The sequence below is a fragment of the Aquarana catesbeiana genome, linkage group LG03 (assembly GCF_042186555.1).
Source record: "Aquarana catesbeiana isolate 2022-GZ linkage group LG03, ASM4218655v1, whole genome shotgun sequence".
Classification (NCBI taxonomy): Eukaryota; Metazoa; Chordata; class Amphibia; order Anura; family Ranidae; genus Aquarana; species Aquarana catesbeiana.
In genome coordinates, this window is record NC_133326.1 from 553548693 (window position 1) to 553620781 (window position 72089).

General features: G+C 42.0%; 1 protein-coding gene across 1 annotated transcript; it reads right to left on the reverse strand.

Annotated features, from left to right (window-relative positions):
• Positions 1-11319: 11319 nt before the first annotated feature.
• PTHLH (parathyroid hormone like hormone) lies at positions 11320-21951 on the reverse strand. Its single transcript, XM_073621688.1, has 5 exons — positions 21756-21951; positions 19460-19523; positions 17708-17826; positions 14055-14453; positions 11320-11801 (listed from the first exon to the last, which is right to left on the reverse strand). Exons 3-5 carry the CDS (start codon positions 17806-17808, stop codon positions 11792-11794), a joined length of 510 nt encoding a protein of 169 aa, XP_073477789.1. The 5' UTR covers positions 17809-17826; positions 19460-19523; positions 21756-21951; the 3' UTR covers positions 11320-11791.
• Between the last annotated feature and the right edge of the window lie 50138 nt (positions 21952-72089).

A 72089-nucleotide genomic window follows, 5' to 3' on the forward strand; every position in this document is an offset into this window, starting at 1 on the left:
AGTGGGAAGAATCCTCCTTACATTTGAGGTCATAGAGAAGAAATCTCCTTACATTGGTGGTCAGTGGGAAGAATGCTCCTTACATTGGTGGTCAGTGGAAAGGCTGCTCCTTACATTTGAGGTCATAGTGAAGAAATCTCCTTACATTGGTGGTCAGTGGGAAGAATGCCCCTTACTTTGGTGGCCAGAGGGAAGAATGCTTCTTACATTACATTAGTGGTCAGTGGGAAGAATGCTCCATACATTGGTGGTCAGTGGGCAGAACGATCCTTACATTGTTGGTCAATGGGAAGAATGCTCCGTACATTAGTGTCAGTGGGAAGAATGCTCCTAATGCCGCGTACACACGAGCGACTTTTCAACTGGACTGGTCCGACGGACCGAGTCAGGGGACAATTCGACCGTGTGTGGGCTTCATCGGACCTGCAGCGGACTTTTTCGGTCGAAAATCTGACGGACTTTAGATTTGGAACATGTTTCAAATCTTTACGTCGGAACTCTGCCGGACCCAGTTCCTATTGAAAAGTCTGCTCGTCTGTATGCTAGTCCGACGGACAAAGGTAGGGCAGCTATTGGCTACTGGCTATCAACTTCCTTATTTTAGTCCGGTCGTACGTCACCACTAGGGATGAGCTTCGAGTTTGAGTCAAACTCATGTTCAACTCGAACATTGGCTGTTCGCCCGTTCGCCGAACAGCGAACAATTTGAGGTGTCCGCGGCAAATTCAAAAGCTGCGGTACACCCTTTAAAAATCTATGAGAGAAATCAAAAGTGCTAATTTTAAAGGCTTATATGCAAGTTATTGTCATAAAAATTGTTTGGGGACCTGGGTCCTGCCCCAGGGGACATGGATCAATGCAAAAAAAGTTTTAAAAACGGCCGTTTTTTTGGGAGCAGTGATTTTAATAATGCTTAAAGTGAAACAATAAAAGTTTAATATTCCTTTAAATTTCCTACCTGGGGGGTGTTTATAGTATGCCTGTAAAGGGGCGCATGTTTCCCGTGTTTAGAACAGTCTGACAGCAAAATGACATTTCAAAGGAAAAAAAGTCATTTAAAACTACTCGCGGCTATTAATGAATTGCCGGTCCGACAATACACATAACAGTTCATTGATAAAAACGGCATGGGAATTCCCCACAGGGGAACCCCTAACCAAAATAAAAAAAAAAAAATGACGTGGGGGGTCCCCCTAAATTCCATACCAGGCCCTTCAGGTATGGTATGGATATTAAGGGGAACCCCGGCCAAATTTTTTTTTAAAATGGCGTTGGGTCCCCCTCAAAATCTTTACCAGACCCTTCAGGTCTGGTATGGATTTTAAGGGGAACCCCGTGCCAAAATTAAAAAAAAATGGCGTGGGGTCCCCCCCAAAAATCTATACCAGACCCTTATCCGAGCACGCAACCTGGCAGGCCGCAGGAAAAGAGGGGGCACGAGAGAGCGCCCCCCCTCGTGAACCGTACCAGGCCACATGCCCTCAACATTGGGAGGGTGCTTTGGGGTAGCCCCCCAAAATACCTTGTCCCCATGTTGATGGGGACAAGGGCCTCATCCCCACAACCCTTGCCCGGTGGTTGTGGGGGTCTGCGGGCGGGGGGCTTATCAGAATCTGGAAGCCCCCTTTAACAAGGGGACCCCCAGATCCCGGCCCTCCCCCCTGTGTGAAATGGTAAGGGGGTACAAAAGTACCCCTACCATTTCACAAAACAACTGTCAAAAATGTTAAAAATGACAAGAGACAGTTTTTGACAATTCCTTTATTTAAATGCTTCTTCTTTCTTCTTTCTTCTATCTTCCTTCGGTTTCTTCCTCCTGGTCTTCTGGGTCTTCTGGTTTTTCCTCCGGTGTTCTCGTCCTGCATCTTCATCCACGGCGTCTTCTTCCCTTCTTCTCCTCGGGCCGCTCCGCATCCATGATGGCATGGAGGGAGGCTCCCGCTGTGTGACGCTTCTCCTCTTCTGACGGTTCTTAAATAACGGGGGGCGGCGCCACCCGGTGACCCCGCCCCCCTCTGATGCACGGGGACTTGACAGGGACTTCCCTGTGGCATTCCCCATGATGTCAGAGGGGGGCAGGGTCACCCATTACGTAAACCCGCCCCCTTCTGATGTCATGGGGAATGCCACAGGGCATTTTGCTGTCAGGCTGTTCTAAACACGGGAAACATGCGCCCCTTTACAGGCGTACTATAGACATCCCCCAGGTACGAAATTTAAAGGAATATTACACTTTTATTGTTTCACTTTAAGCATTATTAAAATCACTGCTCCCGAAAAAACGGACGTTTTTAAAACTTTTTTTTGCATTGATCCATGTCCCTTGGAGCAGGACCCAGGTCCCCAAACACTTTTTATGACAATAACTTGCATATTAGCCTTTAAAATTAGCACTTTTGATTATTCATGTTCGTGTCCCATAGACTTTAACGGTGTTCGCGTGTTAGAACAAATTTTTTACCTGTTCGCAAGTTCTGGTGCGAACCGAACAGGGGGGTGTTCGGCTCATACCTAGTCACCACGTACAAATCCGTCGGACTTTGGTGTGATCGTGTGTAGGCAAGTCCGTTCGTTGGAAGTCCGCCGAAAGTCCGTCGGATAGTCCGTCGGACCAGTCCGGTCGAAAAATCCGCTCGTGTGTATGCGGCATTACATTAGCGTCAGTGGGAAGAATGCTCCTTATATTGTTGGTCAGTGGAAATAATGCTCCTCATATCGGGGATCAGTGGGAGGACTACTCCTTGTATTAGTGGTTAGTAGGAAGAACTTATCCGAGAGGCAGAAATTTCTCACTACTCAAGGAACCCCTAGAAACCTACGGAGGAACTCTGGTTGAAAAAGGCTGATCTAACTGAACAACCTCCTTTAGATCTACCATTTAGTTAGTAGTTAGTAATTACAAGGGACTGCCTGATTGGATCCATTAGGTAGGTCCTCATATTACATAGCTTTTTGTAAATCAAAAGGAGATTGTAACGTGTATGGTGAGCTTTAAGAAGAAAGAAATGAATGGCTTATTTCCCCCAAGAGCAGAAAACCCATTCCTGTCTCTTTCCCCCTCCTTCTATTTCCCTTTACATGTGCTTCCAAAAACTTCACAGGATTTGTGTTGCTGGCAGCGATTCAACCATTCAACTGTCCGCTTTTATTTTTCTCACAAATTTGCATTTATACGCTAATCGCTTTTCCCACTAATAGATGGGAATCCATGAATAATGGACCACAAGCTTAAACTGAGTTAATTTGCTTGTCCCTAATCTGGAAACACAGGAGCTGCTCCAGGCAGGTTTGCGGCCAGAGCGATCCTTGGACTGCGATAAGGCACATTGCCATAATTAATGACACTGATCACAATCTGCCCGTTAAATCCGAATGGTATGTATATACTTGTTCTATTTCTAGGCAAAAGCAGCTGGAGTTATGTCTATTAAACAGCCCTCCGCCATCCCACGCTTGCTACCCGCACCTGTGAAAACATCTTTATTTGATGGACTTACAGCGCAGTTCCACCCAGCATCACAGCTAACCAGCTGTCAGTGGAAGCCTATAAAGTGGACTTGTCATCAAATATGTTTTATAATGTAAAGTGCCCCATGCTAAATAATGTGTCAGTATAACACTTCCAGGTATTACCTCTTGTAGAGTTCACAGTACTCCATCCGACAATGCCTTCATCTGCTTTTCTCTCCAGAAGAATGACACCATCTTTGTTCAGGCATCACCAAGGGTCGCCATCTACTTCCTAGACTGAGATGGCAGCTCAGAGTTGACACACTCATGTAAATCCTGGTATCTGTGCAGTTCTTGTCCGTGTCCACAAATCTCTTACACAGATCAGCCCCTGCTGCAGTCTTTCACCTTGTGATTTGCTACAAAGTTACAATGTTGCAGCCTGATCACTGGGGGAGAAGAGACTGAGGAAATGCTTCTTCCTGCATGCAGCAGACTGATGACATCATCTCCACCTAGGCACAGTCCCTGGACTGGAGCTTTTCTGAAAAATGATCCTGTTGGTGTATAATGTGACACAGGAATTTAACTCTTGCAGACTTGTAAAGTTATTGTCAGGTTCTTACAAGAGGCTACCTAATAAAAAGTCCAAAATTATATTTTTAATTGTTTATTGCTTTCAACACTTTTGTCTGTTTAAGAGGCCAGGCAATCTCTTATTTGTGCCATGACAGAAGGGAGATACTGCCATTTTCAAGCAGCTATCATCAAATTCAAGCAAATGACTGAACCGATCAAGGCAACACAAGGAGGTTGGTCTGCCTTAAAGGGACCCTGTCACCAGACCCTTCATTTCAGCAGCAATATCCTTAGAGGAATAGTTCTTCATTTTAGGCATGGTATTTACCTGTAAGAGCCTTCCTTGTGTAGACATCCAAAAACCCTGAAATTGCTGCTGGGTTCTGCCATCTTGGATGCAGGGTTGCCAATTGTCAGTAAAATCCTAGACTTTTACATCTGTCTGTGAATGTTCCTTATGGACATGCAGACTGCATGTCCATAACGGACATTGACGGAGAGATGTAAAAATGACGTATGTGATGTCAGTAGACCCAACATACTCAGAGGTGTCACTCAAGTGACACTCTGTAGTGTTTCCCTTCGTTCTTTCATCAGCTGCCATGAAAAAAAATTATATAAGGAGGTGAAGGGAGGGGTGAAGGAGCTGGGCCAGTACAGACGTCAGGGCAGGGACAAGGGAGGGGCAGGAGAGGCGGCTGCCCTGGGCACTGGTATCACGTGATTATGGGAAATTTGGGGGATGACAGGGGTAGGATTTGTTCTAGGAGCAGAATCCTTTTTTTTTTCTTGGAGGAGGGATTTGTTCTTGGAGGGGGAATTTGGGGGGTTACAGAAGTAAGATTTATTCTAGGAGGGAGATTTGAGCTGGGAGAGGTAATTTGAGGGTGATAGGAGTGAGATTTCTTCTAGGAGAGGAAATTTGGAGGGGATTTGCCGGGGGGGGGGGGGTGATTTGGGGGAATTTGTGCTAGGGGGATTGTGGGGAGGGGATTTGTTCTTGGAGGGGGAATTTGGGGGGTCACAGAAGTAAGATTTGTTCTAGGAGGGAGATTTGTGCTGGGAGAGGTAATTTGAGGGTGATGGGAGTGAGATTTCTTCTAGGAGAGGAAATTTGGAGGGGATTTGCCAGGGGGGGTGATTTGGGGGGATTTGTACTAGGGGGATTGTGGGGAGGGGATTTGTTCTAAGAGGGGAAATTTGGAGGAGATGTGCCAGTAGGGGTGATTTGGGGGGATTTGTTCTTGGAGGGGGAATTTGGGGGGTCACAGAAGTAAGATTTGTTCTAGGAGGGAGATTTGTGCTAGGAGGGGTAATCTGGGGGTGATGGGAGTAAGATTTCTTCTAGGAGGGGAAATTTGGAGGGGATGTGCCAGTAGGGGTGATTTGGGGGGATTTGTGCTAGAGGGATTGTGGGGAGGGGATTTGTTCTTGGAGGGGAAATTTTGTTGGATCACAGAAGTAAGATTTGTTCTAGGAGGGTGATTTGTGCTGGGAGAGGTAATTTGGGGGCGATGGGAGTAAGATTTCTTCTAGGAGGGGAAATTTGGAGGGGATGTGCCAGGAGGGGTGATTTAGGGGGATTTGTTCTTGGAGGGGGAATTTGGAGGGTGATGGGGGTAAGATTTGCTCTAGGAGGGAACATTTGGGGGGATTTGTTCTAGGAGAGGAAATGTGGGGGGGTGGGGTGCTAAGGGGGATTGGGGGAGGGAAATTGTGCTGGGAGGGGGAATTTTGGGGGCAGCAGGGAGTAAGACTTGTTATAGGATGGGAAATGTGGGGGGGTATGTGCTAGGAGGGGTGGTTTGGGGGGGTTTGTCCTGGGGAATGGGGGAAATAGGATTTGAGCTAGGAGGAGATTTGGAGGAAGGGGTGATTTGGAAAGGGGAGAGGATATGTGATATGAGGGTAGATTTTTTGTGTGGGGTATTTATTCTAGGAGGGGGGATTTGGGAAGAGAGAGGATTTGGGCTGGGAGGGGAGATGGGTGGGGGGCAAAGATTTGTGCCAGGAGGGGGGGGATTTCAGCAGTGGGAATTTGTATTGGGAGGAGGGATAATTTTTGGGCCTGCAAAGGGAATTTATACTTAAGGGGTAAACGGGCAGATTAGTGCTCAATTTTTTTTGGGGGGGGGGGGAGTTTATGCTGACACATAATGCTCATAGGTCTTGGGAGGGGGCGCAATTTGGCATCTTCGTCCTTGGCACTAGGTGACCTTGTCCCAGAACTGCAGACAGTAATTAGACACTCCCAGATAAGGAGAATACTATGACATGGAAGGAGGGAGGAGTGCTGGGGAACTGACTCTTCTTGGAGTAGCCCCACTTTCTAGCCATCACAAAGGCACATTGCAAGTGAATATAAAAATCAATTATGGAAAGGAAAAGCACTGCAAGTAATCATTTAAAATAATTGATTTTTCTGTGCTTTTACCTGCAATGTTTTTTTTTATTGGTGACAGGTTCTCTTTATTTTTTTTTTGCAAAAGATAACATATACAATTGTTAGATACTCCATGTTGTCATTTAATGTTATTCAAAGTTACCTTTCCTTTTCAATTTATTTTATGCAATATGGCAAACTAGAGGTGCTTGGTACACCATTGATGTAGGAAACGCCCCCACAAATGTCATTTCCTGCTTGTGTGATTGGCCCACTGATTTTCTCAGATGTCTGCAATGTGATACAAGTCACCCCCGTAATAAAAATTTAGAGTTTGGCTATATAATCCCCAAGGGTTTAAGTGGTTGTAAAATCTCAAGGTTTTTTACCTTCATACATTCTGTGCATGAAGGTAAAAAAAAACCTTCTCTGTACAGCTCCCCCAATACTTACCTCCGCTCCATCACCATCCAAGGATGTGCACAAGAGCCTCTGCTCTCTGGAGATTCTCCCTCCTCATTAGCTGAGACAGCCATTGGCTCCAGCTGCTGTCAATCACAGCCAGTGAGCTAATGAGGAGCGAGAGGGGGCAGGGCCCAGCTGCAGCTCTGTGTGTGAATGGACATGCAGAGCAGCGGCTCGGGTGCAAGTCTGCTCATGCGCCCCCATAACCAGCTGCTTGCTCTGGGGGTGTTTGGCATGAGGGAGGGACAAGGAGTGCCGGCGGAGGACCTAAGAAGAGGAGGATCGAGGCTGCTTTGTGAAAAAACCATTGCACAGAGCAGGTAAGTATAACATGTTTGTTATTTTTAAAAAAATGCCTTTAATATCACTTTAAATACTTCTAAAGCGATGAAGGCACTGCAGCTTTTCTCATCAGAACACTGAGAGTACACCAGCTGATTATAATGAACCAGTCCCTCCCATTCAGATTCAGTTTGCAAAGAACATGGTGAAACAAACAGCTATTTCTTCAAGGCAACAAAAGGTTGGAATTAATCACCCTGAAGGGATTTTTTTTTAAATTCTCAACAAATGTGGAATTAAACCACACCTCAAGATTTAACCATGAAAGGTGTTGCAGTGCAGCAAAACGGCATCCAATCCTTCTGCAAACCATTATTTGGGTCTCAATGCTGCATTAGAAGTGGGAACAAGCTCAGAGCGTTTTGTGGCTGTGGAATATTAGCTGGCGTGGCTGGTAGGAGGGGCCAGCAGAGTGCTATACATGGCTTCCTGAAAACATGACAGCACCCTTACCTCAGTGCTCCTCTCAAGAGTCCTTAGTCCTGATATAAGCAGTGGGCTGGATCTTGGAAGGAGTTATGCAAATACCACATTTTCTAGATGTGTGGATTTCAGTCTGGAGAAGTGGGTGTTCCTAGGTAGGCTTCATTTGCATGCAGACTACCCTAGGTAACATCCACATAGGGTACTGAGCCTCCCTGATTGAAAGAACCTAAATCCAATTAATAAAAGGGGTGGGCCAGGGATAGTCAGCCTGGGGAGAAAAGGACTAGATGAAACGAATGGGCTTTTCTACACCATATTGTCTCATCTCACATTTGTTTTGCCACAATGCACTATGGTGTGTTGTCATGTGTTGCAGGGTGTTGCCTTACTGCATTGGGGCGCTATTCAAAACGAATGGTACTGCATTGCATCAACACATGTACATGTTAATTCTTAATTGTACCCCAAAGACTCTTGCCAGAGCATGTGTATTTTTGTGAACCAGAATGCATGGCAACACACTATCATGCATTGTGGTGAGCTGCCTTTCTAGAAAAAAAAAAATTACATGCACTTTTTAGTGCATTTGAGATATAGAGAGCCTGTTCTAGTGAATAGGCTGCCCTTACACCAACAAAGTGCTTTGTGTTAAAGGAAATGTAAACCCAACATTTCATATTCCTGATATGTGCCCGCTGGACCATGTACTTGTATAAAAAAACATTGTATCCTGTTCTCTTTGTACTGCTTCCTTTGTGTGAAATCCCTGGTGTTCCTGCCAGTTCCTCTGCTTTCCTCTTAAAAACTGACCACACTAAGCAGAAAAGCACAGCGCATTCAGTTCTCTAGTTATGCTGGGAACCCAGCCTGCTCCCCTCCAATGATCAGACTTGTCCCGATCCCCCCTGCACAGACTTTCACTGGGAAGACCAGTGTACTGCTGCTTCTCCTCCCCCAGCTTTTATGCAGCTGAGAACAGAGAGAATGTGATCACTTATAAAAAAGGTAAAAAAAAAAGTGTTTATAATTTTTATATATATATATATATATATATATATATGTAGAAAGTAAGAGTTTGTGGGACTTTAAGTGTCGGAACGCCATGTCAGGAGAAAACAACAACATGGAAATGAAGAAATAACAGTAAGTCACAAGACTTACACTAAATATGCTGCTATGAGCTATAAAACTTGTGACTATCTATTTGATACAAAATATTTGATATGTATTCTAGATTGTAATAAATAAATCATGTACTGTAACTTAATTTCCATGTTGTTGTTTTCTCCTGACATGGCGTTCCCTCAGTTAAAGTCAAGTCCCACAAACTCTTACTTTCTACCTACCAAATCAGGGATGGAGGTCACCATGTGTTTTATATAGTGTGTGTGTATCAGGTCACGGCCATTTACTATATATATATATATATATATATATATATATATATATATATATATATATATATATGAGAGAGAGAGACAGTATATAGCTATATATATATATATATATATATATATATATATATATATATATATATATATATATATATATATATATATATATATATATATATATACAGTATCTCACAAAAGCGAGTACACCCCTCATAATTTTGTAAATATTTTATTATATCATTTCATGTGACAACACTGAAGAAATGACACTTTGCTACAATGTAAAGTAGTGAGTGTACAGCTTGTATAACAATGTAAATTTGCTGTCCCCTCAAAATAAATCAACACACAGCCATTAATGTCTAAACTGCTGGCAACAAAAGTGCATACACCCCTAAGTGAAAATATCCAAATTGGGCCCAAAGTGTCAATATTTTGTGTGGCCACCATTATTATCCAGCACTGCCTTAATCCTCTTGAGCATGGAGTTCACCAGAGCTTCACAGGTTGCCACTGGAGTTCTCTTCCACTCCTCCATGATGTTAGAGACCTTGCACTCCTGCACCTTCGATTTGAGGATGCCCCACAGATGCTCAATAGGGTTTAGGTCTGGAGACATGTTTGGCCAGTCCATCACCTTTACCCTCAGCTTCTTTAGGAAGGCAGTTGCCATCTTGGAGGTGTGTTTGGGGTCGTTATCATGTTGGAATACTGCCTTGCGACCCAGTCTCCAAAGGGAGGGGATCATGCTCTGCTTCAGTATGTCACAGTACCATGACACTCCCACCACCATGCTTGTACTCTTTGTACTCCTCACCTGGTTGTCGCCACACACGCTTGACACCATCTGAAACAAATAACTTTATCTTGGTCTCATCAGGCCACAGGACATGGTTCCAGTAATCCATGTCCTTAGTCTGCTTGTCTTCAGCAAACCGTTTGCTGGCTTTCTTGTGCATCATCTTTAGAAGAGGCTTCCTTCTGAGACGACAGCCATGCAGACCAATTTGATGCAGTGCGCAGCGTATGGTCTGAGCACTGACAGGCTGACCCCTCATCCCTTCAACCTCTGCAGCAATGCTGGCAGCACTCATACGTCTATTTCCTAAAGACAACCTCTGGATATGACGCTGAGCACATGCACTCAACTTCTTTGGTTGACCATGACGAGGTGTGCTCTGAGTGGAACCTGTCCTGTTAAATCGCTGTTTGGTCTTGGCCACTGTGCTGCAGCTCAGTTTCAGGGTCTTGGCAATCTTCTTATAGCCTAGGTCATCTTTATGTAGAGCAACAATTCTTTTTTTCAGATCCTCAGAGAGTTCTTTGCAATGAATGTTGAACTTCCAGTGACCAGTATGAGAGAGTGAGAGCAATAACACCAAATTTAACACACCTGCTCCCCATTCACACCTGAGACCTTGTAACACTTACGAGTCATATGACACCGGGGAGGTTGTCACTTAGGGGTGTACTCACTTTTGTTGTCAGCGGTTTAGACATTAATGGCTGTGTGTTGAGTTCTTTTGAGGGGACAGCAAATTTACACTGTTATACAAGCTGTACACTCACTACTTTACATTGTAGAAAAGTTTAATTTCTTCTGTGTTGTCACATGAAAAGATATAATAACATTTTTACAAAAATGTGAGGGGTGTACTCACTTTTGTGAGATACTGTATATACAAAAATATTTTGCCTTTCATTTCCATTATAAACTGAATGGGTTGGTTTACAAGGTGAGGGTTTACATACACTTTAATGCATTGAAAAGATGTAAACATAGGCTCCCATTTACTGTAATGACATTTCCAATTTCAGTGAAATTCTATCTACAGTGTTCTGTCTATAGACCTAAGAGAAACAGCAAAATGCAATTACAAGACTACAGAAAGCATGGCAGATGTGATTGACAAATGCCTAATTCCCTTGTGCAAACAGACTATAAATATAAAAATCTTTTTTTTTTCTTTAAAAAGAATAGCACATTGACATGACTGTATATATATCTAAAATAAATAAAAAAAGAATAAGCTGAATATGTAGGAATTTATAGGATGCTTCTGTGGAGGTTCACAGTTTTTCCGCTGCTTCTTTAAAGTAAAAAAAAAAAAAGTAAATGGCTCTATAAATAGAGACAATTTTTCCTTTAATACCAAATGTTTATGAGTATGTGGGTTGTAAATTTGGCCCTCACCACCCTGGGGGGGGGGGGGGGGGGGAGTGAAGGGGATTCAGAACCAGACAGCGCTTTGCTTACTTTGGACACCAAATTTATTACACATTCTGTACAAATTCCACCAGTTGCCACATCTTATACATGCACAAAAGAGAAAAAAAATAATAATGTTCAATTCAATATCAAAAAATAAAATAAAAAAACAAAATAATAACAAAAATTTTTGGCGCGTTCTAGACATTAAAGTGCAACATGAAACGGGACGCCAGCAGCCACAAGGAATAATAATATTAAAAAAAAACACAATAAATATATAATCCAACCAATAAATAAGGGGAAGGGAGGGGCCGCAGGGGGGGCGGCTGTGCAGTATTACAAACGGCGGGGGGAAGACAGCGCATTTGGGGATTCGGGCAGTCTCTGGTTGTTATTTACAGGAAATAAATACATCTTGTAAGTCCAAGTTCAAAGATCTCCGCTGCACTCCCCGCTCTTCTTTTTTTTTTTTTATGGATCTATCTCCTTTTATCATTATGTTCTGTTTCTCTGATAGGTAAGGAGGCTCCAGTTTAATTCTCACTGCGTCCTGTGGACAGAAGGAAAATCAGATTAGATTAAGTATCAGAGCCTTTTAATAATAATATCATCAATTAACGACATCACTAAAGATTCCTAAACATTCATGCCATTCCAACACAGGAAGGATTTAAAAGGTACCAGTATCAAGACTGTCATTACTGAAAATTCTTATTGCTTTCAAGAACCAGCTTGAAGGTCAGTAGCAACTTTTCATCAGCACACTGGTCCAGGCTCAGTAGCTAAAAAAGCACTGAAGCCGTTGGAGTATCATAACAGCCAGGGAGCTAGTATTTTCAGAAATGGCTGCATCCATAAATCCCCCCTACAGAAGCTAAAGTTCTGACTTTGGTGGCCAGTTTTATGCTAGCCGGCTTGGGAGCAACTATGCTTTCCATCAAGTGAACTACCGTCACCTAAAAATCACAGCTTAAAAAGTGCTGAAGCCAGAGGATCATCAGGAAACCTGGAAATTTGTGTTTTCACAAGTAGGGGTCAGCAATAGGCATCTCTATAAAACTTCCCTATAGTGACTATTGACTACAATTCTGAGGCCTGCAGAGAATTTCGGCTTTATGCCGGCAGGCTTGGCAACAGCCATGCCAAAGTTTTACATTTTCCGTCAATGGAATTACCGCTACCGGAAAATCACAAGGGGTTGGGTGTTGCTGAATACAGAACCGCAAATAAAAAAATATATCTGGAATGGATTTTTTGCGACAACCTGAGAGCACTTCCGTTTTATAAAACGCGTAAAGACTACGGCACAGTAAAAAATCTGATATTTTCTGTGTATGTTGTTACATCTGTTTTTTTTGTTTTTTTTTAGGTCAAAGCCCACTTGGATCCCACCCAACCTATGGTGTTGAAAATGTGTTAAACATTAAACAAAATTCACCAAAAAGCCCATAAACAGTTCCCAAGTTCCCATGAAGACACACATCAATCGCGAGTTACATGTAAAAATCATTGTAAAAACAATTGGACAATCCTGGAATTTTGGCTAAGACTAATAGACTTTTTTTTTAGGACTCAAAGCTATCCATTCATCACACATCTAATAAATAAACCATGTGTGCTTTTCTGGAGGCGAAGGAAGCATACAGCACATCCTCCATTATACGTAGAGGATACTTTGTTGCCACTGACACATTGGCTGGAAGGGTGGAGGGGGGGGGAACAGAGAGTCTTCACATCTGCGTTGGGCTGCGTTAAGCTCAGCTGATATATAAATTGTATTAGCCATGGTTTTGGTGGATCTTCGTCCAAAGTGCACTTAAATTTCACCACCTTGCACTAAAATTTGCAGCCCCTTTGGAAAGTAACATAAAAAGTCAGCCCACGCAGAGGGAGAGAGAGACCAAAGATAAATACTGCACTGGGATGAGCTGACTGAACGAGGATCACACCACGTTTGCACAGCTAAGTCATCCTTGCTGAAGTTTTAGGAAAACTGGGGAAACAGGTTAAGGTGTTTCCTGTAGCAACCAATCAAACTGCAGCTCATTAGGGAATAAATCCCAACATTTGGTTGGCTGCTGTGGCCAATGCCCTTTCACTATTTGCTGTAATATATATATATATATATATAGTTTATGAAACACTGGAGCAGCAAGGAGCCAATCAGGAATGAGCTCCAGAGATGCAAGGGGAGCTATTGTGGCAACCAGCTTACTATGAGCCAATGGCAACTGCTAATTTCACTGTCTTCTAAGGAAGTGATTGACTGCAATGAACCACTGATTGCCTTTCAGGGAGATTTACCCACCTAAGTCCTTGGCTCTGCTCTTGCTTCACTTGCTGGAGATGGATGTACCTCTTCCTAAGGGGCTGTCAGCGAGGGGCGGAGCTGGGAACTCACATTAAAGGGTGGAGCAGAAAGATTTCCGCTCATGAGAGCCCTGGTTTCCCTGTTACTGTGAGTTTCCAGCTCCGCCCCTCATTGGGTTGGTGACCCAGCTGGCTCAATTTCAAGTTTCACCCCTTTAAAAAAACAGTGATGTTGGGGAGTTTAAAAAAAAAAAAAAAAACATACTAAAATAAAAAGGCCTCCTTCTGAAGATGCTATTTACCTGGTTGTCTCTGCCATCTTTGTGAGTCACTGATTAAGAAAAGAAGCTGAAATGCCTTTTTTGCATACTTGTTTGAGGACGGTGAATCTACTGGATCAGCATGACAGCCAGGGAAACAGCATTTTCCTTTAAGTAAAACTTTTTAACGGAAAAACAGCCCAATGTTTCATCTTAGAGGTTTATCTACTGACCTGATGCCCAGCTCTTCCCACCACAGTTCTGACCCGGGTGGGTCCTGCAGGCCCTCTAGCGCCGCCCGCTCTTTCCTCTTCCTCTTGTCCTGCTCCTTTCTCTTTCCTGGCTTGCCCTTCTTCTTTTTGCTGGGGACTTTTGGTGGGGGGTCTTTGAAGCTCTGTAATTTGTGGGTCTCCTGAGTCAGCTGGGTTGTCACTCCCTCCTCCTCGCCTGGCAGGCGCAGGGTGTTAAAGTTCTTGACGCTGGGGATGGGACGGGGCAATTCGTCCGGGACTGACCGGATTTCTGCTGTGTTCACCCCTTCTATTAGGTTCTGCAGGAAGATCCTGCGCCGGAGCTCCTGGAGGGATCGTCCTTTGTCATGGAGCAGCTGATGTTCAGAGACCGCCCTCCGTCTGCAGGAGGAAAGAAATTAAATTGTCAGTAGGCGCAGTTAGCCAGTTAATAAAAAGGCAATGCAATATAAAATTTACAGCTACAATAAGAGTCACGATTTGAGATAATATTTCTATGAACACCAGCTTAAAGTTGACCTGCCATTAGTTATATTTTTTCATGATAAGTGCAGCATGCTAAGTAATTTGTAAGTGTAGCACTTCCTGTTATTTACTGCCTCTCATGGAGATCATAGGACTCCCCCTGACAATCCTTCATCTTCTTTTCTCTCCAGCAGGAGGGAGCCATCTTTGTTCAGGCATCATCCAGGCTCAACATCTTTTTCTGGACTGAGATGCCAGCTCATAGATGACACAGTTCTGGTGCCCATGCAGTTCTTTTTTTCACAAGTATCAGACACAGATCAGCTCCCTCTCACCTTGTGATTTGTTACAAAGTTACAATGTAGTCTGCTCACGGGGGAGGGGAGACTAAGGAAATGCTTCCTCCTGCCTGCAGCAGACTGATGCCATTATCTCAGCTTAGGCAGAGTCACAGGACTGGAGCTCAAGGACAACTTTTTAATGATAAACATTGAGGCTTTGGTGAAAAAATGATATTATTACTGTATATTGTGACATGTCAGAAGTTAGTTACTGAACGTTTTACTAGGATCAGTCTATTTTCTAAAAAAGTCTCCTAAATCAAGAGAAAGTTTCCTGCTTGTGGGCGGGCAGAAGGTGGGAACAGGCGTAATTTATTCTACATGTCTAATTTAGGTGGTCGGCTCCTTACAGTGATCCCAGCTTCAGCTACTGGTTGTATTCAGAGGAAATTTTTTTTTTTTTTTTTTAAGTGGGAGTTCTCGTTAGTTCTAGGAAAGTGTAAATGAAGGCGCAGCGGTCGGATCCAGTGAAATGGATGAGAGGAAGTGCAGCGTGTGGTTACACAGGATAATCCAAAGTGTTTTCACATATGAGAGACACATCCTGCTCCGCTGTGAAACCCACGCGAGAGACAGTGCGTCTCCCATGGATGAGACAGGATCCAAGGCCAGAGCTGGCAGGCGCACAGCCACCCTGATCTGCATAGAAAATTATGTCTGACCTCAAAATTACACACAAGCTGTGCAGATCCTCCCACACACATTCACACCATGGCGTGACTTTATAGCAGCATGTATTCATTTCTATGGGGAAATGTGATTAGTTAGCAAGACACCAAAGATCTAGAGGATGGGGAGCCATAGATGGGCAGAGGTGTCAGTGAGATGGTGCAACAACCAATTCTGAGACCTGCTCAAATCTGTTCCACAATTGGGAAGAGTAAGTAGGGTTGTCTCAATGAAAGTCTTGTTGCTTTTCCCCCATAGAAAAGGGAAGGATTATTTATTGACCAATTTGAGAATTTCAGCCTCTGATATACCCAAATAGCTTGTTAGTGAACCAGATTGGTCTTGCTGCTTTCTGATCAGGCTGTGTGTAGGTTGACCATGTGGTTTTATGATCAGGTAGAAGACAGACAATGAACAGCACAGGTTTACATTGATGACTAATAATTAAGTAATACTAATGGAAGGAAGGAAGATATGAAGGAAGGGAGAAAGGAAGGAAGGAAGGAAGGAAGGAAGGAAGGAAGGAAGGAAGGAAGGAAGGAAGGAAGGAAGGAAGGAAGGAAGGAAGGAGGGAAGGAAGGAAGGAAGGAAGGAAGGAAGGAAGGAAGGAAGGAAGGAAGGAAGGAAGGGAGACAGGAAGGAAGGAAGGGAGATAGGAAGGAAGGAAGGGAGATAGGAAGGATGGAAGGGAGATAGGAAGGAAGGGAGATACGAAGGATGGAAGGGAGATAGGAAGGAAGGAAGGGAGATAGGAAGGAAGGGAGATAGGAAGGATGGAAGGGAGATAGGAAGGAAGGAAGGAAGGAAGGAAGGAAGGAAGGAAGGAAGGGAGATAGGAAGGAAGGAAGGAAGGGAGATAGGTAGGAAGGAAGGAAGGGAGATAGGAAGGAAGGAAGATATAAAGGAAGGAAGGGAGATAGGAAGGAAGGAAGGAAGGAAGGAAGGAAGGAAGGAAGGAAGGAAGGAAGGAAGGAAGGAAGGAAGGAAGGAAGGGAGATAGGAAGGTAGGGAGGGAGGAAGGGGTGCGTGAAGGAAAATAAATGAAGGGAGGACATATAAAGGAAGAAAGAAAAGTAGGAAGGGAGAGAGATAGGAAGAAAAGAAGGGAGTAATGAAGGAAGGAATAAAGGAAAGGAGAGAGGGATGAATGAAATAAATAAAGAAAGGAAGTAAGAAAAGTTAGGAAGGAAAGAAAAGGGAAATGAAGGAAGGAAGGGAGGATGGAAAGAACGGAAAAGAAAAGGATAGAGCAGCGAAAGGAAGGAAGGAAGGAAGGAAGGAAATAAGAAAGAAAGGAAGATAGTATATCTGGGATTTCTAATCTCCCTCTTTTCCCCTTCTCTTTCTCTCCCTCTCTCTTTATTTCTCTCCGTCTCCCTATTTATCCCATTCTTCTCTTTCCCTCTCTCTTTTCCTTTCTCTCCCCCTTTCCCCCATCCAGCGCAGACAATGCAGCATTGATGTGTATGATGTGCCCAGGGACATGGCTCACATTAGTGTTAGTGAAAGGTGTAGATTTAATTACACTTCTCTCTTTAGGGCTACATGTGTGCACTTGATTCCTGTCCATTTTACTTCTATCTTTAACTAAAGAATTACTTCAGAATTAATCCTCTGATGTGGGTGGAAACCCGATTCCTCAAAGGACTGCATTTCATATTAAAACTCTGAAAACTCACTGTGCAACCAACGGCAGTGCAGCAGCGGCTTGGATGGGGCCCAAACTGTCCGTTGTACATTATTTGCTGACCTTGGGAAGGCTTCCTGTGACTCCCTTGCACTTAAAAAAAACTACATAAGAAAGGGCCTATAGGAAAATTGTTATGGTCCAAATTCCCAAACCAAATCTTAACGGCAATCTTAGAGCTACACACTGAGGCTACTTTTGTTATCGCTATCTGCAGTCCCAATGCACTTCCATCCCTTGACATGGACTATCATAAATCTGTAAAAGCTGCACCAGAAGTACTGATTCACTGCTGGCATGTGTAAGATAACATCCTGATTGGTGTGATTCTTCTGCAGCTGAACTCAAAAGCTCTTTAAGCCATTTCATGTGAATTTGTTTTGTCTCAATGGTACACAGTGCACTGACATGCACACATATATCTATATATACTGTATGTATATACACTAATGAAGACACAGTCATTCTCTTACACTCTGCCGTTGAGTCCCTGCGTTGGTCTTCCATGTGCGGGGAATGTGCAACTGAGGATGAAAACTGCCAAACTACAATGTGGTAGGAGACTTCGCAACATCTTGAATGCAATTGAGACCTGCAAAGAATGACATCTGTTAAAATATGCAATCATCTGGGTCAAGGCTACAGAAGCGGTGATTCTATCTATCTATCTATCTATCTATCTATCTATCTATCTATCTATCTATCTATCTATCTATCTATCTATCTATCTATCTATCTATCTATCTATCTATCTATCTATATTTATCTACAGTAATATATATATATATATATATATATATATATATATATATATATAAAACATTTTTACTCTTTAATAAATTTAAACTCAATAAAAAGATCACTTCTTCATCAATTAAACAAAATCACAACAAATTAATGTCATAAGATGACTTAGGAGCCAAATCTATTTCCTGTCTTACATCCTCTGCATCCCACATTTTCACTTTCCTGATGTCTAACTAATAGTATACAGCAGATTTTCTCACATTATCTCTAATCTGATATCACAAGACGTCTGAATCATTTACGGCATTCTACAGAAAAAACACTGAAAAGGGACCACAATAATGGGAACGAGAGGCAAAAGAATTGATTCACCAAACAGGTCATTCCCAGAAATTTGGAGTATTCTGTTGCCTCTGGTCAATGGCAGTTTTTTGTTTCTGCCGAATGGATGGATGCCAATTTGTCAGTCTGTGGAGAATGCCACAATTCATGGATTCAGGCAATCAGGAATGGTATTATTCTTATAATTCTCCTTATGAGATCACTCCCCAAGAAAATGAATTGTCTAAGCTGGCCATACGTGAAGCAATTGGATTTTCTGGAAATGAAATGAGACACAATCCCCGCTTCTTTGGACATGTAACTTCAGTAGTTTGCACACCTTCTGCCAGTTGTGTTAATGAACACATATGGTGTTCAGCTTCGCTGCACCGTATGCATTCATCATAATGATTCTAACCTTCCGGAAAGTTTGCACTCAATTTAAAAATTGCTATATACATTCTAATGTTCATGCTCTCACACATTAGGGTAGGACCACGTTTTATAGTGGCACTGCGAGGTGGTGATTTAGTGTCCACATATACTTGCAACTGAGACCTCTACTTTAAAAAATGTTATAATCACATTCTCTCTGTTGGCCAGCAATGCTGGGATTTTTTTTAGCATCCTGTCCACTAGGCTGGATGATTTTGGGAGGATTAGATTTTTTTTCTAAATACACTTCGAATTATTGAAAACTATTTATCAAACAAGAAAAAAAAATGTCAAAAAATTAAATGTAATTCTCCAGTCCAATGGTGATTTTTATGAAGATTTTTTGGGTACTATTAAGAATTCCACAAGATATTTGCTATTGTCCAAAATTCAAACTTGAAAAGATATGCAATTCGAAAAATGATCAGAAAATGCTTTCCTTCTGTTTGCTTTTTGACTAATATCTGAAGAGTTTTCACGACAAATGCCACCTCCCAGAATAATGGTATCTTTCCCACATCTTATGCAATATTGCTGGTTTAGGGATGTATCATAATAAACTCAGGAATTTGTATTTATTCTATATTAAAAAAAAAAAATATATATATATATATATATATATATATAGATAGATAGATAGATAGATAGATAGATAGATAGATAGATAGATAGATAGATATCTATAAAATGTACATATAAAACACATGTAGCAGATGTCTTACCTGTCCAAGTCTTCCAGAATTTTCTCTCTGTTGGATCAGATATTTCAGAACAAAAGGGGAAACCCTGAAATCAGAAAGATTTATAATGTAAATAATGCATCCATCAATATTACCATGATAACAACCACTCTTGTGTTATGCTAGCCTATACGTTACATTATACAATCATGGCGTTTTCTGCCTTCCAGCTGTTGGCAAAGTCGCAGTGTGCCCTGATAATCAGCAGGGCATGCTGTGACTTGTAGTGCTCCAGCAGGCAAAATGTTCTGTGAATTGTTTGCAGCAGTAGATTACTTAATGACAGATGGCTTTGTGTCCAGTGGTGTAACTCAGAACACAGGAACAGTTTTTGTATAAAAATATAAAATCATGCCAGTATTTTTTTTAACTGGCATTAGAGTGGGCACTGTGATTTAGGCAGAGCAGTATAGTTAATGGCCCATAGGGGGTGTCCTTGCAGCATGTTTTTCTTCACGCACTAATCAGAGACATCACTGGGAACAAAGACAAGTTTCATGGAGTAATTTCTTTCGGAGCCTTTGCATGCCAACCTTGTCCTGTCCTGTCTAGGTAGGCATGGAACTTTGGCAAACAGTACCCACTCTTGCCCAACCGTATGGAATCCACTAATCATCAAGCTACATTGGCGCTGCCACCCAGAATAGGGTGCTGTAATTCAAGTCACATCAAAATTGCCATCTTGGCGTAACAGAAATGGACACCTGTGCCAGGGCTTAACAAGACGCGCCAAGTATACTTTCACCCCCAACTGTCCTATTGTACCTTGACAATTGTTTTACAGTACAGATTTTGTCCTCACACCAACCTCAACCTTTACCCCACCAGGCTGTTTTCTTAATTCAGATGACATGCTGATGAAATGTCCTTTGCACAATGCTGTCCGAAAAGCGCAACAGCATTCCTACTAAAATCAGAGAACCATTCCTTACATTCCGCATCCAAATTCTTGAATGGCTCAGAATACTAAGCTTAACGTTACAGTCAAAGAGACGTAAAAAAAAAAAGCTGAAATAATCGCCCAAGTAACCTTAGATCGCCAAAAAATTGAGTTTTGTCCGTGCGGGGGAGGACGGTGAAATATTTCACTAATCTCTGCGTGAAAAAAACAATGATTGTTGGAGTTCGGAAAACTTGTGGGTTTTGGATGCTGGCTGAATGTGGAATGGAATCAGGCTGAGGTTTGTGTGCGTTCTGTGAGACACAGCAATCAGATCTCTCTCTCTGACCCTAAATACACCACATCAGCACCCGAAGTGCGTTTGCTAATGTTTTTATACACATAGGCATTATTACCAGGCATTTAAAGCATGGCTCAATACACTTTGATCAGTGTGGAGTAATAAAAAAAGGCATCGCCACCTAAAAATGACATTTAATTTAAAGGGCAGAGTTGTGATATTTTAATCAGATGTGAATTTGGATAATTGAGATCTGTCTTGCTATAGATCCTTTCTCTTAGATTAAAAAAAAAAAAAATAGAAAATTACCTCCTGCTGTGTATCTCATAGAAAACAAATTTAAAATCAAACTGGGAAAATGGCTTCAGAAAGTACCCAAATGTAGTTACCTGGTTTAAAACTCTCCAACAACTACTAAACATTGAAATATCAGTTTTGGGTGGAGTGACCTTTCGTCCCCTGCTTTAGCCCCAGTGTCTTGTGATACCATAGAAGTAGCTTATTACTGAGACGCATTCAACCAGACGTGGTGACAAAGTCAAAAATGTCAACCAGGCAACAAGTTTTTCAGTCTATGAAACACACCATGCACAGGCAATAGGTTCAATTCACAAAACTAAACACACCAGGATAAAGATTTTTTTTTTTTTTTTTTTATTTGTAAGTGACAGATATTTTCAGTGGAGTCCAAAAAATTATAAAAATGACTGAAAATAAAGATCCATATCCTTCCATTAAAGCTACTTGAGCTGATGACAGTTATGGATATATGTGAAAGTTCTTTTTTTTAAACATTTGTATAAAAAATTAATACAGACAAATAAACATCATTACATTTTCAGAATAACTTTCTGCGAGTTCAAAGTCATAAACCAACTTTTTTTTAGCTTCTATAAAGTTTTACAGCTTTTGGCTAAAAAGTGACATTTTTAAAACATGTCCTATGAGTTTCTGCAGATGGATATAACAATGACATTTTTTTCAGACTGGTATCAAAAAAGTTGCATTAAAGTTTATTTATTGTAATACGTGAAATATAACAAAATGGGGAAAGTTCCCATGCAATCACAATGCATTAGATTTGCAGGTCAACTTACTTTCTGTAGCTCCTGTTGCTTGTGCTCCCCCAGCAGCGCTCAGTCCTGTCTGCAGTCCTGTGTAGTATTCCCAGTGCTGATGTGATGTTGCAGTCCAGTACTCCAGGAAGGAGCTGTGTCCTTTGGCTGAGTGTGGGGAGAACTGAATTCCTTCTCACTGAGCTCTTAATAAAGACAAAACTGTGACATCATAAGCTACATTCCCCTTTTCAACTAAACAGCAGTCATGTTGGTTCATTGATGGTGAAGCATGTGACCCCCCCCCCCCCCCCCCCCCCCTTAACACTCCTCACATCTAGTATACAGTACATAGCCAATGCCAAGAGCAATGGAAGGAGTGTCCTGTGGGCTCACCTGTCACTTTCACACCCCTCCTTGTTAGTTGTCTTTTGGGGTGTCTCTACCATTCTGTAGAGACACAGAGATAGACAGAGCAATAAGAGAGAGATGAGAGATAGACAGGGGTAGAGAGAAAGATATAAAGATATACAGAGAGAAAAAGCAAGGAGATAAATAGAGAGAGAAAAGGAGAGAAGGACATAGGGAGGGAAAGAAGAGAGGGATAGAGAGAGAGAAAAACAGAAAGAAAAGAGAGAAAGGACAGAGAGAGAAAGCAAGGAGAAGAGAGGGATAGAGAGAGAAGGTGGAGGAAGATAGAAAGAAGGAAGGACTGAAAGATGAGAGGGATAGAGAGTGAAAATATAGAAAAGGAAGAAAGGAGAGAGAGAGAAAGCAAAGAGAAGAGAGAAAGAGAGGTATAGAGAGAATGTTGGGGGGGGGGGGGGAAGAGCGAAGGAGTGAAAGAAGAGAGGGGTGGAGAGAGAAAAATATAGAAAAGGGAGAAAGCAGAGAGAGCGAAAGCAAGAAGAAGAGAGAAGAAAAAGAGAGGTATAGAGAGAGAAGTTGGGGGAGAAGGAAAGAGGGTGAAAGAGAGTGAAAAAAGAGAGGGATAGAGAGAAAAAAAATGAAAGAGATAAGTCAACGAATAGAGTGGTAAAAATGAGAGGGACAGAGCCAGAGAGAGAGGGGGGGGGCAGAGGGAGTAAAGGAAAGAAGAGAGGGGTACAGAGAAAGAGAAGAGAGAGAGAGAGAAAGAAAAATGGAGGTGAAAAATAAAGAGAGAGGAGATAGAAAGAAAAAACAAGGAGAAGAAGTGAGAAAAAAAGAGGAATAGTGAGAGAAGGGGGGGGGGGGGTGAAGAAAGAGAAGGACAGACATAGGAAGAGAAAGAAAAGAGATAGGGAAAAAAAGAGAGGAGAGAGAAAGAAAAGAGAAGGAGAGAAAGCAAGGAGAAGGGGAGAAGGAAAAGAGAGAGAAAAAACAAGAAAAACAGAAAGAAAGGAGAGAGACAAAGCAAGGAGAAGAGAGAAAAAGAAACAGGAATAGAGAGAGAAGGTGGGGGGGGGGGGAGACAGCGAAGGAGCGTGAAAGAAGAGAGAAATAGAGAAAATGAAAGAGATAGACAAAGCAAGAAGAGAAAAAGAGATAATAAATTGATTGATAGAGTGAGAAAAAGAGAGACAGAGAGAGAGAAAAGGGGGGCAGAGGGAGTAAGGAAAAGAAGAGAGGTATACAGAGAAAGAGAAGAGGGAGAGGGAAAAATGGGAGAGATTGAGAGAAAGGAGGGGAGTGAAGAAAGAGAAGGACAGACAGAGGAAGAGAAAAAAGAGAGATAGAGAACAAGAGAACAGAGAGAAGGAGACGAGAGAGAAATAAAAGAGAACAAGAGAAAGAAGGAGAGGGAAAGAAAAAAAAGATAGACGGGGAGAAGGAAAAGAGAGGGACAGGAAGAAAGAAAAAGAAGGGAAATTAACTCTTTAATTGTTTTAAAAATGCTAAAATGTATTTGGCCCGCCAAGAAACCCTTTTTGAATTTGATAAAAAAGAACAAACAAGAGAGGAGCAAAGAAATAAAGACTAGAGAAAGGGAAATGTGAGAGAAAACAGATAGGGAGAAGAGAGAAAGAAAGAAAAAGAAAGAGAGAAGAAAGAAAGAAAGAAAGAAAGAAAGAAAGAAAGAAAGAAAGAAAGAAAGAAAGAAAGAAAGAAAGAAAGAAAGAAAACAGAGAATGTAGAGTTCCAGGGAAGAATAAGAGAAGAGTGAGAGCAGTGGAAGGTAAGTGAGGTTCTGTGTGTGAGATAGAGAGGACGGCTTGTTGCAGTGCGGTCTGGTTAAGTAGCCTCTCTCCGCAGAGCCACAAGCACTTTGTACAACTTCCCACAAACTTGCGCTTGTGGCACGCGGGTGGTCATACATGAAAGTGGCTGGGGATTGAACGGAAGCGCAGGCTTGTATTTTTAAGACCGACAATATAAGCACTGTACCACACGTCTTCAAACAGCTCCACTGTATTCAAGGAGTGCAAGTCGTTTTTTTTCCTCCTAGAAGAAATCCCCCCTCCCTTTTCAAGAACATGTCCTCTGGTACTCTTAAAGTGCACCTGTCACCCTTGCATAGTGGAGAAAGAGAGGCAGACATAGGTAGTATTCAGCCTATCGGCTTACAGCCTGTAGAATATCCCTGTGTATTAATGAGCACCTTCAACTGCCTGAGGGGCTCATTATCGCCCTCTAAGAGCTCACGTACGGCTGATAATTGACAGCGAGCCTTGAAATTTGGAGTGTCAATTATTATTAAAAGGTCATACACTAGAGTGCAAAGGCTTGCAGCCGTGTCAATGAAATGCTGAGTTGTCACCATTCCTTTAAAAAAAATTGTCAGGGCACCTTTCTATGACAGTGAAAAATAAAATAAAAAGTAGTACATTTTGCTTGATGCCTTTGTGTTAATATATTTATTTAGGGCTAAAGGTCCTAAGTTGGCATCTTTTATCATTTAGACATGGATCCGAGCGGGACCTGCAGACAGTGTCACATGCTGGTCATTATACAGCTATCTGCTCCCTGTTCACTCCTGCAAGAACAGCTTCTGCCAGAGGGGGGGTTCTGGTATTAAGTTCCTTGTGGCTTTGAGATATCATCTAATCGAATTTGGAGAGCTGCAAAGAAAGCTGGTGCTAAATGATGTCACAAAAAGTCATCTCAGTTAGGAACACTTACCTTTCACTTTGCCCACCAATCAGTGAGGCACCATGGCACACTACATGGTACACATCCATTAGCCCACACAAGTCTGTCCGTACCAATGAAAGGGCCAGTTGATTATGTTTGGCTCTCAGACTAAAGGTTCTCAGCTCTCCTCTGCATAAAACAAGATCAACATTTTTTCTACACAGGTCTCACCTGCTGTGCCCATTAGGAGAGGTTCACACCATCCCTGCACTGAGGTCCTGGGTGTGCACACCTGCTGTGTCCCTTAAACGAGGCGTCCACCTGTGCAGAGTGCCGTGGTCTGCTGTGCCTGTTTTGAGGGGCTTCCACTGCTCCTGCTCTGCATTCCTGAGTTTATACACCTGCTGTGTCCATTATAATGGGCCCCTACCATCCCTGCACTGAGTTGCCAGCTCTGCACACCTGCTGTGTCCATTATAATGGGCCCCTAACATCCCTGCACTGAGTTGCCAGCTCTGCACTCCTGCTGTGTCCATTATAATGGGCCCCTACCATCCCTGCACTGAGTTGCCAGCTCTGCACACCTGCTGTGTCCATTATAATGGGCCCCTAACATCCCTGCACTGAGTTGCCAGCTCTGCACACCTGCTGTGTCCATTATAATGGGCCCCGACCATCCCTGCACTGTGTTGCAAGCTCTGCACACCTGCTGTGCCCATTATGAAGGGCTCCCATCATCCCTGGATTGCGTGGCCAGCTCTGTACACCTGTTGTGAGTTCCTAGGTCTGCACTTCTGCTGTGCATATCATGAGGGGCTCCCACAATTTCTACTCTGGATTCCCAGGTCTCTACACCTGCTGTGCCCATTTTTGAGGGCTCCTCACTATAACTGCTGCCTTTTTAATTTTTTTATATAATGAAGAATAAAACAGGAGGAGCCGAAAAATGCAAAAGTGACTGGGAACACTCAAAACTCCCAGAGTCAGGAATTTTGCCAAGGAGATCTCACTATTGGGAAAAAAAACATAAAAAACATATAAAAAGTCAGCTTATCAAGCTCCCCCTATAACTAAAATATCACTTTTAGCAACCTTTTAAGTATTAGCACTTATGAACATAAATTCTTCATTGAATAAGGTCATATGTCACCATGCTTCAAAATGTTTTTTCTTTTTGTCTGCTGGGGGTGCCGGTCAGGGGAGCGATAATGACATTCCCTTATAAGAGCATTCCAGCTGACTTCCCATCCATGTAAATGTCTTGCCTGGTGGATCTTTCCACTGCTCCAGTGAAGGTGTCTGATATCTACATAGTCATGTCAGTTTGGTATCTAAGGATCGCCCCAGACACACAGGATATGTAGGAATTTGGTGTGGGTGGATTTATGGATTTAGAGAAAAATGTTAATGTTTTTCCATTAATAGCAAGTAAGACCAACTTGGTAAACTTTGCTGCTTTTTAAATCTGACAAATACAATTTTTTAGAAGAATTTCACAATTTCTTAATTATCTTTTTAGATATATACTGTGTGTGACTGTGAATAATTTCTCATAGCCAAAGCAGATACAGTGCCATTTTGTCATGTTACAACTAAAAACTTAAATGTATTTTATTGGGATTTTATGTGAAAGACCAACACAAAGTGGCACATAATTGAGAAGTGGAAGGAAAGTGATAAATGTTTTACAAATAAATTCCTGAAAAGTGTGGAGTGCATTTGTACTCAGCCCCCTTTACTCTGATACTCCTAACTAAAATCTAGTGGAACCCATTACCTTCAGAAGTCACCTGATTAATAAATAGATTCCACTTGTGTGTAATCTAATCTCAGTATAAATACAGCTGTTCCGTGAAGCCCTCAGAGGTTTGTTAGAGAAGCTTCATGAACAAACAGCATCATAAAGGGCAAGGAGCACACCAGACAGGTCAGGGATAAAATTGTTGAGAAGTTTAAAGCAGGGTTCGGTTATAAAAAGCTGCAAACTTACCAAGACATGGCCGTCCACCTAAACTGACAGGCCGGGCAAGGAGAGCATTAATCAGAGAAGCAGCCAAGAGGCCCATGGTAACTCTGGAGGAGCTGCAGAGATCCACAGCTCAGGTGGGAGAATCTGTCCACAGGAAAACTATTAGTCGTACACTCCACAAATCTGACCTTTATGGAAGAGTGGCAAGAACAAAGCCATTGTTGAAAAAGAAGTCCCGTTTGTAGTTTGTGAGAAGCCATGTGGGGGACAAAGCAAACATGTGGAAGAAGGTGCTCTGGTTAGATGAAACCAAAACTGAACTTTTTGGCCTAAAAGCAAAATGCTATGTGTGGCGGAAAAAATTAACACTGCACATCACCCTGAGCACACCATCCCCACTGTTGAACATGGTGGTGGCAGCATCATGTTGTGGGGATACTTTTCTTCAGCAGGGACAGGGAAGCTCTTCAGAGTTGATAGGAAGATGGATGGAGCAAATTACAGCGCAATCTAAAACCTCATACACACGATCCAATTGTTGGCAGGGGACTGTCTGTTGACAGACTGTTGTCCTAAAATCTGACCGTTAGTACGCTCCTTTTGACAATTGTCCAACTTTCTGCCAACAGATGTTGGATGACATGCTAGTAAAATTTCAGCAGACAACGGTTGGTTGTCAAATATTCTGATGGTCAGTACACAAGTCTGTCACACAAAAGTTGAAAGTACAAACACGCATGCTCGGAATCAATGCTCATCAAACACGAAATTAGCAGAAGGGGCCCAAAGGGTGGCACTCAAGAGCTGAAATTCTCCGTAGTACGTCACTACGTTCGTGTTTGTTGCACAAAAATTGTGTACCGTTAGTATGCAAGACAAGATCCAGGCACGTGCTCTTAAGACAAAAAACTGACACTAGGCTGGCCAACAATTGGATCGTGTGTACAAGGCTTCAGAAGAAAACCTGTTAGAGTCTGCAAAACACTTGAGACTGGGGTGGAGCTTCACAGAACAACAACCCTAAACATACAGCCAGAGCTACAATGGAATGCTTTAGAATAAAGCATATTCATGTGTTAGAATGGTCCAGTCAAAGTCCAGACCTAAATCTAATCGAGAATATGTGGCAAGACTTAAAAATTGCTGTTCACAGACACTCTAAATCCAAACTGACAGAGCTTGAGCTATTTTTTTAAGAAGAATGGGCAAAAATGTCACTCTCTAGATGTGCAAAGCTGGTAGAGACATCCCCAAAAAGACTTGCAACTGCAAATGCAGAGAAAGGTGGTTCTACAAAGTGTTACAAAGAATAGTGCCGTGCTAAATATCACAATTAATACATCTCCTCATCCAATAAATCAATACATGAAAGATACAGTTATTGGAAAGGAAAAATCATAAAAAGTTCATATAGAAATCAGGATTCCAAAAATTGACAATGTGCATCAATGAAGACTGAAAATTGGTGCCAAAAGTTTGACCTCCACCGCTCACCTCAGTGATAGGATCCCTGAGTAAACAAAGGGTCAAAAAGGGCAAAATCCTGGAGAGTATTGAAAAACCTCTTCAGAGTGCAAAGCACATGGATCACCACGTCAGTTCATATACAGGGGATTGCAGCATAAGATCATCAGTGTCCTAATATCCCGATATATGCAAATAAAATAGGAAATATCTAGTGCTCTCTGCTGGCGTGTATTTATTATGATAAAAAGGAAGAATCACACTTACATATACAAGGCACTTCCGCTGATGAAGTCCTGCTCCTTGGGAACATACAGGTGCGAGAGGGATTGACTTCACCCGCGGCCGTCTCCTCATGCTGACTACATGTGACAGAACGCTTTTTTTCTGGCACTTAATGGAAGTGCCTTGTATGTAAGTGTGATTCTTCCTTTTTATCATATTAAATACATGACAGCAGAGAGCGCTAGATATTGCCTAATTAAAATATTGCATTATTTTATTTGCATATATCGGGATATTGGGACACTGATGATCTTATGCTGCGATCCCCTGTATATGAACTGACGTGGTGATCCATGTGCTTTGCACTCTGTAGAAGTTTATCGCTACTCTCCAGGATTTTGCCCATAAGAGAAAGCCTTTTTGACCCTTTGTTTACTCAGGGATCATATAATTGAGGTGAGCGGTAAAGAGTGTCACACTTCTGGCACCCATTTTTAGTCTTCATTGATGCACATTGTCACTTTTTGGAATCCTGATTTCTATATGAACTTTTTTTGATTTTTCCTTTCCAATAACTATATCTTTCATGTATTGATTTATTGGATGAGGAGATGTATTATTTGTGATATTTAGCATTGCACTATTCTTTGTATTATTATTGCCTGGAATTTTTTTTGTAAATTCGCCTTGAGTGATCAGCAGCTGTTTATATTTTAACAATTTTTTTGCGCTGGTATAGTTTGGTATAGTTTTTATAGTATTAATTCGACTTAATTCTAATAGTACTGACTCAGGGGGGCTGAATATAAATGCACGCCACACTTTTCAGATATTTTTTTGTAAAAAATTGTGAAAAACATTTTTCAATTTCCTTCCACTTCACAATTATGTGCCACTTTGTGTGGGTCTATCACATAAAATCCCAATAAAATACATTTACGTTTTTGATTGTAAGATGACAAAATGTGGAAAATTTTAAGGGACATGAATACTTTTCCAAGGCCCTGTATAAACTTTAAGGGCCTATTTTAATTTTTGCCATGCATTAACACATTATGCCATGCGATAACGTGCACTACATTAGGGCAGCACAGTGATATGAATAGACTGTTAACGCATCCTAAGGTGCTCAAAATATGGTTTTGCACCATTTCTAGATACTCTGTGCACAGCAATGCATTTTGGCATGTTGCCTTGGCACCGCAACACAGCAACGTGTGTAATTGTCGCACATTGCGGTAACCAACACATGAGATAATACATGTTTTGCTTCATGCAAGTGGCAATTTTAACTCGACCTGCAAAGTTTGATAGGCAGCACTGGCTGTCAAACTCACCCACTAATGTCAAGGCAAGCACATAGCCAAAAACGTAGATCGTAGTGCGATTTTTTAAAAACAAAATTCCTCTTGGGATATAAAAGAGAAATCAGGATCTCCTCCTGAACACCTGTCAGCCACTGTTTTACTGCCTTTTGAAAATGATCCACCATGGGGCTCTTTTCAGAGGCACATCACATATTCACAAAGGCATAGACTTTCATTCAGAAAAGGATGGGGGGGGGGGTGCCTATCGGCGCTTCATCGGGATGCTGAAAGAGCCGGCAGTCTCCTGAGGACCGGACGTCACACAAAAACATGGTGGTGCATGACCTAAGCAGTGGAGCAAAAGAAGAGGATCTGAACAGGACAACGCTGGATCAGCAGGGGTTAAATAAAAAATGGGGAGGAGGGTGAAGATCCACATTAAAAGTACCACTAATCTGCCTCTCCTCCAACATATTGAGTACTGTCCGTGATACTTTTTTAATTTGCACTAACATACTATTTTTCAGGACAAGCTTTCGGGGTATGACCTCTTCTTCAAGGTCCAAGCAGTACTGATTCACAAATTTTTAAGCAGAATGTTAAAAAAAACCCACATCTCTGAGGGAAAGGAGAGAGAGAAAAAAAAAGAGAAAAACAAACACATACAAATCTATTGTTTTTCTCTTTTTTTATTCTCTCTCCTTTCCCTCAGAGATGTGGGTTTTTTTAACATTCTGCTTAAAAATTTGTGAATCAGTACTGCTTGGACCTTGAAGATTGGGACATACCCCGAAAGCTTGTCCGAAAAATTGTATGTTAGTGCAAATAAAAAAAGTATCACGGACAGTACTCAATTTTCTCTGTCACAATTGCACTAATACGGCTACAATCACTCCAACATATTGAAAAGCTTTTTTTCTGGGGGGCACGGGTACTTTTTTCATACAGGTACTTGCTCCCACTTCCACATTTCTCACCTAGGCACCCCCCCTCCCCGAACGTCAGGGCTGCTAAACCAATCTGAAAGTGCAGCACAGTCTCACACATGTACAGTAGGGAGCCGGCTGTGAAACAGCAGGAAGTCACAGCCGGCTCCCACAGCCAAGATGGTGGCACTGAGGATCCAAATACTGATGAAGAACCGAAACCCGGATGAAGACATCCCTGGACTCCTGTGTTGGTGAGGGTCTGCTTCTTAAAAGTCAGCAACTACGGTATTTGCAGCTGATGACTTCTTCTTTATTTTGTCAACAGAACAGAAATAAAAGGAAAATATACCCATGGGGACATCTGTTTTGGTGACAAAAAAAACTGTTGTGGATTTTAACATGACTACACTCTCTCCAAAACAAGCCAATACAATAAGCTTAAAAATGGACAATAGAGTCTCTTTACAATTCCTCACCAGGAATATTTTTAAGTTTCCACCTTAGTCTAATAAATTGTAGCAGTGCCCTGTGCTATAGTTAAAAAAAAAACTTTTAAAATAGAAATTGGGCGTCAACAAAAAATGATTTTTCAAAGTGTTGAGTAAGAGCAACACGTGAATTAAGAAAAAGGAAATTCGCTGTTCCCTGTGTGAACATTTAAATCCTTATCAGGACATCTAGATGGATATGAAGACTTCGCAGCCAAAGTGGAAGGGAATTCATACATCACAGCTGGAAGATTGCAGCGCGGCGAGGTCCTGAAAAAAAAACAGGAAGGTGAAATCATTATGATAGATGGACTTCACATTACTCACACTAACTTTATTCATGGAAAGGAAATAAAGAAATACCGTATGTACTATTCTGTAAACATAAAAAAGATAAAGCTAAAAAATGTTTGCTATTTTTGAAGCTTGCTTTCTTTTTTTTTTTCTTAAAATGCTGGTTGTGTTGTGTTTTTCATAGTGAATTAAAGATGAATTCCAGTTATGGATATTTGCACATACGGTAGTTACATTGGTCCAGCTTGGATCAATGAGCTTCGCATATACAGTGCCTTGAAAAAGTATTTACACCCCTTTACATTTTCCACATTTTTGTCATGTTACTACCAAAATCGTTAATGTATTTTATTGGGATTTTATGTGAAAGACCAACACAAAGTGGCACATAATTGTGGAGTGGAAGAAAAATGATAAATGGTTTTAAACATTTTTTACAAATGAATATCTGAAAAGTGTGACATGCATTTGTATTCAGCCCCCCTGAGTCAATACTTTGTAGAACCACCTTTCGCTGCAATTACAGCTGAAAGTCTTTTTGGGGATGTCTCTACCAGCTTTGCACATCTGGTGAAATGTTTGCCCATTCTTCTTTGCAAAATAGCTCAAGCTCTGTCAGATTGGATGGAGAGCTCAATTGGATTTAGGTCTATGCTTTGATGGGGCCATTCCAACACATGAATATGCTTTGATCTTAACCATTCCATTGTAACTCTGGCTGTATGTTTAGGGTCGTTGTCCTGCTGGAAGGTGAACCTCCGGCCCAGTCTCAAGTCTTTTGCAGACTCTTAACAGGTTTTCTTCTAAGATTGCCCTGTATTTGACTCATCCATCTTCCCAGTAACTTTGACCAGCTTTCCTGTCCCTGCTGAAGAAAAGCATCCCCACAACATGTTTCACGGTGGGGATGGTGTGTTCAGGGTGATGTGCAGTGTTAGTTTTCCACCACACGTAGCGTTTTGCTTTTAGACCAAAAATTGTAATTTTGGTCTCATCTGACCAGAGCACCTTCTTCCACTCCACATGTTTGTTGTGTTCCCCACATGGCTTCTCACAAACTGCAAACCAGACTTCTTATAGCTTTCTTTCAGCAATGGCTTTCTTCTTGCCACTCTTCCATAAAGGCCAGATTTTTGGAGTGCACGACTAATAGTTGTCCTGTGGACAGATTCTACCACCTGAGCTGTGGATCTCTGCAGCTCCTTCAGAGTTACCATGGGCCTCCTGGCTGCTTCTCTGATTAATGCTCTCCTTGCCCGGCCTGTCAGTTTAGGTGGACAGCCATGTCTTGGGAGGTTTGCAGTTGTGCCATGCTCTTTCCATTTTCGGATGATGAATTGAACAGTGCTTCATGAGATGTTCAAAGCTTGGGAATTTTTTTTATAACCTAACCCTGCTTTAAACTTCTCCACAACTTTATTCCTGACCTGTCTGGTGTATTCCTTAGCCTTCATGATGCTGTTTGTTCACTAAGGTTCTCTAACAAACCTCTTAGGGCTTCACAGAACAGCTGTATTTATACTGAGATTAAATTACACACGGGTGGACTCTATTTACTAATTAGGTGACTTCTGAAGGCAATTGGTTCCATTAGATTTTAGAATAAAAATGCATGTGACATTTTTTAGATATTTATTTGTAAAACATTTTGAAAACAATTTATCATTTTCTGTTCACTTCACAATTATGTGCCACTTTGTGTTGGTCTATCACATAAAATCCCAATAAAATACATTTAGTTTTTGGGTGTAACATGACAAAATGTGGAAAATTTCAAGAGGTATAAATACTTTTTCAAGTCACTATACCATACCTGTGAGATCCCCTAGAATTTGAAATCACTGCAGTAGACACTGCTACTACAATGATCTGCACTTGTCCCTTTCCATGCTGCTGCTTTGCTACATTGTGAACACAAGAGATCATTCAGTCAGCATGGATGGGATTAAGAGAATGCTTTGTATTTTCTCATATCAGTAAGCAGCAGGGCAGCCACTAGGCATGGGACCAGAAAACTAGTTGAGGTTGCTGTAGTACCCTGTTTCCCCGAAAATAAGACCTAGCGTGATTCTCAGTGATGGCTGCAATATAAACCCTACCCCCCAAATAAGCTCTACCCTATTTCCCCGAAATTAGCCCTTTCCTGAAAATAAGACCTACAAGGACTTTAACTAGGGCTTATTTGGGGGGTAGGGCTTATATTGCAGCCATCACCGATAATCACGCTAGGTCTTATTTTCGAGGAAACAGGGTAGCAGTGCCTACTCCAGTGTTTTCTATCTTCCAGAGGGATCCCACAGGTATGGTACATACCTACTTTTATCTAACTATGTAAAGATATCCATACCTAGAATTAACCGTGAATCTTATGGCAGATGTCCCATGTTTGGATACTATAAATGGCTCAAGAACAATTTTACTTTTTATTAATTTTTGAAGCTTTTAACTTGATGTTTTATACTTGCCTTTTACTATTTATATAAACTGTTTGCTTTACATAAAAACAATAGTGTGCCCCCATGACACTGGTTTTCCAATGCACCATGGGAAGAGAAAGAGTTAGTTTGCCTTCGGGCTCTCTCTCTGTAATTGAAACTTCATAATACTGAGCCATCTGAAAAGAGAAGGAGGGAGGAAGAAGGGGTCATGGCTCTGATTCACTGGGTTGTGCATATACATTTAAAGCTTATCTGTGGTCATAAATAAAAAAATATCCATTTCTACTACACCCACCTTCACCTAATCTGTAGTTCCTCTTTTCAGAAATATAGTTACATAGTTATTCTGGTTGAAAAAAAGACACAAGTCCATCCAGTTCAACCAAAGCCCTTTTTTCTTTTTTTTACAGCAAACAACAGTCATGTAGTGACAGGACAAATCCCAATTCTTCTATCTTCTGGCCTGTAGTGTGAGAGAATCCTACTTTAAAGTAGTTGTGAACATACAATGTTATAGACACTCTATTACAGTTATAACTATGCAGGCACCATAAATGCTTCTGCTTAGTTTCAGAGATAATCTCTCTTACCTTTTTAACAAGGTTAAAAGGTTCTGTCTCGTGACCATGCATCTCTTCTTCCTGGTAGTTACAGGGGTTACAGGACATTGAGCAGACACACAGCGTGCCTGTATTCCAGACAGGTCTACACCTGGCCCCTTAGCTGTCCTTATCTGGCCCTCGATGCCTCCATTCTGAGCCTGTTAGGTTCATCGCTGAAAAAGTTGGCAGGCTCAGAGAAGCACAATGGTAAGTGTCTGTGTGGAGCGTTGCAAGAACTGGAAGGAGAGAGTTTGAGGAGCTAATTGGTACAGCAGGGAGGCTCAGCTCTAGTGAGAGAACATTGCATAGAAAACTTCCTTATGCTCTACTGCCACTGTGCTGTCCAGCCAAGTTCTTCTTTCGCCAATGCCTGCTGGTTACAAACCCCAGGAGCCATGCACCTGTTCTTCACTCCAGGTCAGGATCTGCAGAAACTCTATTGTAATGTGATCTCAGGCTCTCTCCTTCTAGTCACAGTGCTTTTCAGAGGGCATTTGACAGGCAGTGAGGAGGTGTTCTGTTGCTCGTCACCACCTGATTTAACCCTATAATGGTGCACTACTGCACTGCGATCGCATGCAACTCAAAAAGCAAAATTGGCAAGCGGTAGTGCTTGTAAAACTCTGCATCCTAAACTGCAAAGCAAAGGACCATGGCCGTGGAATGTAAACAGCCCCATCTGGCTGTTATGTTTCAGTTGGGGGAAGGGGGGGCGGGGCATTTTTTTCACCATTTTAACCATCCGTGACCACCCATCTGAAAGAGACCTGTGTCATGAGTAGTTGTATCTAATGTTCCTAGCACCAGGTGTTTGTTTTCTATATGTTTACGTACTTACGGACCAAAATAATATTGCACAGAATTAAGTTCGGTCCTCCAGAACAGTCCCAGTTTCACATGTGGTCCCTTAGAAAAATTATTTGCCCACCCCTGCTGTTTTCCATAGTCTGTTTAACATGAGCCAAGTTACAGTCTGTGCTTGAGCAGGGGTCATGTTCAAGAGGCTGGCTGTGACTGGGAGGGGATGTGTTCTAGAGGTAGGCTGTGATTGGTAGGGGAGCATGGTGGCTAAACAAAACCACCCAATACAGGCAGTCTGCGCAATGTTCTATACCTCTGAATAACCAGCCAACCAAGGATGAAAACTGACTATGCAAGCACAGATCCACTTCTGTGCTTAGTGTAGTCAGTTTAAAATAAGGAAGAGAGGTGAATGGAAGAATCAACCAGGTACTTCAGATGGAAGAAGTACATAAACATGTTAGAGATTATGATTTATAAAATACACATATGTGAACACACCCATAGAAAAAAATTATTTAGAGTAGCATACACTTTAAGTGCCCATGTTGTTAGCTGGTAGACGCTGCCTATTGGCTGGTACAAGAATCCATCACATGAGTCCTTGCAGGGTCTTTATCTTCACCTTGTCCTCAAGTCTTCTGGAGTTGGTGTCCTTACGTCATCTGGCCTGAAGTGTAGCTTCCATATAACACTCTCCAGTATCCAAAGAGGCTGCTATGTACTGTGATAGACAGAATAGGTACATTTGGGTAAGTAAAATTGAGTATGGGTTGAGTCTTTTTTTTCAGCAAAGGATAAGATAACCTGGAAAACACATGAAAAGGAGGTCAGATGCCTATCTGCTGGCTGCAAATGAGAATATAAAATGGTTATATCATCATAACCAAATATAAAAAAAAAACAAAATATAATTACAAAAGACAACAATCTTAGCTTCAAAAATAAATAGGGTAAAACAAATATTACAAGTGATTATTGAGAGTGTCGCCATAAATAATCCATGACAGGACTCCATAAACCAAAAACATAAAAAGTGGCAACTCACCAGAAATAAATGCTGTCTCAACCAAGAGCACATCACAAACACTTCTAATGGCCCATTAATGACATGAACGTCCTCTTTTTTCACTAGTTGGTTGTATCCACTTCTCCTTGATGTGTCACAATCTCACACCCAATAGGTTGCCACGAAATAAAGAAAATCATATAGTATAGTAATTTATAACAAAAAGTTTTTTGATAGTAGTAAACACCTGTGATAAAGGTGACCTTCAGTGTGCACTCATGCTCAAAGAACCACAAAGAACCATCAGCAGGATGTGGAAATCTTGCAAAAAGACCTGAACAAATTAATGGGGTGGGCGACTACATGGCAAATGAGGTTCAATGTAGAAAAATGTAAAATAATGCATTTGGGTGGCAAAAATATGAATGCAATCTATACACTGGGGGGAGAACCTCTGGGGGAATCTAGGATGGAAAAGGACCTGGGGGTCCTAGTGGATGATAGGCTCAGCAATGGCATGCAATGCCAAGCTGCTGCTAATAAAGCAAACAGAATATTGGCATGCATTAAAAGGGGGATCAACTGCAGAGATAAAACGATAATTCTCCCGCTCTACAAGACTCTGGTCCGGCCGCACCTGGAGTATGCTGTCCAGTTCTGGGCACCAGTCCTCAGGAGGGACGTACTGGAAATGGAGCGAGTACAAAGAAGGGCAACAAAGCTAATAAAGGGTCTGGAGGATCTTAGTTATGAGGAAAGGTTGCAAGCACTGAACTTATTCTCTCTGGAGAAGAGACGCTTGAGAGGGGATATGATTTCAATTTACAAATACTGTACTGGTGACCCCACAATAGGGATAAAACTTTTTCGCAGAAGAGAGTTTAATAAGACTCGTGGCCACTCATTGCAATTAGAAGAAAAGAGGTTTAACCTTAAACTACGTAGAGGATTCTTTACTGTAAGAGCGGTAAGGATGTGGAATTCCCTTCCACAGGCGGTGGTCTCAGCGGGGAGCATTGATAGCTTCAAGAAACTATTAGATAATCACCTGAATGACCGCAATATACAGGGATATGTAATGTAATACTGACACATAATCACACACATAGGTTGGACTTGATGGACTTGTGTCTTTTTTCAACCTCACCTACTATGTAACTATGTAACTATGTAACCTCCACCGACATGCAGTGCGCACTCACTGCAAATATTGTGCTGCCATAGAGTATGCAGCTGACAAGCATAATAAAATGGATGCAAGCTGGCATCAAATCTTCACTCCTTGGATTCACTTTCCTCACTCATGTCATATTCCTCTTCAGGGGACACTGTGCCACTCACTCAGTCAAACAATAGGACCGGAAAATGCCTGCTCTCTTTCTCTGGAAGCTCCAAGCCAAAAAAACATATCATCATATTTGCCTGAAAAAATGAAAAACATGTTTCTTTTATTTTATTTTTTGATATTGACTATAATAAAAAAAAATGCATTGTGCAAGGAAGCATCACGCATTCCCTTTAATCTCAGCTCTTTGTTACTCACATATCTCTTACCTCTACCAAGTACAGTATGCTTCAATTGTATGAATTTGTATAACTTACCTGTTTTAAATGTCTCTTACTCATCTCATATACCTCTATCTTTCATTATTAAAGTGGAACTTTAATAACAGCTTGATACAAATTATATTCTTTAGCAAGGAACATACATTCCACATAATAATATATAATAATATAATAATTATATAATATAAAATATAATCTATAAAAACATAATAATTATGCTACCAAAATTAGTGTGTGCTGTAAATTGCCTCCAGCATTGTTCCTGTTTCTTCATGCTGGAGGATGCCATTTTGCTGAAGTCCTGAGCCCCTGGGCAGCAGTAAATCTTTAGGCTGTCAGGAGATCGCCCTCTACAAATTTGGTAATGCCAAAAATGGAGAGCAACTGAGCATGTGAAGAGCAGGGTGAGACAGTGGTGTTGATTTACTAAAGGCAAATAGACTGTGCACTTTGCAAACTGCAGATGCAGTCTGCAAAAGCAGTTGCTCCAGAGCTTAGTAAATGAGCAGAAGATCTGCTGGCTTCCAGCATCCAATCATCCGTGATTGAGTATTCTTTGCAAAGTGAAGCTTTACCTCATTTAGTAAGCTCTAGAGTAACTGCACTTTGCAAAGTGCACAGCCTATTTGCCTTTAGTAAATCAACAACACTGCATTACTGGATTTAAACAGTATAGACACTTATTTGTAATGTTTAACATAGCTATACCTGCAAAAGGGGCCAGCCTGAAGTGATCTAGCAGGACTTCATATTCTCACAAAAGTTTCACTTTAACTAGTCTTTAAATAACTTACTGTTCCATACATCTCTTACCTGTCCATGCACTTCTGTCTTTCATCATATAACACATACCTGTCCTTTCTATAACTTATCTGTTCTATACATAGTTAAATAGTTAGTCTGGTTGAAAAAAGACAAAAGTCCATCTAGTTCAACAAATAAAAGGGGAAAATAAAAATAAAAAATAATACAATCCTATACCCACAGTTGATCCAGAGGAAGGCAAAAAACCAAAGCAAAGCTTAATCAAATTTGCTCCAGCAGGGGAAAAAATTCCTTCCTGATCCCCCAAGAGGCAATCGGATATTTCCTGGATGAACTTTACCTATATATGTTAGTATCCAGTTATATTATGTACATCTCATTAAATAAAAGAAGCAAAGAAAAAAAAAATCATTGCTAGACTTCAATGGACAACTATAAATTGGCAATAGATTCTAACATTTTCTTCTTTTCAAATAATTTATTGAGAATACAACAATACAAATTTACAGTACTGGTTTTAAATTTATGTAAGGTTACAAAATATGAGGAAAAGGAACTTCTCAATAATAACTTAGAATAATAATACTTTAGTTATCTTGTAGAAATCAGTAAGAAAATCTATTATCCAGTGTACATATCTGAATTATATGGTTATAATAATTAATAGAGCTTTTGTAATTGGAAAAATAAATAAATAAGTAAGTAGATAAATATATATAAAAAAAAAATACAATATGTCACAATAGTGAGACATAAAATGCAACTAAATTAGATAAATTGGGTATTAATGAGATGACCTAGAGAGACACCCAAACAACCAGGGCCAAGGTCCGGCTATTTGGCCCGGCATATCCCGGGTGCATGGGTGTCCCTCCAAAGCATCCCCATCAAAGGTATAGATAGTTTGCATCCGAAAAAGACATAGTTTGCCTAACCAAATAATAATTTAATAGAAATAGATAAAGACATATTTTATTATTATACATCACTAAAAATAAAATTTAATAAGTGGGAATATGTGGTGGGATCTGAAATGGTTATGGAGGGAATTTGGGGTCTCCAGAGAGAAGCGAGTGTTAAATATTTATGGGAACATGTAATAATATAGACCGTGAAGGTGGTAGATCTCATCAGGGTAAAAGAAGTGAATAGTTCAAATCCGGTGGTAGTATGTGTGTTATCCATGGAAGCCAAAGAGATTCAAATTTGAGATTCTAACATTTTATATAAAAAATACTGCATTAGCCATGTCTCTATTTAGAGATCATTTATTGTACAAAAATACAGAGGTATACGAACCTAATAAAAATCCCATCTTAGCCCATCCGCTTTCCTTTTAAGAGGAGCTCTCCCATATATTGTTTTTAACAGTACTGTAAATCCAAGCTTCCCAGACAATTAAATAAATGTTCTAATACAAAGGGTTAAAGACAAAATAGGTGCTTATATGAAGAAAGCAGCACAGTTAGAAACATTCTGTACATACATATATCGTAATGTTTTAAATAATACATTAACAATGTGACACAAACAGAAACAATATAATCTCTATAGTGCTAAGAGAACACCTTTCTCTAGAATTACTTTAGAGGTCACAATATCATGTTCAACAAATACCACTAGACAGAAATTAACTTTGGTTAAAGCAGATCTAAAGTCATAAGGTTTTTTTTTTTTTTTTTACCTTAATGCATTCTATGCATTAAGCATCATCCCAGCCTTCCTCTGAGAGGGACAGAATGTCAGCATGCCACTTGTGGTACAGTGTTTGTAGTCGAGCTTTGGGGGCAACATTCAAAGTGGGGTGGAAAGAGATTTATCTAACATTTCAGCAATTAGTACAGCTTAAAGGAGGATTGCGGCCAAAGTTATCCTGGACAGAAACTGCATACCCACAAAATGCCTTAGTTGTAATAATCTAAAAAACATAAAATTATGTAGCTGTTGGGTAGTTTTGAGTGAGGTATTAAAGGCAATATATATATATAGATAGATATATATATAGATATATATACACACACATATATATAATATATAGTGCTGTGAAAATGTATTTGCCCCCTTCCTGATTTTTTTGTTTATGCATATTTCTCACACTTATGCCGCATACACACGATCGGACTTTACGGCATACTTGGTCCGGCGTACCGGATTTCATCGGACAATTGATCGTGTGTGGGCTCCAGCGGACTTTGTTTTCTCAAAAGTTTGAAGGACTTAGATTTGAAACATGTTTCAAATCTATCCGACGGACTCGAGTCCGGTTGAAAAGTCCGCTCGTCTGTATGCTAGTCCGACGGACAAAAAACGACGCTAGGGCAGCTATTGGCTACTGGCTATAAACTTTCTTGTTTTAGTCCGGTCGTACGTCATCACATACGAATCCGTCGGACTTTGGTTGATCGTGTGTAGGCAAGTCCGTTCATTCGGAAAGTCCGTTGTAAAGTCTGTCGAAAAGTCCGCCGGGCAAAGTATGCCTTATGCCGCGTACACACGATCGGACTTTAAGGCATACTTTGCCCGGCGGACTTTGACGGACTTTACGACGGACTTTCCGAATGAACGGACTTGCCCACACACGATCAACCAAAGTCCGACGGATTCGTACGTGATGACGTACGACCGGACTAAAACAAGGAAGTTCATAGCCAGTAGCCAATAGCTGCCCTAGTGTCGGTTTTTGTCCGTCGGACTAGCATACAAATGAGCGGACTTTTCGACCGGACTCGAGTCCGTCGGATAGATTTGAAACATGTTTCAAATCTAAGTCCGTCAAACTTTTGAGAAAACAAAGTCCGCTGGAGCCCACACACGATCGAATTGTCAGACGAAATCCGGTACGCCGAACCAAGCATGCCGTAAAGTGCGATTGTGTGTACGCGGCATTAAAGTCCGATCGTGTGTATGCGGCATTAAATGATTCAGATCATCAAACAAATTTTAATATTACACAAACATCCAAAGATGCAGTTTTTAAATTATTATTTCATTTATTAAGGAAAAAAAGCTGTTCAAACCTGCCTGGCCTTATGTAAAAAAGTGATTGCCCCCTCCCATCCCAAATCATGAATGAACTGTGATTAACCACCATTTTTGGGAAAGCTGAGTTAAATTTCACTTGCCACACCCAGGCCTGGTTACTGCCAGACCTGTTGAATCAAAAAATCACTTAAATAGAAGCTGTCTGACAAAGTGAAGCACGCTAAAAGACCTCAAAAAGCAACACATCATGCCATGATCTAAAGAAATTCAAGAACAGATGAGAAACAAAGTCATTGACATGTATAGTCTAGGAAGGGTTTTAAAGCCATTTCTAAGGCTTTGGAACTCCAGTCAACCATGGGAGAGCCATTGTCCACAAATGGAGATAACTTGGAACAGTGGCAAACCTTTCCAGGAGTGGCGGGCCTACAAAAATTACTCCAAGAGCATGACAACAACTCATCCAGGAGGTCATAAAAGAACCCAGAACAACATCTAAGGAACTGCAGGCCTCACTTGCCTCAGGTAAGATCACTGTTCACGATTCAACAATAAGAAAGAGACTGGGCAAAAATGGCATGTATGGGAGAGTTCCAATGCCAATGCCAATGCTGACCAAAAAGAACACAAAGGCTCATCTCACATTTACCAAAAAACATCTTGATTATCCCCAAGACTTTTAGGCAAATATTCTGTGGACTGATGAGACAAAAATGTAACTTTTTGGAAGGTCTGCGTGTCGTTACATCTGGCATAAAACTAATACAGCATTTCATAACAAGAACATCATATCAACAGTCAGACATGGTGGTGGTAGTATGATGATCTGGGGCTGCTTTGCAGCCTCAGGACCTGGACAACTTACCATAATTGATAGAACCATGAATTCTGAGCTTTACCAGAAAATCCTAAAGAAGAATGTCCGACCATAAGTTCATGAGCTCAAGCTCAAGTGCACTTGGGTTATGCAGCAGGGCAATGATCCGAAACACAGCAGCAAGTCCACCTCCAAATGGTTCAAACAAAGCAAAATTTAAGTTTTAGAGTGGCCTAGTCAAAGCCCGGACTTAAATCCAATTGAGATGCTGTATCATGACCTTACACAGGCCGTTCATGCTGGAAAACCCTCAAGTGTGGCTGAATTAAAACAATTCGGCCAAAATTGCTCCACAGCAATGTGAAAGATTTATTGCCAGTTATCACAAACGCTTGATTGCAGTTGTTGCCGCCAAGGGTGGCAAAACCAGTTATTAGTTTTAGGTGGCAATTACTTTTTTACATAAAGCAAGGCAGGTTTGGACAGCTTTTTTGCCTTAATAAATGAAACCATCATTTAAAAACCATATTTTGTATTTACTCGGGTTATCTTTGTGGAATAATAAAATTTGTTTGATGATCTGAGTCATTTAAGTGTAACAAATATGCAAAAAAAAAAAAATCAGGAGGAGGCAAATACTTTTTCACAGCATTGTATATATATATATATATATATATATATATATATATATATATATATATATATATATACATATACACAAAAAATGTTTTGTGGTTATAGGCTTCAGGAATGAAAACCCAACTTTGCCCTTACCTAATCTGAATACCCCTTATCCTTCCTATATGTTCCCCACCCATCAGGTTGGATAGTACAGCCACAGAGTTACGCAGCATCAGAATGGTTTCCTCCGCGTAGCACAGGCTCTGCTCAGTACAAGCTCTCCTTTATCTGCTAGAAATATGTAGGAAGGGTGCTCTGTACCGCTCCATATCATTAGTCAATGCTCCATATGACCTGTACTCACAGCCTCTCTTCTCTCTTCCATAAAATGCTCTACAAGTAACTTTTCCTCTGCATGCATATAAGATGTTTGTATTTGCCCCATAAATTTCACTCAATGCTCTATATAACTTGTGAATTAAACAGCCTTTCTCGCTGTTTCATATGAGAAGGTAGTTGAAAGCAGCATTAAATCACCACATATACAATATTTCCCATTTTGCTCTGTTTAAAGAAGAACTGTGGCTAGGCTATGGACATCCAAATATTTATAAAGTCTAAATAAGCAATAGATAAACTTTAAAATAACGCCTTACCGACCTCTGTTCCTGTAGGCACTGTGGAGAAATTAATCCTCAATCTCAAAAGAGAAGCACTGAAGTCCTTCAAGTCAGTTTTCAGCACTCTGCTCTTCTGTTCTGGGCACCTGTTCTGTGTTTAAAAAGGAACTCACATAATTTGTAATAAAAACATCTTTGCCATTTTGAAGCTTCCCTCCAACCACTTTGCATATTATTTTATATATACTGTGATTCTGTACTTGCCAAATATGCTGCAGAAATCTCCCTCCACTGAGTCTGGCTGCAACCATTTTAACTGTGGGCAGCTGAAGCCTGCCTGTTCACTTCCTGGATTTACACAGACACACAGAGGCACACCTCCAGCGCTTCAGCCCTGCAGCTCTCATTGGCCCTCTTATGACTCATACCCCCTACCTGCCTGGCAAACTCTCACGAGAGTGAGAGAGAGAGCTGTGCATGATGACATAAGCCAAGCTTTTTACCAGACAAGAAACAGGAAGTGGGCTGTATTAGGTATTTACTGGCAGAAAAAAAATGTTTTACTAGCCAAAGTTAAAACAAGGGCAGAAGGTTTATTAGATGTAAGGTTGAAACAAAATGACTGAAGATCTGCTTTAAATTAGAGATGGGAGGGGTGGTAGGCAGCTAACTCACTGCTGGGAGTGGGGAGCAAGAAGAGCTAAGCTGCTCAGTCATTTTTGTAAAGTGGGGAGCCGAGCTGCTGAAATAAAAACTGAAAATACTCTCTACTGAGAACTTTGAGGAGAAACTGCTCCACAGTACCTGTGACTAGAAATCAATGGGTCTTGTTTTTAAGCATATTTACTGCTTACTGAGAATGTAAAAATATTTGAATGTATAAAACAGTAATGAATACTGACTTATTGCTGATGTGTGAGAGACGACATTTTGATCAGTTAGGTGTTTCGGATGCTAAGTGCAGATTAAGGGCAATTATGTACAATCTTGAACCTTCTTTCCTCGGCCATAACACTGAAAATGGGTCATGGATGGGTCTTTCAGCATGACAATGACCCAAAACATACCGCCAAGGCAACAAAGGAGTGGCTCAAAAAGAAGCGCATTTGGGTCATGGAGTGGCCTAGCCAGTCTCTAGACCTTAATCCTATAGAAAATGTATAGAGGGAGCTGAAACTTTGAGTTGCCAAGCGACAGCCAAGAAACCTTAAGGATTTAGAGAAGATCTGTAAAAAAGCTCAAAATCCCTTCTGAGATGTGTTCAAAATCTGGTCACTAACTACAAGAAACGTCTTGCCAGCAAGGGTTTCTCCACCAAAAACTCATGTTTTGCTTGGGGATCAAATACTTATTTAACTCACTGAACTGCAATTAAATTTATAACATTTGTATCATGTGTTTTTTTCTGGATTTTTGGTTGGCTGTCTCTATCATTTAAAATGCACCTATGATATCAAATTATAGACCCTTCATTTCTTTGTAAGTGGGCAAACCTACAAAATCTGCAGGGGATCAAATAATTATTTTCCCCACTGTAACTCCAATTGTCAAGGACTGCATACTTTGAGTGTCGTTTTATGTGGTAAACCATGCATGACTTTATTCATTGTTGTTTAACCAAGAAACGCTAGTTGGTAAAATAAAGCAATTTATGATACACAGATATATGGCACACGTATGGGTTTTTCCAGTAATGTTATTGTTGTCATTGTAACAGCTGACTGTAACAGAAAAAAATGGCTGCCAAGCGTGTCACTGAGCAGGACCCATGCCAAGTCTGACCCTCTCCCTATTCTTATCTACCCCAGCAATTTTTTAACACCGGAAATATGCTCTATAAATAATCCATTGTATGTACTTGTTGAAAGGACTTGCCAGAAATATTCCCCGAGAGGCCAATGGCCATACTGAGCCGCTGTGCAGAAAATTTGTCACCACTTCTTGTGACAGGAAACTGTAGTTTGAAGTGGGACAAAAAGAAAAGTAAAAAGAGTCATGGACTAATAAAAATAGGGCTGCAACTAACGATTATTTTCATAATCGATTCTTTGGCCGATTATTGTTTTAATTAATTGATGAAACGGATAAAAACCTCAAAGACGGTGTGGTGTATAATTTAGTTAATATGTTAAGTTTTAAAAAAAGACAATTTATTATTGAATATCTATATGCAGTGATAAATATAAAAAACCAACTATATACTATAGTTAGGGAACATAATATCTAATCCACTCTGAGAGATATGTTTACTATTAGAGTTTAAATCTGGTACATATCATCAGACTCAGGGATCAACATTTTTATTGAAAGAAAAAAAAAGAAAAAAAAACGAAACCTGTTTTGCAGATTTTCAGACAGGATTTAAATTTTATTTTATACATAACAGACTCCCTTGCATAGGCGTGCGCAAGGGGTGTGCCAGGTGTGCCTGGGCACACCCTAATCCTGGGGTTGGCAACCTGTCAATGGTGGGCAGGTGACAGGTAAACCACAACCCTTCCTTGCCGACCCTCAGAACCTGGACAGGAGAGGTGGCGTGGGTGGAATTTAGTGGAACCGATCTGTATTTTCCTCATGCAGCAGCAGAAAGTAGGCTTCTCCTCTCCCTTTTGTCAACATTCACCTGCTACAGGAGGAAAATATAGGGGATTGGTACTAATATATGCCACCCCCGCCACCCCTCATTTCCCTGTTCCTCTTCCTTCTGTTGCCCAGGTCTCCCATGTGCTCCCTTGCTCCCCCTTCCTCCCATTGTTTCAGGATGGAGAGCGGGGAAGAGACCGGTAAATATGTCAAATGCATACGTGTTGGAGCTTTGAGGTGCACACCCTAATGCAATAGGCTGCGCACACCTATGCTCCCTTGTCATAGGCAGGTAGCTTGATACAAGCACCCTGCGCTTGCTTTTACTTATGCTGGCCACACACAAACAAATTTTGCCTTAGAAAATTTTCGTTTTAAAAACGTTTGTTTGATTTTCTAATTGTTAATGGGGTGAAACTGATGTTCGTTGTCTACCACAGTGACTGGAAAATTCAAAGCAGCAGAATAGAAAAGCTTTCTTGGTCGAACCAATTTTCAGAAAGTCTATGTGGTTTACGTTCAGAAATTACATTTGTTTTAAAATTGAATGTTAAAAGCAAGTGAAATTTTCTAACATTTGTTCATTTATCGAATGCAAAAAGAATATTTGTACGAACATTCTCGTCCGAAAATTGATACGTGTATGGCCAGCATAAGACATTTAGTAGCAGCAGCATGCATTTTTATCACCTGTCATGATGGGGTTAAGAAAACAAAAATTATCCCTTTATAGTACAAAACAGCAGATAATCACTACCATAAGGGGTTAATTTATATTGTGAAATAGTGAAAGTAATAAAATGTATATTATAGTATAGCGTGCCCCTATAGCAAGGTAAAAAAAACTTCTGCCTTTAGAATCACATAGTTCCTTCTCCTGTAGACGGACTACATGTCCCACGAGGCATTGCTCCTCACACATTCACAAGTTCTCAGACACTTACTGACATGTATGAATGGTGTACTGAGCTGTATGTGTGCTGCACTGTATTTTCTGATATGAAAACAAATAATGTATTCTGTATGCTGGCTGACCAACTAATCGATTATGACAATAGTTGACAACTATTTTCATAATCAATTATAATTGATTATGTTGACTAGTTATTGCAGCCCTAGATAAAAACCACTGAAACATTTTTTTTAAAGAGGATGCAATCTGAAAGTGGTTAGTAAGCGTGTATTTTTTTTTTTTTTTTTTTTTAGTGTGTAGTCTAGTCCAAATTTTTTTTACCCTTGAATAAAGCAGGGAGGTGTTAGACCTCTGGTACCCAACCTGTGGCCCTTTGGCACTTATTGTGTGGCCCTTGGGGCCCTTCAAGATAGTAGTCTGTGTTTTGGTGCTTTTTCAGGCCGATAAGGAAAATTTTTCGTTAGAGTGGCTTTGAGTAGGTTCAGTTGTGCTCATAAGTTCACACACCCTGGCAGAATTTATGATTTCTTGGCAATATTTCAGAGAATATGAATGATAACACAAAAACATTTCTTTCACTCATGGTTGGTGTTTGGCTGAAGCCATTTATTATCACTCAACTGTGTTTACTCTTTTTAAAATATAATGGCAACATAAACTACCCAAATGACCCTGATCAAAAGTTTACATACCCTGCTGATTTTGGCCTGATAACATGCACACAAGTTGGCACAAAGGGGTTTGAATGGCTATTAAAGGTGACCATCCTCACCTGTTATCTGTTTGCTTGTAATTAGTGTGTGTGTATAAAAGGTCAATTAGTTTCTGGACTCCTGACAGACCCTTGCATCTTTCATCCAGTGCTGCACTGACGTTTCTGGATTCTGAGTCATGAGGGAAAGTGAAAGAATTTTCAAAGGATCTGCGGGAAAAGGTAGTTGAACTGTATTAAACAGGAAAGGGATATAAAAAGATATCCAAGGAATTAAGAATGCCAATCAGCAGTGTTCAAACTCTAATCAAGAAGTGCAAAATGGGAGGTTCTGTTGAAACCAAATAACGGTCAGGTAGACCAACTAAAATTTCAGCCACAACTGCCAGGAACATTGTTCGGGATGCAAAGAAAAACCCACAAAGAACACCCACAAACCCACAAAGTGAAATACAGGACTCTCTGAAAACATGTGGTGTGGCTGTTTCAAGATGCACAATAAGGGGGCACTTGAAGAAAGATGGGCTGCATGGTCGAGTCGCCACAAGAAAACCATTACTATGCAATTGCCACAAAGTATCCCGCTTACAATACGCCAAACAGCACAGAGACAAGTCTGAAACCTTTACGCACAGTCATTTGGAGTGATGAGACCAAAACTGAGCTTTTTGGCCACAACCATAAACGCTACATTTGGAGAGGAGTCAACAAGGCCTATGATGAAAGGTACGGAGGTGGATCGCTGATGTTTTGGGGATGTGTGAGCTACAAAGGCACAGTAAATTTGGTCAAAATTGTTGGCAAGATGAATGCAGTATGTTATCAAAAAATACTGGAGGAACATTTGCATTCATCAGCCAGGAAGCTGTGCATGGGATGTACTTGGACATTCCAACATGACAATGATCCAAAACACAAGGCCAAGTCGACCTGTCATTGGCTACAGAAGAATAAAGTGAAGGTTCTGGAGTGGCCATCTCAGTCTCCTGATCTCAATATCATTGAGCCACTCTGGGGTGATCTCAAACGTGCAGTTCATGCAAGACAGCCCAAGAAGAGGAATGGGCAGCTTTACCATCTGAGAAGATAAAGAGTCTTATCCACAAATACCACAAAAGACTTCAAGCTGTCAATGATGTTAAAGGGGGCAATACACGGTATTAAGAACGGGGTATGTAAACTTTTGATCAGGGTCATTTGGGTAGTTTCTGTTGCCATTATGATTTAAAAACAGTAAACACTGTTGATTAATACATGGCTTCAGCCAAACACTAACCATGAGTGAAAGAAAAGTTCTTTGTGTTATTCATTTTCTCTGAAAAATGGGCAAGAAATCATAAATTCTGACAGGGTATGTAAACTTATGAGCACAACCAGGGCCTATCCCAGGCGGGTGCTCGGGGTGCAGTGCACCCGGGTGCCTGAGAGGCGGGGGCGCTGGAGCGCCAGAGTGCTCCCCTCCCTCCTCCTCTCCATGTCCAGAGGCGGCTCTCTTCGCAGGTCACTGCTGCTGTGTTTTTCGCTGCTCAAGCCCGTCCCCCTCCCTCCTCCTATCAGAGAAGGAGAGCAGCCACCGGAGATCGGAGCAGCTGGTTTCTGTGTGGAGAGACCAGCCGCGCAGTGATGTCGCTGGGGGAGGGGTGGCGGCCCGTGCCTGACACATGTTCTCCTCCTCTGTCTGACTCTCATTCCCGCCCAAGCCTTTCGATCTGCTCTCCACCCGGGCGGCATGGCTGCACACTGTCCTCTCCTCTCTAGCTGCTGCCTGGGTGTTTTTATGTACCCTAATGGAGGAGGGGGTTTGTCCTGGGGGGGTCTGTACTAATGGAGGCGGTTTGTCCTGGGGGGTCTGTACTAATGGAGGGGGGTTTGTCCTGGGGGGGTCTGTACTAATGGAGGGGGGGTTTGTCCTGGGGGGGTCTGTACTAATGGAGGGGGGGTTTGTCCTGGGGGGATCTGTACTAAAGGAGGGGGGTTGTCCTGGTGGGGGTCTGTACTAATGGAGGGGGTGTGGTTTGTCCTGGGGGGGTCAATACTGATGAAGAGGGGTCTGTACTGAGGGAGGGGTTTATACTTAGTGGGGGGTTTGCACTGACGAAGGGGGGTCTATGCTTAGTGGAGGGGGGTCTGTACTGAGGGGCGACTATAGTTGGTGGAAAGGGGGGTGACACCATGTTATACCACACCTGGTGACACCAACCCTAGTGACACCACTGCATCTGCGGGCTCTTCCCCCCCCCTCTTCCCCTCACGTGCACGGCTGTACTAGTGAGTGACGCTGGCCAGCACAGCCTCCCACTATGTTTCTACCCAAGCCTTCATATCAGCCAGGGAAGAAATAGAATAGAAAAAGGAGCAGAGAAGAGGATTGTGGGACATGTAGTCCGAGGACTGGCAGCCCCACTTTAACACGGAAACTGCAGCCCACACAGCATGCTCAGCTGAATGGGAGAGAGAGAGAGCCAGGAGCCCGGGAAAGCTTTCAGAGAAGTACGCCCAGGACTCCAGAGGGAGAGGGCAGTGCTGAGAGAACACCACCAGAGGGAAAGCCACACAGCCTAGCGCCATCCCTGGCGGAGAAAGGAATGGAATCATTGCCAGAATACAGATCTGGGTGCTACCCAGCGGAGTTTCCACTGGCAATTCAGAGTGAGCTGACTCCTGATCAGAGGAACTGCTGCTGTATCGCTGGGTCAGGAGAGAGGGCCGATCGGCCATTATCTACTAACGTCCATAGGAACTGCAGTCTCTGACCATCTCCTGTATTATATCTGCAGTCTCTGACCATCTCTTGTATAATGTCTGCAGTCTCTGACCATCTCTTGTATAATGTCTGCAGTCTCTGACCATCTCTGGTATAATGTCTGCAGTCTCTGACCATCTCTTGTATCATGTCTGCAGTCTCTGACCATCTCTTGTATCATGTCTGCAGTCTCTGACCGTCTCTTGTATCATGTCTGCAGTCTCTGACCAGCTTCTGTATCATGTCTGCAGTCTCTGACCATCTTTTGTATCATGTCTACAGTCTCTGACCATCTATTCTATCATGTCTGCAGTCTCTGACCATCTCCTGTATTATGTCTGCAGTCTCTGACCATCTCCTCTACTATGATTGCAGTCTCTGACCGTTTCTTGTATCATGTCTACAGTCTCTGGCGTCTCTTATATCATGTCTACAGTCTCTGACCGTCTCTTGTATCATGTCTGCAGTCTCTGACCATCTCCTGTAGTATGTCTGCAGTCTCTGACCATCTCCTGTATCATGTCTGAAGTCTTTGACCGTATCCTGTATTATGTCTGGGGGCTCTTTCTAACAGAAGCCCTCTCTGTGTGCATCACAGAGACTCCCCTCCAGGTCTCATTAGTGTACTCTCTTCCTGTATCTTCTTTGTTGTTAAGAGATCATGGGAGGATCCCAAGGTAATGAAGACTTCTTAGGGGAGCATCTCTGTGTGTGAGTTGTTGCCATAGAAACATTTGTAAAAGGGAGGAGTTGGTAAGATGACCACGACCATGTGGGGGCGCCAGAAATATTTCTGCACCCAGGCGCCTGTGACCCTAGGATCGGCCCTGAGCACAACTGTAAATAGTTTGATTTATTTATTATTTATTTTTACCAATATCTCTGTAGTGATCAATACAAAAATATGTGTGTAAGAAATAAAGTTAACTTATAATAAACCATAATGAACAATGTGCATCACATAAATGGTGAAATAACAGTCCCATAACATATACAGTGCACCCGGAAAGTATTCACAGCGCTTCACTTTTTCTACATTTTGTTATATTACAGCCTTATTCCAAAATGGGTTAAATTCATTATTTTCCTCAAAATTCTACAAACAATACCCCATAATGACAACGTGAAAGGAGTTTGTTAAGTCTTTGCAAATTTATTAAAAATAAAAAAACGAAAAAAATCACATGCACATAAGTATTCACAGCTTTGGCTCAATGCTTTGTTGAAGCACCATTGGCACCAATTACAGCCTCAAGTCTTTTTGAGTATAATGCTAAAAGCTTGACACACCTATTTTTGGTCAGTTTCTCCCATCCTTTTTTGCAGGACCTCTCAGGCTCCATGAGGTTTGATGGGGAGCATTGGTGCACAGCCATTTTCAGATCTCTCCAGAGGTTTTCAATCGGGTTCAATTCTTGGCTTTGGCTGGGCCAGTCAAGGACATTCACAGAGTTGTCCCATAGCCACTCCTTTGTTATCTTGGCTGTGTGCTTAGGGTTGTTGTCCTGTTGGAAGATAAACCTTCACCCCAGTCTAAGGTTCAGAGTGTTCAGGAGCAGGTTTTAATCAAGGATGTCTCAGTACATTGCTGCATTCATCTTTCCCTCGATCCTGACTAGTCTCCCAGTTAATGCCGCTTAAAAATTCCCTATAGCATGATGCTGCCACCACAATGCTTCACTGTAGGGATGGTATTAGCCAGGTAGTCTGAGAGTCCTTCAGGTGCCTTTCGGCAAACTCCAGGCGGGCTGTCATGTGCCTTTTACTCAGGAGTACCTTCCATCTGGCCACTCGACCATACAGGCCTGATTGGTGGAGTGCTGCGGAGATGTTTGTTCTTCTGGAAGGTTCTCCTCTCTCCACAGAGAAATGCTGGAGCTCTGTTAGAGTGACCATTAGGTTCTTGGTCACCTTCCTGACTAAGGCCCTTCTACCCCGATTGCTCAGTTTGGCCAGGCGGCTGGCTCTAGGAAGAGTCCTGGTGGTTCCAAACTCCTTCCATTTATGGATGACGGAGGCTACTGTGCTTATTGAGACCTTCAATGCTGCAGACATTTTTCTATACCCCTCCCAGACCTGTGCCTCGATACAATCCTGTCTCAGAGGCCTACAGACAACTCCTTGAACTTCATGGCTTGGTTTGTGCTCTAACATGCACTGTTAACTGTGGGACCTTATATAGACAGGTGTGTGCCTTTCTAAATCATGTCAAATCAACTGAATTAACCACAGGTGGACTCCAATCAAGTTGTAGAAACATCTCAAGGATGATCAGTGGAAACAGGATGCACCTGAGCTAAATTTTGATCGTCATGGCAAAGGCTGTGAATACTTATGTACATGAGATTTTTTTCTCTTCTTAATAAATTTGCAAATATTTCAAACAAACTTCTTTCACTTTGTCATTATGGGGTATTGTTTGTAGAATTTTGAGAAAAATAATGAATGTAATCCATTTTGGAATAAGGCTGTAACAGCAAAATGTGGAAACAGTGAAATGTTGTGAATATTTTCACTGCACTGTAATTCACTTATGCATAACAGAGAAGTGAACTTCAAAGAGAAATATATAAAAGTCCAAATGTGAAATCTTGAAAATGATGAAAATGAAAGTTCACGTCTAAAAATCCCAAATCACCAGTTTCCTTACCAAACAATGATGATACCACCACGGGCCACCACTCAGGATATCACGCCTCCACGGTCCTTCACTGGTTATCCAAAGCCAGCACCTCAAAGTAATAATGGGTAGGAGAAAGAACAGACGACCACAGAGTAGTATGCTAAAACCACATGATTTACTAAAAGCAGATATACACACAAAACTTACAGAGTAGCACAGGCAAAACACACCACACCAGGGATCAACAGCGGGGGTAAAAATCATATACCACTGGCCTCACCCTCTGCACATTTCATCTGGTGTAACAGAGGATAAAGAAAGCCTTTTTTTGTAATTCCTTGGTGTCTGGAATATAGGTTACTGCATTACCTCTTTTTGCACAATTTTTTTCTTTGTTTATGTAAAAATACCTTAATTTTCTTGGTGCGGTCAATCTCTTTTTATGATTTTTCTTGTGATCTTTTATAATGCAGAGAGAAATATCAAATGTGGCACAAGTAATTTTTTAAGGGGGCTGTAGTAAGCTTTGAATTGTAAAGGGTCTGTAATGGCAATGATCTCTTTCTTTAGCAGACTAATGTAATGTGTCTCCATTGTGTGACTGTTTCCTGAAGCATGTCCCCAGTCTCCAACATGGGACTGTACAACCCCACAAACAACCATTCTAATTCCACCCCATCATCATCAATCATAATAGTACAGAAAACCATGAAACTAAAGTGTGAAAAATTATAGCTGAGACCCCTATATTTGGGTTTTAAAACAAATATGATAACCTTTAAGCTTTGCTGTACCATATCTTTACCATTAAACACACAGACTAATATCACCATTTAAAACGTTAAACCTTTCAGGACTCGAGCACCAAGTAACTGTACCAACCACCAGGTACCACTATAGACATTGTCCACCCACACCTGTGAGGTGACATTACCCCGCTTAGTTTTTTAGGACTGGAGCACCAAGTAACCATACCACTTCCTTGTTTCTGTACCGGCACTTCCTTGTTTCCAAGTAACCGTACCAACCACCATTAAAGTGGTTGCAAAGGCAGAAGGTTTTTATCTTAATTCATTCTATGCATTAAGCCCCATCTCGATTCAGCGATGTTGCACAAGAGATTCAGCTGTCCGGGATGCTCCCTCCTCATTGGCTGAGACAGCAGCAAAGCGTTGTTGGCTCCCGCTGCTGTCAATCACAGCCAGTGAGCCAATGAGGTGAGAGAGGGGGTGGGGCAGGGCCACGGCTCTGTGTCTGGATGGACACACGGAGCTGTGGCTTGGGTGCCCCCATACTAAGCTGCTTGGTGTGGGGGCACACAACAGGAGAGAGGTGCCAGGAGGGCCGAAGAGGGACCCAAGAAGAGGAGGATCTAGGCTGCTCTGTGCAAAACCACTTCACAGAGCAGGTAAGTATAACATGTTTATTATTTTTAACAAAAATGACATTAGCATCACTTTAACTGTGTTCGCCCACACCTGTGGGGCGACATTAACCCAATAAAGTTAGCACTGCGATGGGCATCACTGATGGGCACTGTTGAGGCTGCATTGTATTCAGGGCAGTGGCGGCCCGTACATTGTGGGGGCATGGGCGCCGCCCCCCCTAACACCTCCGCTGCCCTCCCTATTCATGTGCCCGGCCCCTTTAAGGACGCCAGACACATGAAATACTATGGCGGTGATAGGCGGGGGATGTGTATCTTAAAGCACATGATTAGAGCCCCGCCACGTGAGTGGTAAGTGCTGCCGGACCAGCCGGGGGGGGGGTTGGTGAAGTGACAGCCGGGGATGCGCTTGGCTGCATATGATGGGCACAGTAGCTGTATTTGCTGGGCACAGTGGCTGCATATAATGGGCACATTGGCTGTAATTGATGGCACAGTGGCTGTATTTGCTGGACACAATGGCTGCATATGATTGGCACAGTGGCTGTGTTGCTGGGCACAGTGGCTGTATTTGATGGGCACAGCGGCTGTATTTGATGGGCACATTGCCTGTATTTGATGGGCACAGTGGCTGTATTTGCTAGGCACAGTCGCTGCATATGATGGGCACAGTGGCTGTAATTGATGGCACAGTGGCTGTATTTGCTGGGCACAGTGGCTGTATTTGATGGGAACAGTGGCTGTATTTGATGGGCACAACGGCTGTATTTGATGGGCACAGTGGCTGTATTTGCTAGGCACAGTCGCTGCATTTGATGGCACAGTGGCTGCAATTGATGGCACAGTGGCTGCATTTGGTAGGCACAGCGAGGCTGCAATTGTTTTTCTTTTTTAAGTATTTTTCAGAATTTTTCAGTTTGTTTGCACCCCCCAAAAATTTTGATCACCAGCCGCCACTGAATAAGGGCACTGATGACCAGTGCCCTGAATACCTTTACATATTTTTCCTGTGAGGAGATGCCGTTTATCAGCTCTCCTCACCTCACACTCTGTCAGTGTGAGAGAGGAAAAGCCAATAAACGGCACTTCCTTGTTTACATGTGATCGGATGTGATTGCACCCAGCCGATCACATGGGTAAAGAGACGTGGCTCTTTTCTGTTAAAAAAAAAAAAAAGCACACCTCCTTCCTAGGGTCACAACACTGCTATTCCATAAACACAGCACAGTGCGTTGTCACATTAGGACAGTTATGCCCCGTACACACGGTCGGACTTTGTTCGGACATTCCGACAACGAAATCCTAGGATTTTTTCTGACGGATGTTGGCTCAAACTTGTCTTGCATACACACGGTCACACAAAGTTGTTAGAAAATCCGATCGTTCTATACGCGGTGACGTAAAACACGTACGTCGGGACTATAAACGGGGCAGTGGCCAATAGCTTTCATTTCTTTATTTATTCTGAGCATGCGTGGCACTTTGTCCGTCGGATTTGTGTATACACGATCGGAATTTCCGACAACGGATTTTGTTGTCGGAAAATTTTATATCCTGCTCTCAAACTTTGTGTGTCGGAAAATCCGATGGAAAATGTGTGATGGAGCCTACACACGGTCAGAATTTCCGACAACAAGGTCCTATCACACATTTTCCATTGGAAAATCCGACCGTGTGTACAGGGCATAAGTGTGTTGCTGGCAGGAAAAAAAAGTCTGAAAAGGGAAAATTAATGCAGCCATCTTCAATAGATTACATTTTTTTGTTTTTGATTTGGTTTTAAATTTGTTAGCTGTTTTCCGGAGTATTTATAATGCTAGAAAAAAACCACATAAACACAAATTTGAGATTTCAGGCACTTATACTCGCAACTTTAAAAACCCATATATTAACTTTTTAATAGCTATATTTGTCTGCAGTCCAGTAGAAGTACAGGGAACAAAGTGCTGCAACCAAACAGAATTCAGCTCAAACACTAAAATATGGATTATGATTGGCTACTAAGGGTGATGTACATGCTGCTTGCACACTGTTGGGATATAATAGATGTAATTTCCAGCTGATTTGGAGTCACCTCTGGCTCTCACCGTCTCCTGTGACATCACTTTGAAATTTCTTCTCTCTGCAAAAGTCTTTGTAAAAAAAAAAAAAGTTGACAGCTACGAATTGCAAGTTTTTGAGGACAAGTTTGTATTTTGAAGGTTCCTTATCACTGTCCTTCATTCTGTACATGGTGAAAGTTTCTCGGAGTGGCATGGCGTACATTGGGGTAAGAGCTGGTGGATGGTTGTAAAAATTATTTGCAAGAGTTCTCAGAAACACAATGTAGAAGCTGTCAGGAAAGCTGGACTCCGGGCAGATACAGAAGACACAAATTATTCATTTATATATCATTTAGGCTCGGTTCACACTAGTGCGACTTGTCATACAATTTAAAGTCGTATGACAAGTCAAAATCCATTTATTTCAATGGCATCAATTCCAATCTATGCGCAGTGTCTTAAAAAAAGAGGTTAATATACTACTTTGATGTACTTTGATGTACTTTGATGTGTGTACCGCGTACACACGATCGGATTTTCCAACAACAAAACCGTGGATTTTTTTCCGAAGGATGTTGGCTCAAACTTGTCTTGCATACACATGGTCACACAAATGTTGGCCAAAAATTCCGAACGTGAGAACTTGGTGAAGTACAACACATACGACAAGCCGAGAAAAAGGAAGTTCAATAGCCAGTGTGGCTCCTTCTGCTTGATTACGAGAACTTTTGTGCGACGGCCTTGTGTACACAGGATCGGACTTTCCGACAACAAGTTTTGTTGGTGGAAAATTTGAGAACCTGCTATCAAACATTTGTTGGCGGAAATTCCAAGAGCAAATGATCAATGGAGCATACATATGGTCGGACTTTCCGACAACAAGCTCACATCGAACATTTCCCGTCTGAAAATCTGACTGTGTGTATGTGGCATTAGAGTCCCATAAACTCTAATGTCGTATGAAAGTCACAAGCAAGTCACACTGCATAGTCGCACTGCATAGTCGCACGACAAAGGGGTCGCACTAGTGTGAACCAAGTATAAATTAATTTTTTTAAATATAAGCATCTGAATTTGACCTGGTATCAGCCGCTTGCAGCTCCTTGTACAACATTGCTCTAAGGGCCCTTTCACACTGGGGCGGTTTGCAGGCGCTATTGCGCTAATAATAGCGCCTGCAAACCAACCCAAAAGTGCCGCTACTTTGATTCCAGTGTGAAAGCCAGAGGGCTTTCACACTGGAGCGGTGCGCTAGCAGGACGGGAAAAAAAGTCCTACCAGCAGCATCTTCGGAGCGGTGAAGGAGTGGAGTGTATACCGCTCCTTCACTAGTTCCTGCCCATTGAAATCAATGGAACAGCACGGCTATACCGCCGGCAAAGCGTCTCTGCAGAGGCGCTTTGCGGTGGTTTTTAAATCTTTATGGGTCTCTAGCGGGGGTAAAACTACCCCACTAGCGGCCAAATACCGACAGTAAAGCGCCGTTTACAATAGCGGCGCTTTACCGCCGACGCCGCCCCCGCACTAGTGTGAAAGGGCCCAAAGAGACGGTGGGAGAAGCCAATGAAGTGTGCTGCAGTGCAAGGTGACGAGCTTTGCTGGTGGAATGAGCTATCTGAACTAAACTATCTAACTCTCTAGTCTGCAAACTATGGTATATGTATTTGAAAATTGATTAACTCTGATGTACAGACTGCCTACTTCATTTCGTGAGGCTCTAAAATGCAAGAACAGCACAAATATCCCCAAATTACCTTATTTTTGGAAAGTAGACAGTCCAAGGTATTTAGGCATGGTGAGCTTTTTGAAGTTGTAATTTTTTTTCACTTTTTTTTGGAAAATGATAAAAAGTCAATTTTTTTTTTCCCACAAAGTTGTCATTTTAACACTTTACTGTATGTGTAACACAGTGTTTCTCAACTGCAGTCCTCAAGGCCTCCCCAACAGGTCAGGTTTTTAGGCTTAGCATTATTTTGCACAGGTGATTTGATCAGTTTCACTGCCTTAGTAATTACTACAGCTGTGTCATCTGAGGGAAATACTGAAAACATGAACTGTTGGGGCGCCTTGAGGACTGGAGTTGAGAAACACTTGTCTAACGCACATAGGCATATTTAGAATTTCACCCCAAAACACATTCTGCTATGCTTCCCGTATGGGGATACCACATGTGAGACTTTTCACGGCCTAGCCAGATAGAGAGGCCCAAAATCCAAGTAGCACCTTTGGGCTTTCAAGGCGCATAAATTACACCTAAATTACGCATTTAATTTTTTGACTACCTATCACATTTTTGGAGGCCTCGGAGCACCAGGACAGTGGAAACACCAACAAAATTACCCATTTTTGGAAAGTAAACACTCCAAGGTATTTTCTAAGAGGCAAAATGAGTCTTTTGAAAATGTCATTTCTTGCCAAAAGTTTTTTTTTTGGAAAATGCAGGAAAGATTATTAAAATGTATTTTTTTTACAAAAAGTTGTAAATTAATAAGATATTTCTAACACAGATCAAAGGCATACTTAGAATTACAACCCAAAATACACTCTGCTACTCCCCCAGAGTATGAGGATACCACACGTGTAATGCCGCGTACACACGGTCGGACTTTTCGTCTACAAAAGTCCGACAGCCTGTCCGACAGACTTCCGGCGGACTTTCGGCGGACTTGCAGCAGACTTTCTAACGAACGGACTTGCCTACACACGACCACACAAAAGTCCGACGGATTCGTACGTGATGACGTACACCGGACTAAAATAAGGAAGTTCATAGCCAGTAGCCAATAGCTGCCCTAGCATGGGTTTTTGTCCGTCGGACTAGCACACAGACGAGCGGATTTCGGGGTCCGTCGTAGTTACGACGTAAAGATTTGAAGCATGTTTCAAATCTAAAGTCCGTCGGATTTGAGGCTGAAAAAGTCTGCTGAAAGTCCGGAGAAGCCCACACACGATCGGATTACCAGCCAGCTTTAGTCCGTCGGCGTCCGTTGGACTTTTGTAGACGAAAAGTCCGACCGTGTGTACGCGGCATAAGACTTTTTCACAGCCTAGTCACACAGAGGGGCTCAAAACTCAAGGACCACCTGCATGACTATCTATCACATTTTTGGGGCCCTGAAGCATCAGAACAGGAGAAACACTCATAAAAGTATCACATTTTGGAAAGCAAACACCCCAGGGTGTTTTTTAAGACGCATGGGAGTCTTTTGAATACATTTTTTTGCCAGAAGTTTTTAGAAAATTCAGAATAAAAATGAAATTTATTTTTTGCTACACAAAGTTGTCAATTTAATTAAGATATTTGTCACATACATCATGAGCATACAACCCAAAACACATTCTGCTACTTGTTCTGAGTATAGCGATACTACGTGTGAGACTTTTTCAGTGGCTGAACTGATTATGTACCAGACATTGTATCTTGTGTATCACACAAATCAACCAATTGTATCAAAACCAATGTACTGTAATGGTCGCCTCTATTCGAGAAGTCAGGGGGGATAGCTTAGTGTATCATCACCTATAGTAGTTCCAGGTCCAATAAGCCAAGCAAGCCTAGCCCACTAATATGTGGCTGCTCCCAGAAATGCCATGTTCACTGGCCGTTCATGCCATTCTCCCAGAACAGGAAAGCACCCGCCCGGCCGTAATATTAGAATAGGCTGGGTGGGAAGTGGTTAAAGGGTAAAATTCATTCCTTATCAAAATTTACCCCCTAGATTAGTGATGGCGAATCTTGGCTCCCCAGATGTTTTGGAACTACATTTCCCATGATGCTCATGCACTCTGCAGTGTAGTTGATCATCATGGGAAATGTAGTTCCAAAACATCTGGGGTGCCAAGGTTCGCCATCACTGCCCTAGATCCTGTCACTGCTTTTACCATGTTCCTGTAGCAAGAATATGTTTTTATTACTCCCTGAATTGTCAACACCAGGCTTGTAAAATTCTTCCAAGTAGAGCAAGCTACTGGTAGGTCAGTTCCTACTGATGTAAGCACACCTACAGAACCACATCTCCCAAGAGCTCTTTTCCTACACATAATGTGTGAACAGGCTCTTGGGAGTCAAGGCAGTAGCACTGCTTTGTTGGTAAAAAATAAAAAAATCTATGTATGCATGGTCAGAAGGACAGATAGAGGCAGGGATAGGTGAGGTTCTGTAGTCCAGCAGGCAGTGGTAACAGCACTGATTAGAATTTCAGTGCAGCAGAGGTACTGTGTTTTCAACTCACTACAAGAAGTTAGGAGCTCCCTGGATTTCTTGTAGATCAGCTGGTATTTTTCTGTATTTGCAGTATTTGTAAAGTGATAATTTTTTTTAGAAATGGGCATATATTTTGTTCTTTTGCCTGGACACATACAGTTGTGTTTATAAGTTTACATGCCCTGGCAGAATTTATGATTTCTTTCAGAGAATATGAATGATAACACAAAAACCTTTCTTTCACTCATGGTTAGTTTTTGGTTGAAGCCATTTATTATCAATCAACTGTGTTTACTCTTTTTAAATCATAATCAAAACAGAAACTACCCAAATGACCCTGATCAAAAGTTTACATACCCCAGTTCTTAATACCGTGTATTGCCCCCTTTAACATCAATGACAGCTTGAAGTCTTTTGTGGAATTTGTGGATGAGGCTCTTTATCTTCTCAGATAGTAAAGCTGCCCATTCCTCTACTATCCTACTATTCCTGTAAATTCTTGTGCTGTCTTTCATGAACTGAACTGCCAGAGTGGCTCAATGATATTGAGGTCAGGAGATTGAGATGGCCACTCCAGAACCTTCACTTTATTCTGCTGTAGCCAATGACAGGTCGGCTTGGCCTTGTGTTTTGGATCATTGTCATGTTGGAATGTCCAAGTATGTCTGTTGGAAGGCAACATGGTCTAATGTCATATTTCTGGAGTTTCTACATATCTGTTTCCTATTCCCAAAGATCAGCCATGCTGATACTTGCAGTTCCATGGCTTTAAAGGGTAAAGGTCTGACATTCTTCCTGGTTGATACCAGGTCTGGAATGTAACAAGTTGCATATCAAAGCTTTGTAGCATATCAGGCCTCCATCAAGGCTCCGGACCGTCTGTTGTTATAACGCAAACTTGAAAGGGACCATAGCTGACAAGATGATTGATGAATGTCCTGCTACAGAAGATCAAAAGATCAAAGGCACTGAAGATCGACCAGGATACGTAGACATGGACAATGCTGACCCTAGAGGCCAAAACAGCAGGATGGAAAGTAATATAATATATTGAGGAGGGCTGCCCCCTAAATACTGATTCATCAAAAGTCTAGATGGGATGGCAATGGGGTTGGGTTTGCATGGTGTATGATTGAAGTATAAAAGACTGAACGAGTGAGAGAGCTATCTCTCTTTGCCATCTGAGCCCAGCCTGATGATAGAAAGCTTAGAGGAAAGCATTGTGATAAGTATCTTTAATATGCTTGTATTATGTGTTCTGTTGGTATATGTAATATCTTTCTTTAGTATTTTCATGTTAGCTTTTCCTATTTTCTTGGGAAATAAATAGGACTTTGTTTTATTAAGCAGCGTGCTTGGTTTCATAGCTAACCTTGTATTATTGTGATATCAATAGTAACATGTGATCAGAGTTTTAATAGACTAGCTAACTAGGGGAATAAACAAGGTAATACATAGGTGCAATAGATAGAGGGAATCCGTAACCACCCTTGAATAATATTTATTGTACCAAATACTTCAATGTCCCATGCGCAGCTTACTGGCTGATGAATGCAAATGTTCCTCCAGTATTTTTTGATAACATACTGCATTCATCTTGCCATCAATTTTGAACAAATTTCCTGTACCTTTGTAGCTCACACATCCCCAAAACATCAGCGATCCACCTCTGTGTTTCACAGTAGGAATGATGTACCTTTCATCATAGGCCTTGTTGACTCCTCTCCAAATGAAGCGTTTATGGTTGTGCCCAAAAGGCAAAACTTTGGTCTCATCACTCCAAATGACTTTGTACCAGAAGGCCCAGTCTCCGAAGGTAAGGGATCATGCTCTGCTTCAGTATGTCAAAGTACATGTTGGCATTCATGGTTCCCTCAAAAAAACTGTAGCTCCCCAGTACTGGAAGCAATCATGCAGCCCCAGACCACGACACTCCCACCGCCATGCTTGACTGTAGGCAAGACATACTTGCCTTTGTACTCCTCACCTGGTTGCCGCCACACACGCTTGACACCATCTGAACCAAATAAGTTTATCATGGTCTCATCAGACCACAGGACATGGTTCCAGTAATCCATGTCCTTAGTCTGCTTGTCTTCAGCAAATTGTTTGCAGGCTTTCTTGTGTATCATTTTTAGAAGAGGCTTCCTTCTGGGATGACTGCAATGTAGACCAATTTGATGCAGTGTGCACATATGGTCTGAGCACTGACAGGCTGACCCGCCAACCCTTCAACCTCTGCAGCAATGCTGGCAGCATTCATTTGTCTGTTTCCCAAAGACAACCTCTGGATATGACTCTGAGCAAGTGCACTCAATTACTTTGGTCGACCATGGTGAGGCCTGTCCTGAGTGGAACTTGTCCTGTTAAACCACTGTATGGTCTTGGCAACCGTGATACAGCTCAGTTTCAGGGTCTTGGAAATCTTCTTATAGCCTAGGCCATCTTTATGCAGAGCCACAATTCTTTTTTTTCAGATCCTCAGAGAGTTCTTTGCCATGAGGTGCCATGTTAAACTTCCAGTAACCAGTATGAGAGAGTGAGACCGAAATTTAAGACACCGGCTCACCATTCACACCTGAGACCTTGTAACACTAACGAGTCACATGACACCAGGGAGGGAAAATGGCTAATTGGGCCCAATTTGGACCTTTTCACTTAGGGGTGTACTCACTTTTGTTGCCAGCGATTTAGACATTAATGGCTGTGTGTTGAGTTATTTTGAGGGGACAGCAAATTTACACTGTTATACAAGCTACTCAGTACTTTACATTGTAGCAAAGTGTCATTTCTTCAGTGTTGTCACATGAAAAGATATAATAAAAAATTTACAAAAATGTGAGGGGTGTACTCACTTTTGTGAGATACTGTATATTGAACATTATGTTATGACTGATCAGTGATGTCATTTTGTGTAATTTGAAATGGTTTGTCTCAACTGTCACTTTTGCCAGACAGCTTAGTCTGTTAAAGCGAGTTTCTGGCCCAATCACCAGGTGAATATAAAATAGAAAAAAAAACATAAAGAAAACAAATGCAGTAACCACATCTAAGGACTGGTAAGCACCTTTAACCCTGACTATGGATACCCTTGGTTGAAAGAGTTATCCCGCCTGAAAGAGAGATCTGAGATAAATTATCCAGATTAGGTGTCCTTGAGGTGTTGTTTGGAACAGGACATACTGTAGTGTGAAGGAGCTGTGGGTTGTTTGGTTGCTGAGATGCTGTTGGTCTATCTGTGACCTTTCCTGGACCACTGGAGCAGGCGGGGACTTTAAACCCTGTTGTGCTGGCGGTAAAGCAAAGTTTTGTTTTATACCAGAAATTATGAACTGTTTTGGTTGTTCAGTGCAAAAGATAAGCTGTTTTATTTGTGTTTTTGGAAAAATAAAAACTGTTTGTTTTATGAAGACCTGGCTGGCTAGTGATCTAGTCCTCCAAAATATCACACCATTTTTGGGCAAAGGACTTTTCAGGGTGTGGGCATCTTTATCTGCTTTTAACTCCTTGTGGGAATGGGTAACGAGTACTAATTTACCCCTGTACTTATTCACCTGGGGAAGGCCGATGTCTGGGGACTCCCTTATTATAAAAATGTGATTCCTATGAGTTGCTACAACCTCCACATCTTCTTGGGGCATTGGATGTGAGGATGAGACCCCTGTCCCTCAATAGTGGGACAAGGTGTCTTGCAAGGGGGGAAGCTTTGTCCCAATCCTTTCCCTGGCTCTGATTTCCATGGTTTGGGGGTGCAGACTCAGTTTCTGGCCCCACTTTCTCTCTCCCTGTGGGTACAATGGGCGGGGATGACGCAGCCAGGAAGGAGCCTTCCCTCTCCTATTTCCCAGCAGCCTGTCAATCCTATGGCCAGAGAGAAAATTGTGGCATGGCTGCAAAATGGTACTTGAGTTGTGCAGCTCCAGCTATTGTTCTGCGGATGGAGGCTTTGGGTGGGGTGGCTTGGACCTTTATCTGTGCTATTTCTGGTATAGTATAGGAGTTGGGGGGGCATACTCGTTGCCCTTATATTCCTGGCCACCCAGGCTGCATGATTCTGCATGTGTTTTTGGAGGGATCCCCACACCAATGTTTTAAATGTGTACTGTCACTTTTAAAGAACTACATCATACAATTTCTTTTTTTCTTTTTTAATTGTTTTGATTGAAAAATTTTTCCTGTGAAGGTACTAAACAGGGCCATTGGGGCATACCCCGGCCGATTGGTGCACATAGCCATGTGCATAACAGTGTACAACTCACGGTGTATCTCAAAACTTAACAATTCTAACTACAGTTAAAATTACAATCTAACAACATATCTAGTACCCAGTTTCAACACGGTAGGATATTGACAGGATATATCTATTCTTGTAGGACCTCTCATCCCTCTTATCTGTCAGAGCCGGATGTTGCAAGGACAGCTAGGGTCGAGTGAAATCACTCAACCTCTGGACTAACTGCACCACTCACTTGCCTGGGGGCTGGACCCCAACACTCAACAGGGTCAGGTAGACACCCAGGGCATCTAGTCCAGGCGGTCCCCAACAGGTTGGTCATCTGAATCTGTCCACAAGTGCAAGACTTTTTCATATTTTTTGGGACATCCTCGGGATAAATATGTTGATTTGTATAGGGGAATAATTTTGATAATTAATGTTTTCCACGATGACAAGGTAGGGGGGTTGGCTGACTTCCATTTTAGTACTATGGCTTTTCTGGCATAAAATAATAGAATACCTATTAGGGTGCGAGTTGCTTTAGCTAACGCCAACTGTTCCACAAGACCAAGGAGACAGACACTAATTGTCAGAGGAATAGGTATAGTTGTCAATCCGTGGATAAATTGAGTTACCTCCTTCCAGTATTCCTGAACCTGTGGGCAATCCCAGAATATATGTAGGAAACCAGCAGGGACACCAGAGCATCTCCAGCAAGCTTCCGACGAGGTTGGGTATTTGCCATGAAGGCGTTGGGGTGTATAGTATATTCTGTGCAGGATTTTGAACTGAATAAACTTGTCCCTAGTTGCAACTAGTGGTTGTAATGGGTAATCCCACGTGTCTTCCCAGTCTTCGCTATCCAGCTCCTGCACCCCCGCCCAGCACCGGCCCCGCAGCCCATCCAATCCAACCTGATTGGACAGCAGCATCGCCTTATATATTTGAGATAGTGGCTTACGGAGATTAATATGATTTAGCAGAGTTTCAAGATCATCATGCTCAACCCGGAGCTGAATCTAAATTGTGAGTCAAAGGCGTGGCGGAGATGCAGGAACCTGAAAAAGAAAGAATTTGGGAGTTGAAATTTGTGCTTCAGTCTATCGAAGGTAAACAACCCCAAGCCATCGCAAACATCCTTCAAGTATTTGATGCCCTTGCCAGCCCACAGGCTGGGATCCTGTAAAGAGTGGAATTCCTTCAGCCTGGGGTTCATCATACAATTTCTTAATATCCCTTAGCATTTTTAACCTCTTCAATACTGGGCACTTTCACCCCTTCCTGCCCAGGCCAATTTTCAGCTTTGAATGACAATTGTGCGGTCATGCAACACTGTACCCATGTGAAATTTGTATATTTTTTTTCCCAAAACAAATAGAGCTTTCTTTTGGTGGTATTTAATCACCACTGGGTTTTTTAATTTTTTGCTAAACAAATAAAAAAAGACCCCAAATTTTGAAAAAATAAAACGTTTTTCTTTGTTTCTGTTATAAAATCTTGTAAATAAGTAAGTTTTCTCCTTCACTGACGGGCACTGATGTGCACGAATATGCAGCACTGATGGGCACTGATAGGCGGCACTGATATGCAGCACTGATAGGCACTGATAGTCAGCACTGATGAGTGGCACTGATGGGTGGCACTGATAGATGGAACTACAGGCAGCACTGACAGGCATCCCTGATGGGCACTGATTGGCATCTTTGGTTGGCACAGCTTGGCATTCCTGGCATGGGTTGGCACTCTTGTGAGCATCCTTGATGGGTCTGCACTGATAATCAATGTGTTGATTATCAACACAGACCCACTCTGTCAGAAGAGCCGCTTATCGGCTCTTCTCTACTTGCGTCTTGTCATCGCCTTATCATTGTGAAAAAGAAAAGCCAATAACACCTTTTGGTTTAGATGCGATGTGATTGTGTCCAATCACAGCTGATCACATGGTAAAGAGCCTACGTCATAGGTTCTTTACCTAGATTGGAGATGAGGTGTGTCAGAGCGTCACACTGCACTACCAGTCGCCGCACTGCGCGCCCTTGGGGGCACGCATGAGTGGCTTATCCTGCTGGACATAATATGACGCCCAGTCAGGATAATGAAACCACAGCCTAGCCGTCATTTTGCTATAGGCCGGGCTGGATTTAGTTAAGGCATCTTACATGCATATTATTTAAAGGATTTGTGTATTTTCAATGTTAATTTATTACACATAAAAAGTCTCTCTCTCCACTTAAATTCGTTTTTTCGCATAGGTACATGCCACCCTTGGCAATGCCCAACTACTTATGTTTTTTATTTAACAATACCAAAAAAATAAAAATAGCAAGATCTGATTCCCCTAGACTTCAATTAGGTTTGGGATTTGCAGACTTCCCTTTGCCATTGCCCCATTTTCCCATTGCCCCTGCTCAAATCGAACAATGTCAGGTTCACTGTCCCTATTTTTCAGTAGATGCTTTAATCTAACTGCTGGATGCATATTACAAGAAATGTCTGAGCTGTGTCCATGGGCCAGCAAAGTCTCTCTGGACACCTGCTTCACCACAGAGGGCATCTGAGTCTATGGTAGAGCATTTTACATACTGGTATCCCAATTACAGCGGCATACTTGCTCATTAATAAGAACCCTTTACAAAGATCTATGTGTAGTTTGGCAAAGCGAGCCAGTTCACCTGAGCTGGTTGGCGGGTCGTCTGCTGTTTTTTATGGGTGTTATTTTTTCGCTCAATTAGAAATTTAAAGGGCTAGTAAAGCTTCAGTATGGTTTGTATAAAAGAACTATTAATAGCCTTAACATGAACATATGTTTTGCTTTTAGGAACAGATCCAAAAAATGGGTATATCTGACCTAATGTTCTGGCGTTTGTAGCGCTGGAGGTAACCTCTCAGTGCTGGACGTTCCTTTTTTTATGTGTTCTACAAATGTAGGAGCAGTTACATGTAGTCCTGTGAACATAATTATTCTGGTATAAAAATTAACCTGTATTTTAGGTTTACTGGTAGGCGTTTGTAAAAGAATATGTTAATACAAACGTTAATACAAACGCTCCTTTCTGAATGGGTTTCAGCATGTTCATCCTGCTTACAGTGGGTTTTCTGCAGGTGATCCCTGCATGACTGACAGCCTGAATGATAAAGACTTATAAAAGGGTCTGGATACTAATGGTCAGATTTAGTGCCCATTTGCACCTGTAGCGCCCCCCTGGGTCTACTGGGAGCAAGGAGGTACCTCCAGAGGCAGGGATCGAGCTTACATTCACCCCAGGGCTGAGTCCATGGCTATAATGGGAAGTTAGAACAGAATTTGGGAGCCAGTCACGTTATATATTTGGAATGCTTTAATAAAGAACTTGAAAGAAGTAGTAGGAGAGAGGGTTAGAGGAGGTTTCAGATACCATTTGCAGATCACTTACAGACTCCTTGAATCCAAAGGTAAAACAGCTTTCTCTTTTAGCAGACCTTGACTACCTGGCTAGGCCTCTCACACAGAGCGTGCAGCCGGTAGAATTTCTGGACAAGCCTCTCTCACAAACTTAGCAGCCAGTAGCTCTCTTGGATAAGCCTCTCTCACAGACTTAGCAGCCAGGAGCTAGTTACCATGGTTTAGATTGTAGAATAGGATTCAACTCCACAGTGTCAGAACCTTTAAGCCATCCGGCAACACTGTAAGAGTATTGAAAGTATAGGTGCATCCTCCAAATTAGTTACCAGGCCCTCCCGAGAGACCAGCCTTCATCCTGACTTTAGGGGGGCCAGAGTGGCCAGTGGAAGAAGAAAATGCCCCAATGTCAGTGGGAGTACAAAATTACAGAATTGTGCCTAATTGTTTATATTAGTGGGAGGATTTATGCCCCATTGCTGGTGTCAGTGGTAGGAATGGTTCCCCACTGTTGGTGTCAGTGGGAGGAATGGTGCCCCCTTGTTGGTGTCAATGGGAGCAATAGTGCCCTGAAGGCTGGATAAAGGCATGCTAAGAGCCACAGTTTGGAGGCCACTGCTTTAAGGCAATCCACTAAAAATGATAGGCTTCCCCTAGACTGTTTGCTTTGTGGACATCTAAGGGCTATCATATAGTATGTCACTTTCTACAACAGTCCACCACAATTGTATTGGTCTTATGTTCCAGAACACTAGAAAGCCCCAGCTAAGAAATTATTTAGATTTAGGTAAATGCAGTATTGGCTTTCTATCTGTCTTAAAGCGGAGTTCTAGTCATACATTTTTTTTACATTATTCAGCAGCATTAAATCTAAATAACAACCTTTGGAAAAAAAAAAAAAATTTTACTCACCTTTTCAGGTCTGTTGCTAGGGGGTCCCTAGTAATCTGCTTCTTCCTCTCCAAGGCGCCTGACGTCACTTCCCTCGGCGCCCGTGCTCACTAGTGCTCCTGGGAGATGTCTGTCATCAATTCCCAGGAGTCACTGGGCAGCGCCGAGGGCTTCATTGCCATCACAACGGGGGCGGGCACTTCCTACGACGACGCCCATTGTGATGGCAATGTCAGAAGTGTACAGCGCAGAGCCGTACATATGGTGCATGCGCGAGAACGGGTCATGCTGGTTGCTCAGCTGCACCGTATCACGGAAGATTCTGCTTGTGGGCTTCACATGCCCACAAGCAATATGGGAACTGCCGAGACAGCAGAATATAAGGTATTTAGTAATCTATAATCTTCAATCTAGTGGCAAAATTAACAAAATAAGTGAGTGGCATTAGTCAATGTAATGATCCAAAGAAATGCATTTAAAAAAAAAAAAATGTTGTCGGAACTCCGCTTCAAATATAAGGATGACACGTAGTCCATGCCCTGTTTGGAGCAGGTCTGTCGACACACCCCAAGGGGTCCAAAGCTGATTACACTTTTATATGCACCACTGAATAAACTTCTGAACTATGACCGATATGTATATGTCAGTAAATGGGAGACAGACGTTAGGCAATCTAGGCTGGTGGCGCTGGTGTATAGAATAATCTGGCTTCCAGCTCCCTTAATGTCATTAATACAGATGTAGCCTATAAGGTAATGATGCAATGGTATATGGTCCCCTTGTGACTTTCTAAATAAATCTTTAATTTTCTGACAAATGTTTCCAGGACTGTGCTGATGAAGGGGACATGGTACATATTCAGTGCACATGTCTGTTTGCCGCTGCATTCTGGACAAAGGTATTCTGTCTCCTTGAAACAATCTGCAGGGACATCCCTAAAAATCCCTGGCAGGTTCTCTTCCATCGTACAGTTGATCTGCTGACTAGAAAACAGCAAGTGCTTGCCAACCAAATTTTGCTTGCTGAAAAAGTTAACACTGGCGGGGAGCTGAAAGGCACAACTTATTCCATTTTCTGAAGTTAAAAAACAGGATTGGGGGGGATTATGGCCAGTGAAAGGCTTACCAGTATTCTACATGATAAACATAAAAATGTTTTTGAAGATCTTGTCAGCTTGGATATTCCTATATCACCCAGAAAAGGAAACTGTTAGTCTTAAACTGGCCATACACTGATCAAATTCAGCCAGTTCTTGCCAAGATCACTTTGCAACTGCTGATGTACTGTAGTTGGGTGACCTTGCTTTGCCATGCTTTTTTAAATACTAATGGACTGCAGTCTTAGTTACAGTCCACTGGTGGTTCTCCTAATCTCCTGCTAACCCTGCGCCCACCCTGGAAGCAGCGCTTATGGCTCCTACTCTCTGCTTCATAATCTGGTCCATAGGGGCCCATGCTTAAACCCGAATGTTAATCCTACTATGAAGACTACCCTTCGTGTTTGGGGCTGGTTACAGCTAAGGTGGCTAGGGCATACTGTTGGTCTCCACACACCCCTTTATGGGGTAATCCTACTCTCTCACATTTTAACTCCATTCCAGATCCAGTCATATGAGCTAGATTTGGTATTAAAATGCTAGGTGATATTGTGTCTAGTGGGCACTTACTTTTAATGAGCTTGAACTTAGGAATGGGCTACCCTTGAATGCTTTTTAGATTTTCCCAGATATACCATGCTTTCGGGATCCAGTTGCCCTTGAGTCTCATGATATTGAAAGTCTCCTGCGTTTGGACAGTGAGGATAAACTGCCCTCTGGCAAAGTGATATACCTACCTTAGCAGTTGATGATTGGGAGTTAGGCATTCAACAATACTTACTGTTGATTTTTACCAACTGAAATTTTTACATCAGGCCTATTATTCCCCCTATAGGCTGTCCAAAATATACAATTCTCAGGGGGCGGTATGCCTTATGTGATGGTCCGATGTGGGCACTTTCCTACACATGGTCTGGTCCTGCCCTTACATTCAGGAATTCTGAGGTGGGGTGGTAACAGATATTAACCTGACAGGTATATTGAACATTGCCAGGGTCCCTGTTCTCCTGCTATTAGGGATCTCTGATAACATAGATGCTACCCATCATAAAAAACTCCTTGTGTTTTATACTGCCTACTATGCCAGAAAAAGGATTTTACTCCAATAGAAAAAGCCGTTGCCTCCAACCGTACAGATGTGGAGGACTTTGGTCAATAATGCCCTTTCACTTTATAAATTGATGTATATGGGGCATAACTGCTCACCGAAGTTCACAAAAATTTGGGCAGAATTGGTTGAGGCAAAGAACCTAGCCCTGTGAATGGCTATTTTTGCCTTGTTTACCCCTGGTCACCCTAAGTATCTGCTGGTGTATGGATGACATTCTAATATCAAATCCCACCCCGTTCACCTTCTTTTGCTTATGTCCCGGTTCTGCTACTGAAAATACTTGGATCTTTAGTCCTCATGCACATGGACGTTTTTACAGCCGCGTTTTTGAGCGTTTTTTACAGCCTAAAAACGCCTGTCTATGTTAGTCTATGGATTCATGCCCACCTAGACGTTTTTGAGCTGCAAATGGCCTAGGCGTTTTTAAGCTGTAAAAAAAACCCAGGACCAGTGCGTTCCGAGGCGCGGCGCTAGAGCTGTAAAAACGCGAAACGTGCAAAAACGCGCAAAAACGCGCAAAAACGC

Coding starts and splice junctions, on each gene's coding strand:
- PTHLH (XM_073621688.1), bottom strand. CDS start 17,808: ATGTTGCGAAGTCTCCTACCACATTGTAGTTTGGCAGTTTTCATCCTC. Junction 14,454..17,707: donor CAGGGACTCAACGGCAGAGT/GTAAGAGAATGA, acceptor TTCCTCCTGCAG/ACGGAGGGCGGTCTCTGAAC.